The sequence below is a fragment of the Mobula hypostoma genome, chromosome X1 (assembly GCF_963921235.1).
Source record: "Mobula hypostoma chromosome X1, sMobHyp1.1, whole genome shotgun sequence".
NCBI lineage: Eukaryota > Metazoa > Chordata > Chondrichthyes > Myliobatiformes > Myliobatidae > Mobula > Mobula hypostoma.
Window position 1 is genome coordinate 60,762,276 of NC_086128.1, and position 64,603 is coordinate 60,826,878.

General features: G+C 45.5%; 1 protein-coding gene across 1 annotated transcript; it reads right to left on the reverse strand.

Moving 5' to 3' along the window:
- Positions 1-16,588: 16,588 nt before the first annotated feature.
- On the reverse strand, positions 16,589-58,921 carry LOC134340465 (insulin-like growth factor 2 mRNA-binding protein 3-B). Its single transcript, XM_063037762.1, has 3 exons — positions 58,257-58,921; positions 57,100-57,160; positions 16,589-16,993 (listed from the first exon to the last, which is right to left on the reverse strand). Exons 1-3 carry the CDS (start codon positions 58,429-58,431, stop codon positions 16,984-16,986), a joined length of 246 nt encoding a protein of 81 aa, XP_062893832.1. The 5' UTR covers positions 58,432-58,921; the 3' UTR covers positions 16,589-16,983.
- Positions 58,922-64,603: the final 5,682 nt, after the last annotated feature.

Sequence of the window (64,603 nt, forward strand, 5' to 3'; positions counted from 1 at the left end):
GGGGTGGGTTAGTGGGTGATTGGGGGTGTGGAGGGTTTGGTCAGTGGGTGATTGGGGGTGTGGAGGGGTAGGTTAGTGGGTGGTCGGGGGTGTGGAGGGGTGTGTCAGTGGGTGATTGGGGGTGTGGAAGGGTGGGTCAGTGGGTGATTGAGGGTGTGGAGGTGTGGGTCGGTGGGTGATTGGGGGTGTGGAGGGGTGTGTCAGTGGGTGATTGGGGGTGTGGAGGGGTGGGTTAGTGCGTGATTGGGGGTGTGGAGGGTTTGGTCAGTGGGTGATTGGGGGTGTGGAGGGGTGGGTCAGTGGGTGATTGGGGGTATGGAGGGGTGGGTCAGTGGGTGATCGGAGGTGTGGAGGGGTGGGTCGGTGGGTGATTGGGGGTGTGGAGGGGTGGGTTAGTGGGTGATTGGGGGTGTGGAGGGTTTGGTCAGTGGGTGATTGGGGGTGTGGAGGGGTGGGTCATTGGGTGATTGGGGGTGTGGAGGGGTGGGTTAGTGGGTGGTCGGGGTTGTGGAGGGGTGGGTCAGTGGGTGATTCGGGGTGTGGAGGGGTGGGTCAGTGGGTGATTGGGGGTGTAGAGGGGTGGGTCAGTGTGTGATTGGGGGTGTGGAAGGGTGGGTCATTGGGTGATTGGGGGTGTGGAGGGGTGGGTCATTGGGTGATTGGGTGTGTGGAGTGGTGGGTCAGTGAGTGATTGGGGGTGTGGAGGGGTGGGTCGTTGGGTGATTGGGGGTGTGGAGGGGTGTGTCAGTGGGTGATTGGGGGTGTGGAGGGGTGGGTTAGTGGGTGATTGGGCGTGTGGAGGGTTTGGTCAGTGGGTGATTGGTAGTGTGGAGGGGTGGGTCAGTGGGTGATTGGGGGTATGGAGGGGTGGGTCAGTGGGTGATCGGAGGTGTGGAGGGGTGGGTCGGTGGGTGATTGGGGGTGTGGAGGGGTGGGTCAGTGGGTGATTGAGGGTGTGGAGGGGTGGGTCGGTGGGTGATTGGGGGTGTGGAGGGTTGTGTCAGTGAGTGATTGGGGATGTGGAGGGGTGGGTCAGTGGGTGATTGGGGGTGTGGAGGGGTGGGTCAGTGGGTGATTGAGGGTGTGGAGGGGTGGGTCGGTGGGTGATTGGGGGTGTGGAGGGGTGTGTCAGTGGGTGATTGGGGGTGTGGAGGGGTGTGTCAGTGGGTGATTGGGGTTGTGGAGGGGTGGGTTAGTGCGTGATTGGGGGTGTGGAGGGTTTGGTCAGTGGGTGATTGGGGGTATGGAGGGGTGGGTCAGTGGGTGATTGGGGGTGTGGAGGGGTGGGTCAGTGGGTGATTGGGGGTGTGGAGGGGTGGGTCGGTGGGTGATTGGGGGTGTGGAGGGGTGTGTCAGTGGGTGATTGGGGGTGTGGAGGGGTGGGTTAGTGGGTGATTGGGGGTATGGAGGGGTGGGTCAGTGGGTGATTGAGGGTGTGGAGGGGTGGGTCGGTGGGTGATTGGGGGTGTGGAGGGTTGTGTCAGTGAGTGATTGGGGATGTGGAGGGGTGGGTCAGTGGGTGATTGGGGGTGTGGAGGGGTGGGTCAGTGGGTGATTGAGGGTGTGGAGGGGTGGGTCGGTGGGTGATTGGGGGTGTGGAGGGGTGTGTCAGTGGGTGATTGGGGGTGTGGAGGGGTGGGTTAGTGCGTGATTGGGGGTGTGGAGAGTTTGGTCAGTGGGTGATTGGGGGTGTGGAGGGGTGGGTCAGTGGGTGATTGGGGGTATGGAGGGGTGGGTCAGTGGGTGATCGGAGGTGTGGAGGGGTGGGTCGGTGGGTGATTGGGGGTGTGGAGGGGTGGGTCAGTGGGTGATTGGGGGTGTGGAGGGGTGGGTTGGTGGGTGATTGGGGGTGTGGAGGGGTGGGTCGCTGGGTGATTGGGGGTGTGGAGGGGTGGGTTACTGGGTGATTGGGGTGTGGAGGGTTTGGTCAGTGGGTGATTGGGGGTGTGGAGGGGTGGGTTAGTGGGTGATTGGGGGTGTGGAGGGGTGGGTCAGTGGGTGATTGAGGGTGTGGAGGGGTGGGTCGGTGGGTGATTGGGGGTGTGGAGGGGTGTGTTAGTGGGTGATTGGGGGTGTGGAGGGGTGTGTCAGTGGGTGATTGGGGGTGTGGAGGGGTGGGTCAGTGGGTGATTGGGGGTGTGGAGGGGTGGGTCGGAGGGTGATTGGGTGTGTGGAGGGGTGGTTCAGTGGGTGATTGGGGGTGTTGAGGGGTGGGTCGGTGGGTGATTGGGGGTGTGGAGGGGTGTGTCAGTGGGTGATTGGGGTTGTGGAGGGGTGGGTTAGTGCGTGATTGGGGGTGTGGAGGGTTTGGTCAGTGGGTGATTGGGGGTATGGAGGGGTGGGTCAGTGGGTGATTGGGGGTGTTGAGGGGTGGGTCAGTGGGTGATTGGGGGTGTGGAGGGGTGGGTCGGTGGGTGATTGGGGGTGTGGAGGGGTGTGTCAGTGGGTGATTGGGGGTGTGGAGGGGTGGGTTAGTGGGTGATTGGGGGTGTGGAGGGTTTGTTCAGTGGGTGATTGGGGGTGTGGAGGGGTGGGTCAGTGGGTGATTGGGGGTATGGAGGGGTGGGTCAGTGGGTGATCGGAGGTGTGGAGGGGTGGGTCATTGGGTGATTGGGGGTGTGGAGGGGTGGGTTAGTGGGTGGTCGGGGTTGTGGAGGGGTGGGTCAGTGGGTGATTCGGGGTGTGGAGGGGTGGGTCAGTGGGTGATTGGGGGTGTAGAGGGGTGGGTCAGTGTGTGATTGGGGGTGTGGAAGGGTGGGTCATTGGGTGATTGGGGGTGTGGAGGGGTGGGTCATTGGGTGATTGGGTGTGTGGAGTGGTGGGTCAGTGAGTGATTGGGGCTGTGGAGGGGTGGGTCGTTGGGTGATTGGGGGTGTGGAGGGGTGTGTCAGTGGGTGATTGGGGGTGTGGAGGGGTGGGTTAGTGGGTGATTGGGCGTGTGGAGGGTTTGGTCAGTGGGTGATTGGTAGTGTGGAGGGGTGGGTCAGTGGGTGATTGGGGGTATGGAGGGGTGGGTCAGTGGGTGATCGGAGGTGTGGAGGGGTGGGTCGGTGGGTGATTGGGGGTGTGGAGGGGTGGGTCAGTGGGTGATTGAGGGTGTGGAGGGGTGGGTCGGTGGGTGATTGGGGGTGTGGAGGGTTGTGTCAGTGAGTGATTGGGGATGTGGAGGGGTGGGTCAGTGGGTGATTGGGGGTGTGGAGGGGTGGGTCAGTGGGTGATTGAGGGTGTGGAGGGGTGGGTCGGTGGGTGATTGGGGGTGTGGAGGGGTGTGTCAGTGGGTGATTGGGGGTGTGGAGGGGTGTGTCAGTGGGTGATTGGGGTTGTGGAGGGGTGGGTTAGTGCGTGATTGGGGGTGTGGAGGGTTTGGTCAGTGGGTGATTGGGGGTATGGAGGGGTGGGTCAGTGGGTGATTGGGGGTGTGGAGGGGTGGGTCAGTGGGTGATTGGGGGTGTGGAGGGGTGGGTCGGTGGGTGATTGGGGGTGTGGAGGGGTGTGTCAGTGGGTGATTGGGGGTGTGGAGGGGTGGGTTAGTGGGTGATTGGGGGTATGGAGGGGTGGGTCAGTGGGTGATTGAGGGTGTGGAGGGGTGGGTCGGTGGGTGATTGGGGGTGTGGAGGGTTGTGTCAGTGAGTGATTGGGGATGTGGAGGGGTGGGTCAGTGGGTGATTGGGGGTGTGGAGGTGTGGGTCAGTGGGTGATTGAGGGTGTGGAGGGGTGGGTCGGTGGGTGATTGGGGGTGTGGAGGGGTGTGTCAGTGGGTGATTGGGGGTGTGGAGGGGTGGGTTAGTGCGTGATTGGGGGTGTGGAGAGTTTGGTCAGTGGGTGATTGGGGGTGTGGAGGGGTGGGTCAGTGGGTGATTGGGGGTATGGAGGGGTGGGTCAGTGGGTGATCGGAGGTGTGGAGGGGTGGGTCGGTGGGTGATTGGGGGTGTGGAGGGGTGGGTCAGTGGGTGATTGGGGGTGTGGAGGGGTGGGTTGGTGGGTGATTGGGGGTGTGGAGGGGTGGGTCGCTGGGTGATTGGGGGTGTGGAGGGGTGGGTTACTGGGTGATTGGGGTGTGGAGGGTTTGGTCAGTGGGTGATTGGGGGTGTGGAGGGGTGGGTTAGTGGGTGATTGGGGGTGTGGAGGGGTGGGTCAGTGGGTGATTGAGGGTGTGGAGGGGTGGGTCGGTGGGTGATTGGGGGTGTGGAGGGGTGTGTCAGTGGGTGATTGGGGGTGTGGAGGGGTGGGTCAGTGGGTGATTGGGGGTGTGGAGGGGTGGGTCAGTGGGTGATTGGGGGTGTGGAGGGGTGGGTCGGAGGGTGATTGGGTGTGTGGAGGGGTGGTTCAGTGGGTGATTGGGGGTGTTGAGGGGTGGGTCGGTGGGTGATTGGGGGTGTGGAGGGGTGTGTCAGTGGGTGATTGGGGTTGTGGAGGGGTGGGTTAGTGCGTGATTGGGGGTGTGGAGGGTTTGGTCAGTGGGTGATTGGGGGTATGGAGGGGTGGGTCAGTGGGTGATTGGGGGTGTTGAGGGGTGGGTCAGTGGGTGATTGGGGGTGTGGAGGGGTGGGTCGGTGGGTGATTGGGGGTGTGGAGGGGTGTGTCAGTGGGTGATTGGGGGTGTGGAGGGGTGGGTTAGTGGGTGATTGGGGGTGTGGAGGGTTTGTTCAGTGGGTGATTGGGGGTGTGGAGGGGTGGGTCAGTGGGTGATTGGGGGTATGGAGGGGTGGGTCAGTGGGTGATCGGAGGTGTGGAGGGGTGGGTCGGTGGGTGATTGGGGGTGTGGAGGGGTGTGTCAGTGGGTGATTGGGGGTGTGGAGGGGTGGGTCGGTGGGTGATTGGGGGTGTGGAGGGGTGTGTCGGTGGGTGATTGGGCGTGTGGAGGGGTGGGTCAGTGAGTGATTGAGGGTGTGGAGGGGTGGGTTAGTGGGTGATTGGGGGTGTGGAGGGTTTGGTCAGTGGGTGATTGGGGGTGTGGAGGGGTGGGTTAGTGGGTGGTCGGGGGTGTGGAGGGGTGTGTCAGTGGGTGATTGGGGGTGTGGAGGGGTGGGTCGGTGGGTGATTGAGGGTGTGGAGGGGTGGGTCAGTGGGTGGAGGTGTTCCACAGTGCTCTCCCACAAGCACGACCATCTTCCATTGCACTCGGGTGTGATAGGAGGATTTCCTCCCCGAAGCCCACTAACCAGCAGCATCAGTGCGGCCGCCCCAAATCAGGGAGTCCCGAGACTATTGGGCACCACTCAGAGGGGCAGCTCTGACCGTGTTTGCGGGAGGCGGCAGAGTTCCGAGGATGCAGGAGTTCCGCGTCCAGAACTATTTATTTGGTTCCAAGATGCAGGAGTTTGAAGAGCAGGGGAGCTGCACAGGAGTCGGGGAGTGGGGTTTGCAGAGAATCAGAATCATTGGCATATGTCATGAAATTTGTTGGTTTCCAGCAGCAATACATAAAAAATTTACAATAAGAAATATAAAACAAATAGTGTATAAAGAGAAAAAAGTGATGTAGTATTCATGTGTTCATGAACTGTTCAGAAATCTGCTGGCAGGGTGGAAGAAGCTGTTGAGGCTCCTGTATTTCCTCCCTGATGGTAGCGCTGAGAAGAGGCACATCCTGTATGGTCGGCTGCCTGCTTGAGACATCGCCTTTTGACAATGTCCTTGATGGGGGTGAGGCTAGCGCCCGTGGTAGAGCTGGCTGTGTTTACGACCCTCTGCAGCCTTTTCTGTTCCTGTGCGCTGCCCCTGCACATATCAAATGGTGATGTAGCCAGTCAGAACGCTCTCCACGGTACAGATACAGAAGTTTGCTCCAGTCTTTGGTGACATACTAAATCTCCACAAACTCCGAATGAAATACACTCAGTGGCCACTTCATTAGGTACCCCTGTACAGATGCTCGTCAATGCAAATATCTCGTCAGCCAATCGTGTGGCAGCAACTCAATGCAGAAAAGCATGCAGAGATGGTCACGAGGCTCAGTTGTTGTTCAGATCAAACATCAGAATGAGGAAGAAATGAGATCTAAGTGACTTTGACTGTGGAATGATTGTTGGTGCCAGATGGGGTGGTTTGAGTATCTCAGAAACTGCTGATCACCTGGGATTTTCACACACAACAGACTCCAGAGTTTACAGAGAATGGTGCGAGAAACAAATAAACATCCAGTGAGTGTCAGTTCTATGGACGAGAATGCCTTGTTAATGAGAGAGGTCAGAGGAGAATGGCCAGACTGGTTCAAGCTGACAGGAAGCTGACAGTAACTCAAATAACCACACATTACATCAGTGGTGTGCAGAAGAGCATCTCTGAACACACAACACGTTGAACTTTGAAGTGGACGGGCTACAGCAGCAGACCCCGGACACACATTCAGTGGCCACTTTATTATCTGGGAGGTCCCCACTACAGTGGCCATTGAAAGTGTATATGACACACAGAGTACTAACTGGTACACAATCTATGAGTTCTTTTCCGCCTTTCCTTATTCCGGCTTTTTATTTGGGATATTCCACGTGGTGGTGGTGTTATCTGCAAACTTGCAGATGAAGTTAGAGAAGAATTTGGCCATGCAGTTGTGAGTGTCCAGGGAGTAGAGTGGGGCGGGGGGGTTGAAGATACAGCCTTGTGAGGCCAGCAAGCTCAGGGATAAACCTCGCTTCCATCGGCTGGGGGAGGGCTTGTAGTTGTCAGGGGAAGGCAGCACTGTGCCGATCAGAGAGAGAGATCGCTGGGCTTGTAGTAGCAATCAGACGCTAGACATAGTCATGTGGTAGGCCTTCTCCAACCACTGATTGTGCCGGTAACCAGGGTAACGCAAGACTACAAAACACAGTGCATTCAAATGGCTGAGTTCCCTACACCCAACACTAATCTTCGTCAGTCAGATGCTGCAGTGAAAGAATTGTCACGAAGGAAAGATGCCTCATCATGGTCACTTGGCGGCCTTGACTCATGTTTGATCAAGAAGGTTTAAATTAAACCTTCACTCAACAAACAGTAGAATGAAAAAGGGTGGCAGATTACTAAACATGGCAGCAAAATCAATTTGGGATGGCTGTTCTGGGGGCAGGGGAACATGGGTCCAGAGAGAGGATGAGGGCAGGTAGGTGAATCTGTGGAATTCCTTGCCACAGACATCAGTAGAGGCCAAGTCATTGGGTGTACTTAAGTCAAAGATTGATAGGTTATTGATTGGGGAGGGTGGTTGAAGGTTACAGGGAGAATAGGTTGGGAAAAAAAGTCATGATGGAATGGTGAAGCAGACTGGATGAGCCAAATGGCCTGTTTCTGCTCCTATGCCTTATGGCTTTATGGTAGATGTTTTGTGGTGTCATAGACTCCAGAATAAACTCAGTAGAAATCATAAGACCATATGATTAGGCAGATCTAGGCCATTTGGCCCATTGAGTTTGCTCCACCATTCCACCGTGGCTGATTTACTATCCCTCTCAAGCCCATCACCTGCCTTCTCCCTGTCACCTTTCAAGCCCTGACTAATCAAGAACTTGTCACCCTCCACTTTAAATTTACCCAATAACTTGGCCTCCACAGCCATCTATGGCAATGAATTCCACAGATTCACCTCCCTCTGGCTAAAGAAACTCCCCTCATCTCTGTTCTTAAGATACGTCCCTCTATTCTGAGGCTGTGCCCTGTGGAATCGTGAGGACACCCCACTATTGGAAATACCCTCTTCACATCCACTCTCTCGCTCTCTGTACTCCCCCTCATTCTTCTAAACTCCAGTGAATATCGGTCCAGACACATCAAACACTCCTCATATGTTAACCCTTTCGTTCCTGGATCATTCTTCTGAACCTCCTCTGGATGAAATTTAGACTGGCATTTTTTTAAGCTTAATTTCATCAGATAGTTACATTTCTTTGGCATACCTCAATACTCGAGACCAAGAATCTCAGAAAACATCTGTCTTCACATACATTACAGAAGCATTCCAGTTACTCCAAATGGTCCATGTCGAGGTTCATGGACTCCTCCCCCTCCTTCATTTAAGCTCATAAAGTGAAGCCTTCCATCCTCTCTTGTTCATGTACTTAACCAAGCTCCCCTTAAACAGATCACCAATACCAGTCAGTAATCCATCACCAATCACCAACCATGTTGATGACACAGCCAAGGTAGCTCACCAACGCCTCGACTCCCTCAGGAACCGAAAGGAAGCTCGGCGTGTTCCCCATTGACACATACTAATATTTATTGATGCACTATAGAAAGCATTCAGTCTGGATGTGTAATGGTCTGATATGAAAACTGCTCTGCATATGATCGCAAGAAACTGCAAAGAGTTGTGGACGTCGGGACATACAGTGAAATGCAGTGTCTGCATCAATGACCAAAACCAGTGCAATAATGTGCTGGGGGCAGCCTGCAATGGTCACCACACCTCCAGCACTAGCGTAGCACGCTCACAAAACCCTATCCCTAACCCACCTTCCTGGAATGTGGCAGGAAGCCAGACCACCTGCAGGAAAGCCATGCAGTCACAGGGAGAATGTACAGACTCCACAGCAGTGGGAATTCAAAGTTCAAAGTAACTTTATTATCAACGTACATATATGTCACCATATACAACCCTCTGATTCATTTTCTTGCAGGCATACTCAATAAATCTATAATAGAATAATAATCATAACAGAATCGATCAAAGAACGTCCAACATGAGTGCAGAAGACAACAAACTGAGCAAACATTAAAAGAATAAATAACAATAATAAATAAATAATGAGAACATGAGATGAAGAGTCCTTAAAAGTGAGTCCATTGGTTGTGGGAACAGTTCAGTGATGGGGCAAGAGAAGTTGAGTGAAGTTATCCCCTTTGGTTCAAGAGCCTGGTGATGTGAGTCCTGAGGCTCCTGTACCTCCTTCCTGACGGTTGAGGGGTAATAACTGTTCCTGAACCTGGTGGTGTGGGTCCTGAGGCTCCAGTACCTCCTTCCTGATGGTTGAGGGGTAATAACTGTTCCTGAACCTGGTGGTGTGGGTCCTGAGGTTCCTGTATCTCCTTCCTGATGGTTGAGGGGTAATAACTGTTCCTGAACCTGGTGGTGTGGGTCCTGAGGCTCCTGTACCTCCTTCCTGATGGTTGAGGGGTAATAACTGTTCCTGATCCTGGTGGTGTGGGTCCTGAGGCTCCTGTACCTCCTTCCTGATGGTTAAGGGATAATAACTGTTCCTGAACCTGGTGGTGTGGGTCCTGAGGCTCCTGTGTCTTCACCCTGATGGTTGAGGGGTAATAACTGTCCCTGAACCTGATGGTGTGGGTCCTGAGGCTCCTGTACTTCCTTCCTGATGGTTGAGGGGTAATAACTGTTCCTGAATCTGGTGGTGTGGGTCCTGAGGCTCCTGTACCTCCTTCCTGATGGTTAAGGGATAATAACTGTTCCTGAACCTGGTGGTGTGGGTCCTGAGGCTCCTGTACTTCCTTCCTGATGGTTGAGGGGTAATAACTGTTCCTGAATCTGGTGGTGTGGGTCCTGAGGCTCCTGTACCTCCTTCCTGATGGGTGAGGGGTAATAACTGTTCCTGAACCTGGTGGTGTGGGACCTGAGGCTCCTGTTCCTCCTTCCTGATGGTTGAGGGGTAATAACTGTTCCTGAACCTGGTGGTGTGGGTCCTGAGGCTCCTGTACCTCCTTCCCGATGATTGAGGGGTAATAACTGTTCCTGAACCTGGTGGTGTGGGACCTGGGGCTCCTGTACCTCCTTCCCGATGATTGAGGGGTAATAACTGTTCCTGAACCTGGTGGTGTGGGACCTGGGGCTCCTGTACCTCCTTCCCGATGATTGAGGGGTAATAACTGTTCCTGAACCTGGTGGTGTGGGACCTGGGGCTCCTGTACCTCCTTCCCGATGGTTGAGGGGTAATAACTGTTCCTGAACCTGGTGGTGTGGGACCTGAGGCTCCTGTGCCTCCTTCCCGATGATTGAGGGGTAATAACTGTTCCTGAACCTGGTGGTGTGGGACCTGGGACTCCTGTGCCTCCTTCCCGATGATTGAGGGGTAATAACTGTTCCTGAACCTGGTGGTGTGGGACCTGGGGCTCCTGTACCTCCTTCCCGACGGTTGAGGGGTAATAACTGTTCCTGAACCTGGTGGTGTGGGTCCTGAGGTTCCTGTATCTCCTTCCCGACGGTTGAGGGGTAATAACTGTTCCTGAACCTGGTGGTGTGGGTCCTGAGGTTCCTGTATCTCCTTCCCGACGGTTGAGGGGTAATAACTGTTCCTGAACCTGGTGGTGTGGGTCCTGAGGTTCATGTATCTCCTTCCTGACGGTTGAGGGGTAATAACTGTTCCTGAACCTGGTGGTGTGGGTCCTGAGGCTCCTGTACCTCCTTCCTGATGGTTGAGGGGTAATAACTGTTCCTGAACCTGGTGGTGTGGGACCTGAGGCTCCTGTACCTCCTTCCTGATGGTTGAGGGGTAATAACTGTTCCTGAACCTGGTGGTGTGGGTCCTGAGGCTCCTGTACCTCCTTCCTGATGGTTGAGGGGTAATAACTGTTCCTGAACCTGGTGGTGTGGGTCCTGAGGCTCCTGTGTCTCCTTCCCGATGATTGAGGGGTAATAACTGTTCCTGAACCTGGTAGTGTGGGTCCTGAGGCTCCTGTTCCTCCTTCCTGATAGCAGCAGCAAGAAGCGATCATGACCTGGGTGATGGGGGTCTCTGATGATGGATACTGCTTTCCTGTGACAGTGTTTCATGTGGGTGTGCTCAATGGCAGGGAGGGCTTTACCCATGATGGGCTGGGCGGTATCCACTACTTTTTGTAGTATTTTACGTTCAAGGGCATTGGTGTTTCCCTACCAGGCCATGATGCAGTCAGGTGAATTGGTCATTGTAAATTGTCCTGTGATTAGGCTGGGGTTAAATCGGCAGATTGCTGTGTGATGTGGCTCGAAAGGCCGGAAGGGCCTATTCTGTGCTATATGTCAATAAAACATAGCACATTGAACAGTACAGCACAGTACAGGCCCTTCGGCCCACATTATTGTGCTGACCTTTTAACCTGCTCCAAGATTAATGCAACACTTCCCTTCTGCATAGCCCTGCATATTTATCCATCTGTGTGCGTGTCTAAGTATCTTAAATGCCCCTGAAGTATCTGCCTTTACCACCAACCCTGGCAACGTGCTTCACACACCCATGACTCTCGGTGGGAAAAACCTTCCTCTGACACCACCCCCACCCAAACTTTCTTCCAATCACCTTCAGATAACGACCCCTTGGATCAGCCATTTCCACCCTAGGAAACAAATTTCTGGCTGTCCACTCTATCTATTCCTCTTATTATCCTGTACACCTCTGTCATGTCTCCTCTCATCCTCCTTCTCTCCAAAGAGTAAAGCCCTAGCTCCCTTAATCTCAGATGATAGTGCATACTCTCTAAACCAGGCAGCATCCTGGTAAATCTCTTCTGTACCCTTTCCAATGCTTCCACATCCTTCCTATAGTGAGGCGACCAGAACTGGACACAGTACTCCAAGTGTGGTCTAACCAGAGTTTTATAGAGCTGCATCATTACATCACGACTCTTAATCTCTATCTCTTGACTTATGAAAGCTAACACCCCATAAGCTTTCTTAACTACCCTGTCTACCTGTGAGGCAACTTTCAGGGATCTGTGGACACGTACCCCCAGATTCCTCTGCTCCTCCACACTACCAAGTATCCGGCCATTTACTTTGTACTCTGCCTTGGAGTTTGTCCTTCCAAAGTGTACCACCTCACACTTCTCCGGGTTGAACTCCATCTGCCACTTCTCAGCCCACTTCTGCATCCTATCAATGTCTCTCTGCAATCTTCGACAATCTTCTACACTATCTACAACACCACCAACTTTTGTGTCATCTGCAAACTTGCCAACCCACCCTTCTACCCCCACATCCAGGTCGTTAATAAAAATCACAAAAAGTAGAGGTCCCAGAACCGATCCTTGTGGGACACCACTAGTCACAATCCTCCAATCTGAATGTACTCCCTCCACCACCACCCTCTGCCTTCTGCAGGCAAGCCAATTCTGAATCCACTTGGCCAAACTTCCCTGGATCCCATGCCTTCTAACTTTCTGAATAAGCCTAAAATTTCCCAGATTTTATATTCATTTCCCTTCACAACAAGTGATACCATTTTGTTCACTATACTAACTATTTCATGTATGGGTCTGCTGGCCCTCATCGAATCACACACGCTCAGGCAACAGATCCCTCTTCATCAGAGCTCAGAGCTCTACCATGCTTCACTGTGTGGATGACGTGCGTCTCATTTCCCACGTTATATTCCCTTTGCCAGATCACTGCCCAGTTGTTAAAGCTACCTCTTCCCTTTCTCCTGAAGTTCCCATCACAAGTCATACTTCTACCTGCCCTAAGCCCACCCACCATCCTCCCCCCTCCCAAAAAAAAAATCTTTAGCAGGACTCCTTATATGGAAAAATAACTCGGGGCAATATGACACAGTTCTGCAAGACTCTGGATTTCTGTGTAACCAAGGGAATGGGAAGTGATTCGATACTCTGGAATTCTACATTGTCGAAAAGATGTGAATGCATCCCCAGTCACCATGCACTGGCAATAACCCAGCGCAAGCAACATCAGTATTTCTCAACATTGCCACACGCACACAGCTGAATTCTTCGGCATTTTTATAATACTTTTTCTCATTTTTTTCTTTGAGAACATGGAACATAGAACACTAGAGTACAGTACAGGCCCTTCAGCCAATGATGCTGTGCAGACCTTTTAACGTACTCGAAAATCAATCCAACTCTTCCCTCCTACATAGGCCTCCATTTTTCTGTTATCCGTGTGCTAAGGGTTTCTTAAATCTCCCTAATGCATTTGCCTCCTGCACCACCCTTGGCAGTGCACTTGCACACACTCACCACTCTGCGTGAAAACCTCCACCCTATGGTTTCCTCCAATCACCTTAAAACTATGCCCTCTCATATCAGCCCCCACTTGCGCACTGGGAAACAGGCGCTGGCTGTACATAAGGTCATGGGACTCTTTGGCCATCAAGTTTGCCCCGCCATTCCATCATCACTGATTTATTTTCCCTCTCAACCCCGTTCTCCTGTCCTCTCCTTGTAACCTTTGACACCCTTACTAATGAAGAACCTATCAGCCTCTGCTTTAAATATACCCAATGACTTGGCCTCCACGGCCGTCTGAGTCCGTAAATGAAACGTGCACTTCAGCAACAATAATTTTCGGCACAGTAGTGTAGCAGTTAGCATAACACTTCTCAGCTTAAGCAATTCAAGCTCGAATTCCCGCCGCTGCCTGTAAGTAGATTGTACATTCTATTTGTGTCTGCATGGGTTTCCTCCGGGTGTTCTGCTTTCCTCCCAATTTCCAAACATGCAAGTTATGGGCATGCTGTGTTGGTGAACGAGTGGCAGAGGGGTCGTGGGGTGCAGACACACCCAGCCCTGAGACTCCAGGCAAGGTCATTTGATCCCAAACAATTGGTTTATTGATCATTACAGAATGTCTCTCTGGAGTTTCCCACTCCCTCCCCTCTTCCTTCCCCTTTACCCCAACCATGATTCCCCTCTCCCTGTCCCCCTTCCCACTCTCAGTCCACAATACAGACCCGTATCAGAATCAGGTTCAGCATCACTCACACATGTCATGAAATGTGTTTTTTTTTTGGGGCAACAGTACAGTGTAATACGTAAAATTACTACAGTACTGTGCAAAAGTCTTAGGCACTGTACCATATATGTACTTAAGACTTTTACACAGCAGTGTGTTGGTTGTCCATCATGTCCGATGATGACAGGAAGCCTGTGGGGGAGAGTTTTTAAAGTGGAAAAGCCACTGCACTGGGGTAGTTCCACTCTCTCTCGACCTCAGAAGTTCAGGTCTGAGTAGTCGTCACAACTGGGCTCTTCCTTGTTTGCAGTGGATGACCATGATGCTTTCTGTGCCTCGTCACGCCCTTCGCTCTCCACGGAGCGTTGCAGAACCACCTTCCTGGCCGTTGGCTCTCACTGTGGATTCCAAATGTCTGGAAAATCCATTAATCCATCACCAAAGTCTCTGAATGCTTCTTATTATGGAAACTAAAACTAGCACTCCACTCCCAGTTTAATGTCACTAACAGCATGGTGGTGATACCAAGACCACTGTAGACTTCTACTCCAGTTAATTGGCAACAAAGATTGTCTCTTCATTTTCCACCCTAATTACATATGCCGTTTTTGGGTATTCACCCACAAGGAGAATGGGTTTTCTCCATTCACTTGATTGCAAGTGCACCTTACTTACTGACAGCGTGTTACACCACTGCTGTTTTGGGCAGGAATGAAGCTCCTCCATCTCTGGCGGTTTTCAGGCCTTCCTTTATCATGTCAGTAGCCTGCTCTTGTTTTCACTAATGTCATGCAAGTCCATAAGACCATAAGACACAGGAGCAGAATTAGTCCATTTGACCCATCGAGTCTGCTCCGCCATTTCATCACAGCCGATCCATTCCCCTCTCAGCCCTGATCTCCTGCCGTCTACCACAGTATTCTCTGGCCTTTCTGCATCGAAACAACACTCTGATTTTCTATCACACTTCCAAGGTAAACAAGCTCATATTTCTGTACATTCTACTCTCTCTGACAAATTTACCCAACGTCAAAGTCGAGTTTATTGTCATACCCACAAGTACACGTGTGCACGGGCGCAATGAAAAACTTTCCTGCAGTGGCATCACAGACACAGAGCTTCAGAGAAACAGCAATCACAAGGAAAACATCAACATAAAATCTACACAATTTCTATCAGAAAGAACACAATTGGAACCAAATCAGTTTCAAAGCCGTATTATCAAAGTGCTACTAAAGTGTAACCATTAGGATCTTGCCAGTTGGTTGAATGGAAGTAGCTGTTATTTAACGTGGTGGTGTGGGACGTCCGGCTTCTGTACCTCCTCCCTGATGACAGCTGTGAGGAGTGGGCAGGGCCCGGACCCACCTACTGTACATCCACTGACAGACCCTTCCTTCACTACTTGGTATCGCCAGCAAGTTTGGTTGCAATACACACTTGCCCTTCCAATAAAATACATTCAGGGGCCACTTTATTCCGCACCTCCTGTACCTAATAAAGTGGCCAGTGAGTGAATTTTTGTGATCTTCTGCTGCTGTAGCTCATCCACTTCAAGGTTCAACGTGTTGTGCATTCAGAGATGCTCTTCTGCACACTGCTGTTGTAACACGTGGTTATTTGAGTTACCGTCACCTTCCTGTCAGCTTGAACCAGTCTGTCCATTCTCCTCCGACCTCTCTCATTAACAAGGTGTTTTCACCCACAGAACTGACACTCACTGGATATTTTTATTGTTTTGCACACCATTCTCTATAAACTCTAGAGACTGTTGTGCATGGAAACTCCAGCAGATCTACAGTTTCTGAGATACTCAAACCACCCCGTCTGGCACCAACAATCATTCCACGGTCAAAGTCACTTTGATCACATTTCTTCCCCATTCTGATGTTTGGTCTAAACAACAAGTGAACCTCTTGACCGTGTTGGCATGCTTTTATGCACTGAGTTGCTGCCACGTGATTGGCTGATTAGATATTTGCATTAACAAGCAGGTGTATAGGTGTACCTAATAAAGTGGCCACTTATTGTAGACTACAAATAGTTCAACCCTCCAGTTACACACTTCTGAATTGGAAATGACCTCTTTATCCCAGTAGTTAAATTTCTACCCATGCTAATACGTCATGAACTCTAAACACAAGGGATTCTGCAGGTGCTGCAAATACAGAGCAGTACACACAAGATGCTGGAGGAACTCAGCAGGTCAGGCAGCATCTATGGAAACAAGCAAACAGTTGGTGTTTGGGAAAGTACACGAATCCTGGGAGAAGCACAAAACAATTATATTGAACTGGACACAATTTACAAAGCTATGTGTCTGCAGGATCGCACCCAAGGGTGGGGGGGGGGTGAGCCACAGACACCCGAGGAACCAATGCTTACAACGGCCGATAACCAGGGTAATCAGGGATACGGGCCCGTGGCGATCACTCAGCTATCCAGTTGGATGGAACCCAGTGGAGACTGGGGCCAGCGCGACAGCCAGCCAATCAGAACAATGAGTCGGACCAATATAAACGCAAGCACTTGGCAGAAACAACATTCAATTGCACTCTGATGATGTCATCTCGACTAGTGACAAAACGTTTGCGGCCTAGCCTCCAGGCCTGGTGAACAACCTTACAAGCAAGCTACCGATCTTCTCATTCATTTCAAAACAGTCGACATTTCGGACTGAGACCCTTCTTCAAGACGGGAAAGGAAGCGGGAAGACACCAGAATAAAAAAAGTGGGGGGAGGGGAAGGAGGAGAGCTGGAAGGTGATGGGTGAAGCCAGGTGGGTGGGAAAGGTCAAGGGCTGGAGAAGAAGGAGTCTGGCAGGAGAGGAGAGTGGACCGTGGAGAAAGGGAAGGAGGAGGGGACCCCGGGGGAGGGGATACGCAGGTGAGGAGAAGAATGAGGAATGGAAAAAGAGGGAAGAGGAAGGGAAGAAAAAAAAACAGATGGAGAAATTGATATTCATTCTATCATCTGTATGTCAGAATGTGAGGTCCATTGACCTAAACTGTTAATTCTGTTTCTCGCTGCTCGGATGCTGCCAGAGCTGCTGACTATTTCTAACACTTTCTAGTATTAGCAAAGATTTCCAGCCTCTGCTTTTGTGTTGCCATAACACCAAAAAAAACAACCTTGTAATTTTATTGGCATACTCCTTAGACACTTAGCATCGAGTTAGTTTTGCTTTCTATTCTTAGATCTTAGAAGACTCAACACAGTACTAGTGATGCTCGCTGTTATTAAACGTGGGATGTCAGAACCTCAGCATCTCACTTTCTCTCAGTAAGAGACGAATCCTTAGGGGTGAGAATAATCTGAGACAGTGGCTGGCTTGTGGGTGGATTTTGGCCAGTACATCGAGAGTAGCTTCCCCCTTCTGGAATCTTCTATATCCACCTGAACAGGCAAACAACGTCATGATTAGAATCAGAGTCAGGTTTATGATCTCTGTCTTTTATGCTGTGAAATTTGATGTTATGCAAAGATATAAAATTACTATAAATTACTAAATAAATAAATATTGCAAAATGTAATAGAGAGGCAGGGTTCAATGTCCATTCAGAAATCTGATGGCAGAGGGGAAGAAGCTGTTCCTGAATCGTTGAGTGTGTGTCTTCAGGCTCCTGTACCTCCTCCCTGATGGCAGAGGGGAAGAAGCTGTTCCTGAACGTTGAGTGTGTGTCTTCAGGCTCCTGTACCTCCTCCCTGATGGTAGCAGTGAGAAGAAGGCAGGTCCTGGGTGATGGGGGCCCTCTGTGATGGATGCTGCCTCTTAAAGACATGCCTGATGAACACAACGCCCTGCAGCCTCTTGTGATCCTGTGCACTGGAACGTCCAGACTAGGTGGTGATGCAACCAGTCCGAATGCTGTTCACCTGCAGAAATTTGCAAGGTGGAGGCCCCAATGCAAGAGACTACAGAGGATTGTAGACGCAGCCACAACCCACCCTGCCAACAAGGACATTGCCTCAAGAAAGCAGCTTTTTCTCTAAGATTAGATTTGGCACGTCAACTAAAGGCACAATGGAGAGAATCCTAATTGGCGGTATCACAGCCTGGTATGGAATCACTGAAGCAACACACACAAAATGCTGGAGGAACTCAACAAGTCAGGCAGCATCTATGGAAATGAATGAACAGTTGACGTTTCATGCTGAGACCCTTCATCAGCACCAATGCCCAGGAATGGAGAAGACTACAGAAAGTGGCAGACACAGCCCAGACCCCCACAGTCACAGTCCAACCCATCATTCAGCACATTTACAAGAACTGCTGCCAGCAGAAAGCAGAATCCACTATCAAGGGCTCCCACTATCCAGGACCTACTCTCTTCTTGCTACTACCATCAGGAAGGAGGTACAGGAGCCTCAGGACCCACACCACCAGGTTCAGGAAACGTTATCACCCCTCAACCATCAGGAAGGAGGTACAGGAGCCTCAGGACTCACACCACCAGGTTCAGGAACAGTTATTACCCCTCAACCATCAGGATCCTGAACCAGCATGGATAACTTCATTCACCTCAACACTGAACTGATTCCCACAGACTCACTTTCAAGGACTCTACAACTTGTGTTCTCAGTATTGCTTTTTTTTTCTCTTTGTCTTCTTTTGGTTGTTTGTCAGTGTTGGTTTAGGTATTTTCTCCATAAATTCTATTGTATTGAAAAGGAAGTGAGAACAAGCTCAGATGCTTGGGGCACCTCTATTTATATTTTATGTTTATTTAGAGATTCAGCAGAGTAACAGGCCCAATGAGGTTGCACTGCCCAATTACACCCATGTGACCCACGAACCTACTAACCCGTACATCTCTGGAATATGGGAGGACAGCAGAGAACACGGTCGCAAAGGAAACGTAGAAACTCCTTACAGAAAGTGATGGAATGGAACATGAGTAGCTAACTGCTACTGGGACGCCCAAGCCTGGAATTGGAATTGGATTAATATTGTCACACGTACCAAAGTAAAGAGCAAAACTGGTTCTTCTTACAGATTAAGTCATTACACTGTTAATTAGCAAGTTCTTTTGTCTATGTCTCCCCTCTCGCTGAGTGACACCTCTCTGTCCCTTTATTAGGGAGAGAAGGGAGAGAGAGACTGTGCAATGTCGAATTGTTGGGTGAATGATAATTTTTGATGTACTGCAGATCATGGTTTTTCTTCGGGGCTTTGCTATTGCTTGCTCGGCAGGTGGAGTGTGCTGACGCTTTTTGCGGAGGTGAGTGGGGTTGGGGAGGGTCGTTGCTTTGCTGGAGGGGTAGTAAGGGGGCTTTGTGGTTCTAACATTTTTTCTGTCACTCATTCTTTGAGGGCACTCTTCTGTTTTTGTGGATGTCTGTGAAGAACAAGAATTTCAGGATGTATATTGTATACATTCTCTGGAACTATTGAACTATGCATTAAGGTGGTTGGGTGGTGGGGTGGAGAAACGTCTTTACCAAAGGAGATACAGTGTAAGATTCTCCACTAGCCTGCAGGTCACCCTTGGGCAAGGTGTAGCACCTGCTTAGCCCCACGATCAGGGTCACGTGAAACCATGGGAGCAGGTGGTGGACGGTCGTACGAGCAGCCGGTGCAGATCACAAGTCCTGGTGATGTGACCACTGACGCCAGGCAGACAATCTCTGAAGAGTATTGATAATGGCCGGGGTCACCTACCTACTGCCCAGAGGAAGGTAATGGCAAACAACTTCTGCAGAAAAATTTACTAAGAACAATCATGGTCACCATGATAGCCTGCATTATATGACACAGCGCATAATGATGATGTCATATAGCATGGCACATAATGATGATGATGATTGAGGTAGGACAAGAGAAAACAATAACAGAATGCAGCATAAAATGCAACAGCAGCAGAATACGTGCAGTGCAGGTAGACAAGATCATACCGGAGTGGAATGTGTTGTAGGGGCAAGAATAGTGAAGGTTAATAACGAGCAAATAGGAATGTGGATTGTGCTAATATGGTAACAGGAAACCACAGGCTAAAGTAGAGACACGGAACGCAGCAGCAACAACACCCAAGTTTCAGGAACTTCACGAATTCTGTTAAGATGTGCACCCATTGGTGTAGTAAAAAATTGGATCACTTCTTTTTAGATTATGAAAACACTCAGTCCTCTTTTATTGTCATTTAGAAATGCGTACATGCATTAAGAAATGATACAATGTTCCTCCAGAGTGATATCACAGAAAACAGGACAAACCAAAGACTAACACTGACAGAACCACATAATTATAACATATAGTTACAGCAGTGCAAAGCAATACCATAATTTGATAAAGAACAGACCATGGGCACGGTAAAAAAAAAAGTCTCAAGTCCCGATCGACTCCCGAGTCCCCGATAGCAGGCGGCAAAAAAGAGAAACTCCCCGCCATAAACCTCCAGGCACCGTCAACTTGCCGATGCCTTGGAAGCAGCCGACACTGAGTTCATCCGTCTGAAAACTTCGAGCCTCCGACCAGCCCCTCTGATACAGCCGCCCGAGCGCCATCCTCTGCCGAGCGCCTTCGACCTCTCCCCGGCCGCCGAAACACGCAAAGCCGAGGATTTTGGGGCCTTCCCCTCCGGAGATTCCGGTTACCACACAGTAGCAGCGGCAGTGAAACAGGCATTTCAGAAGTTTCTCCAGATGTTCCTCCGTACTCTCACGTCCGTCTCCATCAAATCAGGATTGTGCGCAGCACCCTACTTGACAGATTACAGATATCATTCACCGGAGTGGCCGCGCGCGCTGTCGTCTTCTCCCCCCTCCCGGAATTTTGCAATCAGCTCCCTAATTAAATCGTCCTGCAGCCACCATGTAGTTTTACTGATAATCTCATGAACGGAGAATGTAAAAGCTCTCTCAAATTCATGCTCAGGTAAATCAGCTTTGGCTGTCTCCTGGTGTGCACCAGTTTTTAATAAATTGCCCGCTATTTCAAACACCCCTCCAAGAGGACCACAACCTTGCCATAGGGTTTGGAGGCTTGCGGGCCTCAATGACGCGGAGAGCTATGGCTGGCTGGAGTCAGGGCTCTCGGTCGGGTCACCCATGCCAAACAGGTCAAAGGGCAGAGGCCAGACTAAGAGTGGCCCACCGGACCTCAAGGCTCGGGGGTTCAGCTCAGGGCTAACAACCCTGACTGGTCAAACAAAACTGTTAGGGAAACAGCAATGGAGGACCCTTCTAACGGAGGTCCCTTCTGCATCTGAGTGTGACGGTATTCCCTCAGTATCCACCCGGAAATTCATTGAGACCTATCGAATATTGAAAGTCCTTGACAGACTGGATGTAGAGAGGAGGAGGCATTTCTCTGGCCAGAAAGTGGTGAATCTGTGGAATTTGTTGCCACAGGCAGCTGTGGAGGCCAAGTCATTCGGGTGTATTTAAGGCAGAGTTTGATAGATTTTTGATTAGTCAGGGCATGAAGGAATACAGGAGATTGGGGCTGAGAGGAAAATTGGATCAGCCATGATGAAATGGTGGAGCAGACTCGATGGGCCAAATGGCCTAATTCTGCTCCTATATCTTATGGTCTATGGTCTTATATGACTGACAGTAGTGAAAACTGCGAAGATCACCTCTCTATTTTGTTCTATTTTTCCACTGTTTATTTAGATTCTGGACTAGTTCCTGAGGATTGGAGGGTGGCTAATGTAACCCCACTTTTTAAAAAAGGAGGGAGAGAGAAACCGGGGAATTATAGACCGGTTAGCCTAACGTCGGTGGTGGGGAAACTGCTGGAGTCAGTTATCAAAGATGTGATAACAGCACATTTGGAAAGCGGTGAAATGATCGGACAAAGTCAGCATGGATTTGTGAAAGGAAAATCATGTCTGACGAATCTCATAGAATTTTTTGAGGATGTAACTAGTAGAGTGGATAGGGGAGAACCAGTGGATGTAGTATATTTGGATTTTCAAAAGGCTTTTGACAAGGTCCCACACAGGAGATTAGTGTGCAAACTTAAAGCACACGGTATTGGGGGTAAGGTATTGATGTGGATGGAGAATTGGTTAGCAGACACGAAGCAAAGACTGGGAATAAAAGGGACCTTTTCAGAATGGCAGGCGGTGACTAGTGGGGTACCGCAAGGCTCAGTGCTGGGACCCCAGTTGTTTACAATATACATTAGTGACTTGGATGAGGGAATTAAATGCAGCATCTCCAAGTTTGCAGATGACACGAAGCTGGGTGGCAGTGTTAGCTGTGAGGAGGATGCTAAGAGGATGCAGAGTGACTTGGATAGGTTGGGTGAGTGGGCAAATTCATGGCAGATGCAATTTAATGTGGATAAATGTGAAGTTATCCACTTTGGTGGCAAAAATAGGAAAACAGATTATTATCTGAATGGTGGCCGATTAGGAAAAGGGGAGGTGCAACGAGACCTGGGTGTCATTATACACCAGTCATTGAAAGTGGGCATGCAGGTACAGCAGGCGGTGAAAAAGGCGAATGGTATGCTGGCATTTATAGCGAGAGGATTCGAGTACAGGAGCAGGGAGGTACTACTGCAGTTGTACAAGGCCTTGGTGAGACCACACCTGGAGTATTGTGTGAAGTTTTGGTCCCCTAATCTGAGGAAAGACATCCTTGTCATAGAGGGAGTACAAAGAAGGTTCACCAGATTGATTCCTGGGATGGCAGGACTTTCATATGAAGAAAGACTGGATGAACTGGGCTTGTACTCGTTGGAATTTAGAAGATTGAGGGGGGATCTGATTGAAACGTATAAAATCGTGAAGGGATTGGACAGGCTAGATGCAGGAAGATTGTTCCCGATGTTGGGGAAGTCCAGAACGAGGGGTCACAGTTTGAGGATAAAGGGGAAGCCTTTTAGGACCGAGATGAGGAAAAACTTCTTCACACAGAGAGTGGTGAATCTGTGGAATTCTCTGCCACAGGAAACAGTTGAGGCCAGTTCATTGGCTGTGTTTAAGAGGGAGTTAGATATGGCCCTTGTGGCCACGGGGGTCAGGGGGTATGAAGGGAAGGCTGGGGCGGGGTTCTGAGTTGGATGATCAGCCATGATCATAATAAATGGCGGTGCAGGCTCGAAGGGCCGAATGGCCTACTCCTGCACCTATTTTCTATGTTTCTATGTCTCTTACTGCAACTTCTAGTGTTATTATGCATTGCACTGTGCTGCTGCAAAATGACAAATTTCATGACATACTGTGGGTGCATAAAGTCTTGGGTACATATATATAGCTAGGGTATCTAAGAATTTAGCACAGTACTGTAGTAATTTTATGTATTGCGCTGTACCGCTGCCACAAACAAAAACAAATTTCACGACATATGTGAGTGATGATAAACCTGATTCTGATACGGGTCTGTATTGTGGACTGAGAGTGGGAAGGGGGGCAGGGAGAGGGGAATCATGGTTGGGAAAAGGGGGAGGGAGAGGGGAATCATGGTTGGGAAAAGGGGGAGGGAGAGGGGAATCATGGTTGGGAAAAGGGGGAGGGAGAGGGGAATCATGGTTGGGAAAAGGGGGAGGGAGAGGGGAATCATAGTTGGGAAAAGGGGAGGGAGAGGGGAATCATGGTTGGGAAAAGGGGGAGGGAGAGGGGAATCATGGTTGGGAAAAGGGGGAGGGAGAGGGGAATCATGGTTGGGAAAAGGGGGAGGGAGAGGGGAATCATAGTTGGGAAAAGGGGGAGGGAGAGGGGAATCCTGGTTGAGAAAAGGGGGAGGGAGAGGGGAATCATGGTTGGGGAAAAGGGGAAGGGAGAGGGGAGGGAGTGGGAAACACCAGAGAGACATCCTGTAATGATCAATAAACTGACAGTTTGGGATTAAATGACCTTGCCTGGTGTCTCAGGGCTGGGTGTGTCTGCACCCCCCCCTGACACTCCTCCTCTGCCACCTGTCCCACACTCCTCCCACGGCGTTCCACCCTCGCCATTCCCAACATCCTCTGGGCCTGCCAGATTTACAAACTCGCTCTCCGCTCGGCATTGATACGTACAGTACTGTGTGCAAAAGTCTTAGACACCCTGTCTACGTATATGTGTGCACAGTACTGTATAAACCTGACTCTGATTGTACTGGAAACAGGTCCCTTCCCAAGTAAAGCATGCATAGAATAGAGCAAAGCCATCCATCATTAAGGACCCTCCCCACCCTCTTCTTACAAGTGCAGGTCGGTGGGACGAGGTGAGAGTAAGAGTTCGGAACGGACTAGAAGGGCTGAGATGGCCTGTTTCCGTGCTGTAATTGTTATATGGTTATATGGTTATGGAGCCTGAAGACACACACTCAATGTTTTAGGAAGAGCTTCTTCCCCTCTGTCATCAGATTTCTGAATGGATATTGAACCCACGAACACTACCTCACTGATTTACTCTCTTTTTGCACAATTTTTAAAAATATATTTCTCATTGTAACTTACAGTGATTTCATGTATTGCATTGTACTGTTGCCATAAAAGAACACATTTCACAACATATATCAGTAATAATAACCCTGATTCTGATATATAAGTTAAGCATTACACGTGATGCAGGAACTTTGATAGAATGCAGAACCACTTATATTTCGCTTGACTTCCACAAATCAGAACTTATCAGCAGTTTGTACAGGCAAGACGGGAACTCTAAGTCAAACACAAGCACACTTTTGTACATTTAAGGCTTGATTTTTTCAGATATAACTGATAAAATAAATCCGGAAATGCTCACTTGGAAACAAGATCCTTTTCCACATTGGAAATGAATGCAACCCCAGACAATTTGCACTTGCACTTTCTTATACTTTTAGAATTCTGCATGTCACTTGCAAACCACACGCATAGACCACATACTGCCCAATCACGTATGCATTTCAAATCCCTTGACTGAAGATGGAACATTGAACGTAGAAGAGTACAGCACAGGAAGAGGACCTTCAGCCCTCAATGTCGTGTTGAAACAATTAAATTAGTCGTCAAATGGCCAACTAAACTAATCTCTTCTGCCTAGACAATTTCCATATCCTTCCATTTTCCTCTCATTCACGTGCCAATCTAAAAGTCTCTCTAAATTCCCTGAAAAGACTCCACTATCACCCCAAGCAGTGCATTCCAGACAGCCACCTGTAAAAAACCAGACATCTCTGTAAAAAACTTGCCCTTCACTCTGACCATTGTGTCAAGAAAAAGTAAAAGTACAATGTTCAAAGTAAATTTTATTGTCGCCATATACAACCCTGAGATTCACTTCCAGCAGAAATTCACAGTAGAAGTACAATAGAGTCAATGAAAAACTATACAGACTAACAGATTGCACAAAGTATCAATAAGTAAATAAATAGGTAGATAGATAAACAAATACACAAGTTGTAAAGTGCTTGAAAGTGAGTCCAAAGTTTGTGTTCAGCACTGTGGCGAAAGAAGTGTGGGGAGCTGCTGTAAGGCAACAGATAACATAATGTCCAGACAAGGATAGAGTGAAGATAGAGTGAGCAAATCATAAACACAATAGATTCTGCAGATGCTGAAAATCCAGACGCCCCCCGCACACACGCACGCACACACACACACACACACACACACACACACACACACACACACACACAGAGTGGTGGAACGCAGTAGGTCAGGCAGTATCTCTGGAGGGGAATAACTATTCGATGTTTGGGCCGAGACCCTTCTTCAGGACTGGAAAGGAAGGGGTAAAGACGCCAGAATAAGAAGGTGGAGGGAGGGGAAGGACAAGCTGGGAGATGACAGGTGAAGCCAGCTGGGTGGGAAGGGTAAAGGGCTGGAGAGGAAGGAGTCTGATCAGAGAGGAGAGTGGGCCGCAGGAGAGAGAGGAGGAGGAGGGGGCTCGGGGGGAGGTGATAGGCACATGAGAAGAAATGGGAGGCCAGAGTAGGGAATAGAAGAAAAGAGAAGGGAGCGGGAAATTTTTTAAACCAAAAGGAGAAATCAATGTGCAGACAGCCCAGGCAAGAAAGGGTTTCTGAAGGGCATAGTTTAGATTAGATTAGATTAGATTCAACTTTATTTTCATTGTGCCGAGTACAGATACAAAGCCAATGAAATGCATTTAGCATCTGACCAGAAATGCAAAGAGTAGTGTTATTTACAAAATAACTGCAAATAAAAAAAGTGCTACAGCACACAAATATAAAAGTACTGAGACAGTACAACATGGGTGCAATACTGCTTAGCGCTGTGATGAGAGGTTCAGCAGGGTCAGCTTCTCAATACGAACACCGATGTTTGTTGACTGTAGCTCAGCATTTAACACCATCATTCCCACAATCCTGATCAATAAGCTACAGAACCTGGGGCTCTGCCCTCTCTCTGTAATTGGATCCTCGACTTCCTAACCGGAAGACCACAATCTGTGCGGATTGGTAAAAATATCTCCTCCTCGCTGACAATCAACACAAGGATGTGTGTGCTTAGCCCACTGCTCTACTCTCTCTATACCGATGACTGTGTGGCTAGGCAGAGCTCAAACACCATCTATAAATTTGCTGATGAGACAACCATTGTTGGCAGAACCTCAGATGGAGACAAGAGGGCGTACAGGACTGAGATACCAACTAGAGGAGTAGTGTCACAGCAACAACCTGGTACTCAATGTCCGTAAGACAAAAGAGCTCATTGTGGATTTCAGGAAGGGTAAGATGAAGGAACACATACCTCTGCCATCAGGGAGGAGATACAGGAGCCTGAAGACACACACTCAACGATTCAGGAACAGCTTCTTCCCCTCTGCCATCAGGGAGGAGGTACAGGAGCCTGAAGACACACACTCAACGATTCAGGAACAGCTTCTTCCCCTCTGCCATCAGATTTCTGAATGGACACTGAGCCCCTTTTCTCTTTTTGCACTACTTAGACACACACACAGAGTTACTGTAATTTAGTTTTTATTATGTATTGCAATGTACTGCTTCTGCAAATTTGACGACACAGGCCAGAGATATTAAAGCTGACTCTGATTATGACTCTTTGCACACCTCATGGGGTCTGGAGACGAGATAAGCGATCCAACCCACACACACCAACTAAGAGACAATCGCTTTACTGACTTCAAAGTATCCTCGGTTGTCAGCTTGTAGTTTCTGTTGACTTATCACACCTCTGTTGTGAATGTCGATTGTTTTTGCAAATGAGGAATTCAGACACACACAATTTACCAAATGTTCAATATCCATAACTTTAGGGTTATATTTGATTTCTGTTTTTGCTTCCTTTTGGCAGTTAAACTGGTCACACACTACACATCATTTCCTAGCTACTATGAGTAGAATAGCTTTTCTTTTAGAGTCTGCTAATTTAACATCTCCCTATCAACTTAGCTGAGATTTGTCAATGCTGCTAGTCACCTTATATGTTTTGATTTGTTAGTTTGCATTCAAACCTGATTCCAATATTAGGGACATGATTGGACCTAGTTCCTCTCCATATTAACACACAAAATGCTGGAGGAGCTCAGCAGGTCAGGCAGCATCAGTGGAAACGATGACTTGACATTTAGCCTCATCATGGCAGTAGAGGAGGCCATGTATGGACATATCTGAATGGGAGTGGGAAGCAGAGTTGAAGTGGGTGTCAATCGGGAGATCCTGTCTGTTGTGGCGGATGGAGCGGAGGTGCTCGGTGAAGCGGTCCCCCAATCTGCGACGGGTTTCACCGATGTAGAGGAGGCCACACCGGGAGCACTGGATGCAATAGATGACCCCAACAGACTCACAAGTGAAGTGTTGCCTCACCTGGAAGGACTGTTTGGGGCCCTGAATGGTTGCAAGAGAGGAGGTGTAGGGACAGGTATAGCACTTACGCTTACAGGGATAAGTTCCGGGTGAGAGATCCATGGGGAGGAACGTGTGGATCAGGGAGTCACAGAGGGACCGATCCCTGCGGAAGGCGGAGTGGGGCGGAGAGGGAAAGATGTGCTTAGTGGTGGGGTCGTGTTGAAGGTGGCGGAAGTTGCGGAGGATAATGTGCTAGGTTGATGAGGCTGCCATGATGAGGCTAAACTCAGGTTGGAGGAGCAACACCTCATATACCGTCTAGGTAGTCTCCAGCCCCTTGGTATGAACGTAGAATTCTCCAACTTCCAGTAATTCCCTCCCCCTCCCTTCCCCTATCTCTATTTCAGTCTGCCCCCTCCCTCAACTGCCTATCACCTCCCTCATGGTTCCGCCTCCTTCTTCTACTACCCATTGTTTTCCTGCCTATGACGTCCCTGCTTCCCCTTCCCCACCCCTTTGTCTTTCAAATTACTGGTCTTTCAACTGAACCTAGAAGCAATCTTCAAATCCTTCCCCCTCCTTCTTTCTTCAGTCCTGACAAAGGGTTCCGGCCCGAAACGTCGACTCATCGTTTCCACTGATGCTGCCCAACCTGCTGAGTTCCTCCAGCGTGCTGTGAGTGTTGCTTTGATCCCAGCATCTGCAGATTATTTTGTGTTTACGATCTGTAGGAATAAACAGTCAACGTTTTGGGCCGAGACCCTTCATCAGGACTGGAAAGAAAGTGGGAAGATGCCAGAACAAAAAGGTGGGGGGAGAGGAAGGAGGATATCTGGAAGGTGATAGGTGAAGCCAGGTGGATGAAGAGAAAGGAATCTGATAGGAGAGGAGAGTGGACCATAGGAGAAAGGGAAGGAGGAAAGGACCCGGGGGAAGAGTTAGGTAGATGAGAAGAGGTATGAGGCCAGAGAGAGGAATAGAGGAGGCCATGGAATGACATGTCAGAACAGGAATGGGAAAGGGAACTAAAATGTTTGGCCACTGGAAAGTCCCGTTTTTGGCAGACGGAGCAAAGGTTCCCTTTTCCTTTCTGGTCCTGAAGAAGGGCGTCGGCCGGAAATGTCAGTGTTTACTCATTTCCATAGATGCTGCCTGACCTGCTGAGTTCCTCCAGCATTTTGTGTGTGTTGCTCTGGATTTCCAGCAACTGAAGGGTTTCTTGTGTTTATGATTTCCATACTCTTTTCCTCGACCGTGCAACAGCAAAGGTCAAAGTTCAAAGTGCATTTATTGTCAAAGTAGGTATCCACTACACAACCTTGAGATTCGTCTTCTTGCAGGCAGCCAGGAAACAAAGAAACACCATGGATCCTGCTTAAAGAAAACAAGACCATCAAACGTACAAGAGAAAAAAAGAACTAATCGCACAAACAACAAAAGGGGAACAAATAACACACAGAACCTTAAACATCAGACCACAGAATCCTCAGAAGTGATTCCGCCGAGGCAAGCCGATGTCCGTGGCCACAGCCGCCAAGTCAGCACTGTGTCGATGGCTGCAGCCCTACCGGTTGGTTAAGATTGGCAAACGTTGAACATATCTGCCTCTACAGAGACTAACTTTCATAAGGAAGACCCTCCACGTCAGGGGTAGGGAGGGAAAAAAACAATCATTTGGCCAAGGGGAGAGCCCCTGTTACAGTGTTAAAGGTTGCAGGTTAAAACACCTCAATCTTTACCCCTGTCAGGGCTCTGCTGCTAATAAGGGGAAGAGATTAATAAGGAGGTTGAGGTCCCATTATCAATGAGTCTTGGGGTTGAGATCGAAAATTGAAGCCCGAAGGTTGATCAGAAATCCAGAAGTCAAAGCCCGATGGCCGAAATCCTGGGTCGCCAAGTCTTTGAACCCATGGGGGACGTCAGAGGTGTCTCTAAACCCGTGAGTCCAACGGAGTCTGGAGGGCCAGAGATGGCTTGTCCATAAGACCTTAAGACAGAGGAGCAGAATTAGGCCATTCAGCCCATCGAGTCTACCCCACTATTTTATCATGGCAGATCCATTATCCCTTTCAACTCCATTCTCTTGCCTTCTCCCTGGAACCTTTCACGTCTTACTAATCAAGAACCTACTAACTCTCCCCATTAAATACACCCAATGACTTGCCCTCCACCATTTTCATTCTTTTAGGAATTTATCTGCTGCCATCACCCCAGTTTTATGCACTTAGCAGCTGGTAACATGTTATTCAAAGAGGGGCCTCCAGCAAAAACACGGAAAACCAAAATCCCTATTATGGTGCACAAAGCTGCAGTAGAAAACTCGATCATGAACTCCGATGGACAAAGCCCTGTCCATAAGAAACCTCACCCTTACGGAAGTGCAGAGGATTCCGAGAAAAACTAGAGACCGGAGATGCTTTCTGAATGAGCACTCAATGTGTCCCAATTGTTCCGCTTCAACAGTACACCAAGCAAACAAAGGACCATAAAGTTATCAAGCGTGACCAGCAGTTTGCTCAGGGACAGCACCTTGGGCTACAACTGGTTCCAGTACACCTGCAGCAGGGCACGGCGGGGCATCATCGGATGCAGCTACACCCTCATGCAGAGGTATGTGGGACAGGCTTCCAAGGCAAATCATGCTCAACATGTCTAGTCAACATCTACCCGAAAGGACATCCTGAGCCAAAAAAAATGGCAGGTATGATATTGGATGATCAGAGCAATGTGTCATTGGTAAAATCAACTTTCTTTGACATTCAGTATTCAAAGTTCTGTTTCCCCACACACTCTAATGGCGTTCTGAAATGTCAGAAGTTGCCTGAAGAAGAGCCAGTGGATTTGTCATGGAGTCAATCGGAGGGGAGGTCTTCTTACCCTTGCTAACCCTCATTGAGAGTGACCATATGTCCAGCAACGTGGATGAAGTCCCAACTCCTGAAGCTACACGTGGTCATTCACTTCTTTAAGGACATCGCTGATAGTTCCCACCACCACCCCACTTGACCCTTCTGCTGAGGTTGTCCTGTTGCTTGGCAAAGACACCATCTGTGCACATGAGGTACGAGAACAGCTCAAAGCACTTTATACCCAACAACTGGACATGGGTTGGGTCATGCTGTGTGAATTCTGCCTCGATGGTGCTCATCAGCCCACTGTCAGCACATTCGAGACTAGTGTCCTGGAGAATGGCTGCTCAAGTCGTTTCAGACCCTGTGAGAGGAGAAACTGTATGAAAGAGAAGCTTGTAGGTAAGCAGACCAAGTACTCTGATGTACCGTACTTAACTCTGCTCAATCAAATTTAGGCAAGCCGGTCTTCTGTCACTGAAGATGATAATAAGCTGACAACTTCTATTGAAGATGAGATCTTCCTTTGAATCATGACCAAAGCGTTTAGCAACGGCAAGTCAAACCGTTGGGTAGCTTCTTCTCCTTTCCACTCTCCACGACAACTGCTGCCAAATAACAGAGAGCGGGCCATTAGTCGCCTCGTCCCCTCAGTCGCACATTGAGAGGGAAACCAGAAATGAGAGCTCATTATGTGGAGTTCTTCAGGAGCAATCATGCACCTCTGTCAGATCCCAACAACGAAAACCGGGATTGGCCCAGCTCCAGTGCATACCTCCCCCAGAAACCTGCATGAATTCGATTGTGGACTTCAGGAAGGGTAAGATGAAGGAACACATACCAATCCTCATAGAGGGATCAGAAGTGGAGAGAGTGAACAGCTTCAAGTTCCTGGGTGTCAAGATCTCTGAGGATCTAACCTGGTCCCAACATATCGATGTAGTCATAAAGAAGGAAAGATAGTGGCTATACTTCATTAGGAGTTTGAAGAGATTTGGCATGTCAACAAATACACTCAAAACCTTCTATAGTTGTATCGTGGAGAGCATTCTGACAGGCTGCATCACTGTCAAGACCAAAAGAAGCTGCAGAAGTTTGTAAATCTAGTCAGCTTCATCTTGGGTACTAGCCTACAAACTACCCGGGACATCTTCAGGGAGTGGTGTCTCAGAAAGGCAGTGTCCATTATTAAGGACCTCCAGCACCCAGGGCATGCCCTTTTCTCACTGTTACCATCAGCGAGGAGGTACAGGAGCCTGAAAGCACACACTCAACGATTCAGGAACAGCTTCTTCCCCTCTGCCATCTGATTCCTAAATGGACATTGAATCTTTGTACACTACCTCACTTATTTTTTCAATATACAGTATTTCTGTTTTTGCACGTTTTTTAAAATCTATTCAATATATGTAATTGATTTACTTGTTTATTTTTTTATTTTATTTGTTATTATTACTTTTTTTCTCTGCTATGTATTGCATTGAACTGCTGCTGCTAAGTTAACAAATTTCACGTCACATGCCGGTGAAAATAAACCTGATTCTGATTGTTCAGGATCTTATAGACTTGAAAATTCCAAGAACCTGCACAACAATTCCACTACGTACAGCTTCACAGAAAGAGGTCTGCATCTTCTGGGATGCATCAGTAAAGCTATTGCTGCTGTTGCATACCCGAAGGTCACAGTCGCTGCTCGATATAGTGAAGTTGGATTCATCCTGGACAAGACAAAACTTGTTCCCAAACCAGATCAAGCTTATTGTCATTCAACCGTACTCACGTAAATCCACCAAACGAGACAACATTCCTCCACACCAAGGTGCATAACACAGTACATATAACCCACACACAACACAACAAAAGTGATATTACCACTTTTTATTTCTAAAATTAGAATCAGAATCAGGTTTAATATCACTAGCATATGCCATGAAATTTGTTGTTTCTGTGGCAGCAGTAAAATGCAACAAATAATAATAAAATTGAAAATTACAGTAGGTATATATATATTTTTAAGTTAATTAAATAAAAAGTGCAAAAATAGAAACAAAAAAGTAGTGAGGTAGTGTTCATGGGTTCAATGTCCATTCAGAAATCTGATGGCAGAGGGGAAGAAGCTGTTCCTGAATCACTGAGTGTGTGTCTTCAGGCTCCTGTACCTCCTCCCTGATGGCAGAGGGGAAGAAGCTGTTCCTGAATCGTTGAATGTGTGTCTTCAGGCTCCTGTACCTCCTCCCTGATGGCGGAGGGGAAGAAGCTGTTCCTGAATCGCTGAGTGTGTGTCTTCAGGCTCCTGTACCTCCTCCCTGATGGCAGAGGGGAAGAAGCTGTTCCTGAATCGTTGAGTGTGTGTCTTCAGGCTCCTGTACCTCCTCCCTGATGGTAGCAGTGAGAAGAGGGCATGTCCTGGGTGATGGGTGTCCTCAACACCTTGAGGTGTTGCCTTTTGACAATGTCCTCGATGTCGGGGAGGCCGGTGCCCACGATGAAGCTGTCTGGGTGTACAACTCCCTGCAGCTTTTACGAGTCCTGTGCAGTGGTCCCTCTACACCAGGCAGTGATCGAGCAGCTGGAATGCTCTCCACAGTACACCTGTAGAAATGTGCTCGAGTCTTTGATGATGTAACAAGTCTCCACATCCTAATGAAACGTAGCTGCTCGCGTGCTTTCTTTGTAACTGCATCGATATGTTGGACGCAGGATAGATGCTCAGACATGTTGATACCCAGGAACTTGAAATTGCTCACTCTCTCCACAGCTGACTCCCAATAAAAGCTGGTGTGTGTTGCCTTGACTTCTCCTTCCTGAAGTCCACAATTAGTTGCTTGGTCTTACTGACGTTGAGTACAATATTGCTCTGGTGCATCTAACAGATTTCCAATGTTAATTGTAACAACAATGTTATGCTTTCTCTGACCAGGTTCATATATTGTGTGCATGATCTCATTTTATGGTTTAATGGTCCTATGTTAGTGTGGCGGGGTGGAGATACGTCTCTACTAAGGGAGGTGTGAGGTGCTCCTTCCCTCCGCTAGCCTGCAGGTCAGCAGTTTCTGAGATACTCAAACCACCCCATCTGGCATTAACATGGTCAAAGTCACTTCGATCACAATTCTTCCTCATTCTGATGTTTACAACTGAACCTCCTGTACCTAATAAAGTGGTCTCTGAGTGTATGCTCATGGTCCTGTAGCCCATCTGCTTCAAGGTTCGACACGTTGTGGGTTCAGAGATGCTCTTCTGCACACCACTGTTGTAAAGTAAAGGCATCTGTTAGTCTTGTGAGACCATGGATCTGCGCCTGGAAAGTCTTCACTCTCCAGGGCGCAGGCCTGGGCAAGGTTGTATGGAAGACCAGCAGTTGCCCATGCTGCAAGTCTCCCCTCTCCACGACACCGATGTTGTCCAAGGGAAGGGCATTAGGACCCATACAGCTTGGCACTGGTGTCGTCGCAGAGCAATGTGTGATTAAGTGCCTTGCTCAAGGACACAACACGTTGCCTCGGCTGGGGCTCGAAATCAGGACCTTCAGGTCGCTAGTCCGATGCCTTGACCACTTGGCCATGTGCCCAACCACTGTTGTAACGCCTGGTTATTTGAGTTACTGTCACCTGCCTGTCAGCTTAAACCAGTCCAGCCATTCTCCTCTGACCTCTCTCATTAGTTCCCACAGATCTGCTGCTCACTGGATGTTTTGTTTGTCTTTTTTTGCACCTTTCTCTATAAACTCTACAGCAGGGGTTCACAACCTGGGGCCCATGGCATAAAAAAGTTTGGAAACCCCTGGTCTAGAGACTGTTGTGCATGAAAATCCCAGGAGATCAGCAACAATCATTGCACGGTCAAAGTTACTTGGATCATATTTCTTCCCCACTCTGCAGAACCGCTGAACCAATTGACCAGGTCTGCCTAAGTTTCTGCATTGAGTGGCTGCCACGCGATTGGCTGATTAGAGAGTCGCACGAACAAGCAGGTGAACAGGCCGACCTAGTAAAGTGGCCGAGTGTATATATCAGGTTTTAGAGTAATCAAGAGGATAACGGTTGTAATGGCTGTGTTAACAAGCAGCAACATAGTGTGTTTATGTGATTATATAATCACATATAAACACACATTTAAAAGGGTTTACAGATTGAAATCTCTAAAACTGGGAGCAATCACAGAGTGATAGTGCATACAACAGGCAGCCTTTATTTGAAATGAATGAATATGAGTGCATGCACTGAAAAATAAACGGGGGGGGGGCAATTTTAAACAGCAAGTAAATTGAGATAAATATATATTGAGAATGTATAAACAGGTTTATCACCGGCATCTGTTGCCACATTTGTTAGCTTTGCAGCAACAGTAAAATACAATACATAATAAAAGAGAAAAAACTAAATTACAGTAGATATATATATTAAAAATAGTTAAATTAAGTAAGTCATGCGAAAAAAAAGTAGTAGGTAGCATTCATGAGTTCAATTCAGAAATCGGATGGCAGAGGGGAAGAAGCTGTTCCTGAATCGTTGAGTGTGTGTCTTCAGGCTCCTGTACCTCCTCCCTGACGGTAGCAGTGAGAAGAGGGCACGTCCTGGGTGACTAATTTTACAACTCTCTGCAGCTTATTTACATCCTGTGCATAGCCGCTCCCCCCCATACCAGACAGTGTTGCAGCCTGTCAGAGTGCTCTCCACTGTACATCTCCGGAAGGTTTCGAGTGTTTTAGGTGACAAACCAAATCTCCTCAAACTCCTGATGAAATATAGCCGCTGTATTGCCTTCTTTTAAGCTGCATCAATATAACCATATAACCATATAACAATTACAGCACGGAAACAGGCCATCTCGGCCCTTCTAGTCCGTGCCGAACTCTGCTCTCACCTAGTCCCACCGACCTGCACTCAGCTCATAACCCTCCATTCCTTTCCTGTCCATATATCCATCCAATTTAACTTTAAACGACAACATCGAACCTGCCTCAACCACTTCTGCTGGAAGCTCGTTCCACACAGCTACCACTCTCTGAGTAAAGAAGTTCCCCCTCATGTTACCCCTAAACTTTTGCCCTTTAACTCTCAACTTATGTCCTCTTGTTTGAATCTCCCCCACTCTCAATGGAAAAAGCCTATCCACGTCAACTCTATCTATCCCCCTCATAATTTTAAATACCTCTATCAAGTCCCCCCTTAATCTTCTACGTTCCAAAGAATAAAGACCCAACTTGTTCAATCTTTCTCTGTAACTTAGGAGATGAAACCCAGGTAACATTCTAGTAAATCTTCTCTGTACTCTCTCTATTCTGTTGACATCTTTCCTATAATTCGGTGACCAGAACTATACACAATACTCCAAATTTGGCCTCACCAATGCCTTGCACAATTTCAATATTACATTCCAATTCCTATATGTTAGTTAGGTCCACGTTAGGTCCTCAGAGATACTGACACCCAGGAACTTGAATTTGCTCACTCTTTCCACTTCTGATCCTTCAATGAGGACTGGTGTGTATTTCCTCATCTCATCCTTTCTGAAGTCCACAATCTGTTACTTGGTCTTACTGACGATGAACGCAAAGTTATTGCTGCGACACTACTCAATTAACAGATATAGCTCGCTCCTGTACACGTCCTCATCACCATCTGAAATTCTACCAGCAATAGCTGTGTCGTCAGTAAATTTACAGATGGCATTTGAACTGTACCTAGCCAGACAGTCAGAGGTGTATAGAGTGTAGAGCAGAGAGCTAAGCACACATCCTTAAGGTACACCAGTGTTGATTGTCAGTGAGGTGGAGATGTTATTTCTGATCTGTACAGATGGTGGTCTTCCGGTTAGGAAGTCGAGGATTCAGTTGCAGAGGGGGGTACAGAGGTCCAGGTGTATAAAATAAATAAGGAAATGCCGAGCTGAGTAATGGGATATAAGAGCAAGGGAACTTCTCAGTAAGAAGGATCCCAAAGCACAATATGAGATAAAGTTCAAAGGTCAAAGTAAAGTTTTTATCAAAGTATATATATGTCACCATATACAATACACAGATTTGGTTTCTTGCAGGTAATCACAGTAAATCCATAATAAAATAATAACCATTACAGAATCAATGAAAGACTGCCCATCTTGTGCATTCAACCAGTGTGAAAAGACACAAACTGTGCAGATACAAAAAGAAAGAAAGAACAATCATAAATAACTAAGCAGTAAATACCGAGAACATGAGATGAAGAGTCTTTGAAAGTGAGTCCACAAGTTGTGGGGACATTTCAATGATGGAGCAAGTGAAGTCGAGTGAAGTTAACCTCTCTGGTTCAAGAGCCTGTACCTCCTTCCTGATGGTTGAGGGGTAATAACTGTTCCTGAACCTGGTGGTGTGGGACCTGAGGCTCCTGTATCTCCTTCCTGATGGTTGAGGGGCAATAACTGTTCCTGAACCTGGTGGTGTGGGTCCTGAGGCTCCTGTACCTCCTTCCTGATGGTTGAGGGGTAATAACTGTTCCTGAACCTGGTGGTGTGGGTCCTGAGGCTCCTGTATCTCCTTCCTGATGGTTGAGGGGGTAATAACTGTTCCTGAACCTGGTGGTGTGGGTCCTGAGGCTCCTGTATCTCCTTCCTGATGGTTGAGAAGTAATAACTGTTCCTGAACCTGGTGGTGTGGGACCTGGGGCTCCTGTACCTCCTTCCTGATGGTTGAGGGGTGATAACTGTTCCTGAACCTGGTGGTGTGGGACCTGAGGCTCCTGTACCTTCTTCCTCATGGTTGAGGGGTAATAACTGTTCCTGAACCTGGTGGTGTGGGTCCTGAGGCTCCTGTATCTCCTTCCTGATGGTTGAGGGGTGGTAACTGTTCCTGAACCTGGTGGTGTGGGTCCTGAGGCTCCTGTACCTCCTTCCTGATGGTTGAGGGGTAATAACTGTTTCTGAACCTGGTGGTGTGAGTCCTGAGACTCCTGTACCTCCTTCCTGTTGGTTGAGGGGTAATAACTGTTCCTGAACCTGAAGGTGCGGGTCCTGAGGCTCCTGTACCTCCTCCCTGATGGTTGAGGGGTAATAACTCTTCCTGAACCTGGTGGTGTGGGTCCTGAGGCTCCTGTACCTCCTTCCTGATGGCAGAGAGAAGAGAGAATGTCCTGGGTGGTGGGGGTCCCTGATGATGGATGCTGCTTTCCTGCAACAGCATTTCATGTAGGTGATGTTCTCCCCGTGAAATGGGTGGGTTTTCCCTGAGTTCCCCCCCTCCCCACAGTCTAAAATTGTACAGGGTAGATTAATTGTTCTTTGTAAATTGACCCCGCGATTCGGGTTTGTCGGGGGATTGCTGGGTGGGGGGGGGGGTGCGTGTCTCGAAGGGCCAGAAGGGCCTGCCAGGCACTACGTCGCTAAATAAAATACCAATCACCGAAATAAACGCCATGCTTGATGTATGTAACTGGCTACGGGCAAGAGGAAGGAGGAGGATCTTGGAAGGGATTGCAAGTCAGTAAAATAAAGCGAGTTGGGGGGGTTCAGACTGGCAAAAGATGGATAGAGAAGTCGCACAAAAAATCTATGAAATATTGAATGGCCTATATTGAGTGAATGTGGGGAGGAAATTTCCTATAGCGGAGGATCAGAGGGCACAGCCTCAGAATACAAGGACCTCCCTCTAGAACAGAGATGAGCAAGATTTTCTTCAGCCAGAGGGTGGTGAAACTGTGAAGTTCATTGCCCCAGACGGCCGTGGACACCGTGACATTGGGTATATTTAAAGCAGAGGTTGATAGGTTTTTGATTAGTCAGGGCAACAAAGGTTATGGAAGAAGTCAGGAGACTGGGGTTCAGAGGGATAATAAATCAGCCATGATGGAATGGAGGAGCAGACTCGATGGGCCGAATGGCCTAATTCTGCTCCCCTGTATTATGGTCTTATATCTAAGATTCCAGCAACAGTCCAAGGAATACTACAATATACAGCAACATGACAGCAATGTATTTAGGTAATTAATTTTATTTCTTTCCAGCCCGATGAGTTGCTGGGCGGTGTAGCTCATCGAATTAACGGTAACCTGATCACGACGACAATTAACCGGTACACCTTTGGCCTGTGGGAGGAAACTGGAGCAGTCAGTCACGGGCAGGATGCACGACTCCTTGCAGACAGCGTCAGAAGTGAACTCTGAACTCCGAGCTGTAATAGCGTCGCGCTAACTGCTGCGGTTAAGTGCAATATTAAATATTGTGAGAGGCCAGGTAGCAGCACGATAACATAATTCTGCTAATCTAGGTGAAATAGAATACTATTAAAAGAATAATTGTGCTCTTTAAGTTAACAAACGTAACATCCTGAACTTTATACCAGTGCTGTGATATGTGCTTAGAGACATCCCAATCCCTAATACCAAATCCCTCATCCCTTCATTTACCAAATTTGCCATGAGATATCAATCTTAGTTGGTACAAAACAGTAAAGTTAGAGCATTCAACATAGCAACCGAAATGCAATACAACAACATGCTGTATGCAAAGTTGCACCACTACAGATAACACAATACCGCGGGATTCAATATGGAAACACACAAGGTATTGTCCAAAACAACATACAATACTTTACTTAATATGGAAATGAATCTGCCTGGACTCTTTCGATAACTTTGAAATTTGATGCTAGGGATTTAGTGCTTTCCCAGCATATATGACGAATTAACTCTTCTCGGGCTTCCACCGGATACAGGTATTGATTATAACCAGCGTTTCGATGACAAACTCAGCCATCTTCATCAGGGATGATTTGTGATTTGATGTTCTGTGTTCTGTGCTTCTCACTCAATTGTTTATCGCTGTTTGGGGGATTTGGGTTTTTTTTGTGCGTGGAGGGTGATGGTTGATGTTTTCTTTGAACAGCATGGTGTTTCTTTGATTCATGGCTATCTGTAGGAAGGCGAATCTCAGAGTTGTATACAGCATACATACTTTGGTATAAATGTACTTTGAATCTTTACGAACAAAAACCACAGCTCAATACTGTTGAATACAATAGAGAAAAAAATGCTATATTATTGCAAATGTCAAGGCAATATACTACAATAGCAAAATGTCAATATAGTGACTACTAAAAATATGGTGTTAATAAAGAGATGGGACAGTAGTGTAACGGTTAGCACGATGCTTTACAGTACAGGCGAAACAAGTTCAATCCCTGCTGCTGCCCATAAGGAGTTTGTACGTTCTCCCCGTGATCGCGTGGGTTTCCTCCGGGTGCTCCGGTTTCCTCCCACAGTCCAAAGATGTACCAGTTGATAGGTCATTGTAATTTGTCCCGTGACTAGGCTCAGGTTAAATAGGGGAGAACGCTGGGTGGCTTATTCCATGCTGTATCTCAATAAATTAAAAATAAAATATATATTACATACACTCAGTGGCCACTTTATTAGGTACAGCTGCTCACTAATGCAAATGTCTACTCAGCCAATCATGTAGCAGCAACTCAATGGTCAAGAGGTTCAGTTGTTGTTCAGACCAAACATCAGAGCAGCGGGAAGGAATGTGATCTAAGTGACTTCCTCTTCCTATAGATGCTGCGTTCACCAGCAATTTTTATGTGTGTTGTCTGTGGAATGGTTGTTGGTGCAAGATGGGGTGGTTTGAGTATCTCAGAATCTGCTGATCTCCTGGGATTTTCACACACAACAGTCTCTAGAGTATACAGAGAATGGTGTGAAAATAAAAAAAAAACACCCAGTGAGCGGCAGTCCTGTGGGTGAAAGTGCTTTATTGATGAGAGAGGTCAGAGGAGAATGGCCAGACCGGTTCAAGCTGACAGGAAGCTGACAGTAACTCAAATAACCACACGTTACAACAGTGGGTGTGCAGAAGAGCATCTCTGAATGCACGACGTGTTGAACCTTGAAGTGAATGGGCTACAGCAGCAGAAGACCACAACATAAACTCAGTGGCCACTTTCGCAGGAGGTATCAAATAAAGATGCCACTGGGAGTACAGCATGTCAGTAATAATGAACCTAATTCTGATTCCTCCCTCTGCTATAAAGACCTGGGACTTCCTGTCCATTATATGACATTGAAAAAAGATTCTTGCTCCTGCTGTGTCTGAACACTACAGCTGCTTGGACTGAAGTGAGGTTCGCAAAGGTACCTGAAAGAGTCTTTCTGAATTAAGTAGTCCCACCAGGGACTTCATGCAACAAGCATGCAACTTGCTTTATTCCTGACATGCATTTAACTGGACACTGCATTGGTGCAACTACATTCAATTAAAATGCATCTGAAGTAGTTACACATTTATTTCAACCTGAGCACCACATTAGTAACTTGTTAAATGTAAATTATACTAGTTAACCTCCCTAGTGCTGAAAACTACCTGTACTTCACTGTTTTCAGAGCTTTGAAACAATCTGAAAGTTGTGATCAGTAACACACACAAAATGCTGAAGGAACTCAGCAAGTCGTCAGCATCCATGGCGGGGAGATAGACTATTGATGTTTGGGGCCAAGACCTTCATCAGGACTGGAAAGCAAGGGGACAGAAGCCAGAATAAGAAAGTGGGGCGGGGCGGGGGGATGGTAAGGAACACAGTTGGCAGTTGAGGGGGAAGTGGGAATGAAGTGAGAACCTAGGAGGTGATAGGTAGAAGAGGTAAAGGGCTGAAGGAGAGGACAGTGGACCATGGGAGAGAGGGAAGGAGTGTTTAATTATGTTTTATTTTCCCTTTGTTTATCTCCCTCATTTCATCAAATCTTTCTCACTATCTCTGCACCTATCAGGGTGCTAAATCCTTCCACACTAATTACCACTTTCTTAACTGTTCCCCCATGGTTAATTTCATAATTCTTTAAAGTGACTGATGATGGAAGGGACAATGGCCTGGATGGTGAGGGTTTTGATGATGGAAGGGACAATGGCCTGGCTGGTGAGGGTTTTGATGATGGAAGGGACAATGGCCTGGATGGTGAGGGTTTTGATGATGGAAGGGACAATGGCCTGGCTGGTGAGGGTTTTGATGATGGAAGGGACAATGGCCTGGCTGGTGAGGGTTTTGATGATGGAAGGGACAATGGCCTGGATGGTGAGGGTTTTGATGATGGAAGGGACAATGGCCTGGCTGGTGAGGGTTTTGATGATGGAAGGGACAATGGCCTGGATGGTGAGGGTTTTGATGATGGAAGGGACAATGGCCTGGCTGGTGAGGGTTTTGATGATGGAAGGGACAATGGCCTGGCTGGTGAGGGTTTTGATGATGGAAGGGACAATGGCCTGGCTGGTGAGGGTTTTGATGATGGAAGGGACAATGGCCTGGATGGTGAGGGTTTTGATGATGGAAGGGACAATGGCCTGGCTGGTGAGGGTTTTGATGATGGAAGGGACAATGGCCTGGATGGTGAGGGTTTTGATGATGGAAGGGACAATGGCCTGGCTGGTGAGGGTTTTGATGATGGAAGGGACAATGGCCTGGATGGTGAGGGTTTTGATGATGGAAGGGACAATGGCCTGGCTGGTGAGGGTTTTGATGATGGAAGGGACAATGGCCTGGATGGTGAGGGTTTTGATGATGGAAGGGACAATGGCCTGGATGGTGAGGGTTTTGATGATGGAAGGGACAATGGCCTGGCTGGTGAGGGTTTTGATGATGGAAGGGACAATGGCCTGGCTGGTGAGGGTTTTGATGATGGAAGGGACAATGGCCTGGCTGGTGAGGGTTTTGATGATGGAAGGGACAATGGCCTGGCTGGTGAGGGTTTTGATGATGGAAGGGACAATGGCCTGGATGGTGAGGGTTTTGATGATGGAAGGGACAATGGCCTGGCTGGTGAGGGTTTTGATGATGGAAGGGACAATGGCCTGGATGGTGAGGGTTTTGATGATGGAAGGGACAATGGCCTGGCTGGTGAGGGTTTTGATGATGGAAGGGACAATGGCCTGGATGGTGAGGGTTTTGATGATGGAAGGGACAATGGCCTGGCTGGTGAGGGTTTTGATGATGGAAGGGACAATGGCCTGGATGGTGAGGGTTTTGATGATGGAAGGGACAATGGCCTGGCTGTTGAGGGTTTTGATGATGATGAACTACAAGGGGCTGAATTATCCCCTCCACTTCACATGTGCGTGTTACCTGGTCACACTTTCTTTGCCCATCTGTCATTTTCCAACCGTTGAGCTAGTCACAAGAAACTGATCATTGGTTCCCATTTCTTATCATTCGGATTCTTTCCTTTCTCCTTGCTTTATCAGCCAGGGATGATCTCATCCGGGCTGTAAAAAAGCTGATATCCTTGGGCAACAGCTTTACCATTATCCCAGTGGAGCAGTCTGCATTCTGCTCATTCAGTATTGAACGTGGATCACACAGTGCCGTTGCAGATTGCAGAGGTAGCTGCCGCGGTCCCTCTCATCTTCTACCTCTCACACCTCTCTCGTCCACCACTGTAAATCTGAACGTGAATCTGAATGCTTTCTATGGTGTAACAATATGCAAACTCGACAGCACCGGATGTCAGGATCGACCCTGGATCACTGGAGCTGTGTGGAAAATACTCTACCAGCTGCACCATCGTGCCAACCTCCACTTCACTATCAATGGAAAAACCTTGCTTCAATCGATGTCTTAGGAAACATGTTCTTGCACTTGGCGCAGAAGTGAATTACAGGAATGGTACACTGGATCAGAGGTTGATGGGTTCTTGATTAATCAGGGTGTCAAAGGTTACAAGGAGAAGGCGGGAGAATGGGGCTGAGAGGGATAATAAATCAGTCATGGTTGAATGGCAGAGCAGACTCGATGGGCTAAATGGCCTAATTCTGCTCCTTTGACGTTTGGTCTCTCATCTCCCAACTCCTCATTTTCTTCCCTCTTGCCCCACCTACCCACCTTACCCCTTACCTGTCACCTTGTACTCCTCTGCCTCCCCCCACCTTCTTATTCTGGTTTCTGCCCCCTTCCTTTCCAGTCCTGATCAAGTGTCTCGGCCCGAAACGTCGACTGCTTATTGATTTCCGCAGATACTCCCTGACCTGCTGAGTTCCTCCAGCATTGTGTGTGTGTGTGGCTTTGGATTTCCAGCATCTGCAGAATCTCTTGTGTTTGACATTCTTTGGTTATGTTCGTATAGTTTTTCATAAATTCGATTGTATTTTTCTATTTTCCTGTAAATACCTGCAAGAAACTGAATCTCAAACTAGTGCATGGTACTTTCATAATAAATGTTACTTTGACTTTGATTTGTTAAAAATACCCCAGGTCACTCATGCTATTTTTCCCACACATTCAGCTCCCACAGCCTACAACACCAAAGTTCAAAGTTCAAAATAAATTTATGATTAAAGTATACATACAGTACTGTGCAAAAGTCTCAGGCACATATATATATATCTAGAGTGCCTAAGAATTTTACACAGTACTGTAGTAATTTTACGTATTACACTGTACTGTTGCCCCAAAAAAAAAACAAATTTCATGACATGTGTGAGTGATGATAAACCTGATTCTGATACGGGTCTGTATTGTGGACTGAGAATGGGAAGGGGGACAGGGAGAGGGGAATCATGGTTGGGGAAAAGGGGAAGGGAGAGCGGAGGGTGTGGGAAACACCAGAGAGACATTCTGTAATGATCAATAAACCAATTGTTTGGGATCAAATCACCTTGCCTAGTGTCTCAGGGCTGGGTGTGTATGCCCCCCCCCCCGACACTGCTTCCCACACCCCTTCTGCAGCACCCCACTCCTAGCCATTCCCAACATTCTTCACTTCCGCTAGATATACAAACTCATTCTCTGCTCCACATTGACAAATATATTACTGTGTACAAAAGTCTTAGGCACCCTAGTTATATACGTATATGTGCCCAAGATTTTTGTGCAGTTTTGTTTGTCACCATATACAGCCCTGAGATTCATCTTCTTGCAGGCATTCACAGTAAGTACAAAGAAGCAATAAATAAAGCAAAATAATAATAATAAATAAATAAACAATAAATATTGAGAACATGAGATTCATGTGCTGAACTGAACTAAACTGAATACTCCTAACTCCTAACTCCTGGTTTGATGTTTGATACTCTTTGTTCACTCGCTTTTTGCCATTTGTGCAATTTGTTCTTTTTCCCCACAATGGGTGTTTGATGTTTTCCCTGAACGGCTCCATGGTGTCTCTTAGTTTTGTGGCTGCCTGTGGAAGATGGAATCTCAGAGTTGCATTGTGTGTACATTCTTTGATAGTAGAGGTACTTTGAAACTTTGAAGAGTCCTTGAACAACAGTCCATAAGTCAACAACTCAGGATTTCAGCAAGTTGTTCTACAAGAAATGGATCTAGTATTGCAAGGGGAAGGTAAACAGTTATACCAGATATCCTGCATTTGTACTAATTATCTACATTGATTTCTCTAACTTCTGGCAATGTTCCCCCTTCCCTTTCCCTCATCTTGCATTCCCCCTCTGGCTCCCCTCCTACCCCTTCCCTTCTCCTCACCTTCTTATCACCTCCTTCTGCTTGCTCCCCATCTGCAGAATCTCTAGTGTTTGCAACGGCAAGGAATGTTAGATACAGAACACTAAGAGATAAAAGCAAAGAGCAAAACTTGGATGAAATATTGCAACATTTCTGGACAGAAAACTGTTTTGAAAATTAAACCCTGTTGTATATTGGGAATGAGGAAAATTTACAAGGACATTGACGGGACTGGCAGACCTGAGTTATAAGGAAAGGTTGAATAGGTTAGGACTTTATTTCTTGGAACATAGAAGACTGAGAGGAGATTTGATCGAGGTATACTAATTTATGAAGGGTATAGATCAGATAAGTGCAAGCAGGCTTTTTCCACTGAGGTTGGGAGGGACTACAATCAGAGGTCCTGGGTTAAGAATGAAAGGTGAAATGTTTAAGGGGAACATGACATTCTTTCTAGAACGTGGTAACTCTTCTTTCTACTCCACACATGCATAATGATGTCACTGCTTTCTCTTAAAAGTACAGGCAGCTGTTTTAGCATTACCAGGGTGAATACATGAGTGAACTGTAACAATAAACAATAATACTCAACTGGCAGCTGTTTCAGAGGCATAGATCCAGACTATTTCTCAAGACCCTCTGCAACCCCAGTCGCTCTCTCTTCTCCCCTCTTCCATCAGACAGAAGATACAAAAGTCAGGGAGTAGATTCAAAAGTTCAAAGTTCCAAGTAAAAGTTCCAAGTAGATATGTACATGTCACCATATACTAGCCTGAGATTCATTTTCTTGCAGGCATTCACAGTAGAACAGGGAAATACAACAGAATCAATGAAAACCTACACACAAAACAAACAACCAATGTGCAAGAGACAAATTGTGCAAATATAATAATCATGTTTATAATCATTAATAACAAATAAAAAACTAATACTGAATTGTAGAGTCCTTGAAAGTGAGTCTGTGGGTTGTGGAATCAGTTCAGTGTTGAGGTGAGTGAAATTATCCACACTGGTTCAATAGCCTGATAGTGGATTAAGTCGAACATAGACACACCGGTGGGTACAATCTGGCAAAATTTTTAGCTACAAAGAGAAAATGCAGGAAACACTCAGCACGCAAGGCAGGATGTGTGGAAAGAGGAGGTCTAATTATCATCTGTCTGAAATAACATAGACTTCAAATTTCAAGCATCTGTGATATTTTCCTAGGTAATAAATAATTTCAATGTTTAAACAATGTTACTCTATAGCAAGTCTGTCCAAAACAATGTAACAAGACCATTAAGTAAATATAACAACAGTGTAGGAGAAGAATAACAATTTTTACTTTATTGATTTAGAGATACAGCGAGCGCAGAACAGACCCACTAAGTCACATTGCCCAACAACACACCTTTTTAACCCTAGCCTAATCACAGGACGATTTTCAAAGATCAACTAAAGTACTAACCCAGGGGTTCCCAGCAAGGGGTCAGCAGACCCCTTGCTTAATGGCACAAGACTAACCAGAATGTCTTTGGACTGGAGGGAAGAGGTTCACCTGGAGGAAACCCACCTGCTCGTGGAAAGGACCTGCAACTGCCTTACCGATGGCACTCGAAATTATCTCCAAACTCCAGAACAGTCCAGGCTGTAATCGAGTCACCCCAACTGCTATGCTACCATTGTGGCCAACAATATTGATTGGATATCACATCACTGTTTTACTGTACTCTATTCATTTCATCAAGTTGAGGATAAAATATAATAGATTCTTGTTCAAGTGTTGCAACACTATTACAATTTGGTAAAATTCAGCCTCAATTTTGAGAAATTGCTAGATACAATAAATGTCATCAAATCAATCAAGATGTAACCTTAGCTACAAGCTAGCAACCCTTTTTCGATATAGTGTATCAACACCGATACAACATGACAACTGTATTAGACAATGTTACTATGTTGTTAGATAAAATAAACACCTCCACCAGCTGCAACATTGTTACATAAAATATAGCAATGTTGTTCAAAATAAAATATTGACATGGTTAGAATATAGCAATATTGTTTGAGATAATAATGTAACATTTATGTATAAGATTAGCAACATTATTGGTTACAAAATGGAACATTTAGGTACATTTTAGATACAGCATAACAACGGTAATTTATGCAAAATAGTGTCCTGATAACATAAAGCAAGATTGCATCATTTGCAAATACTGAAGTACAAAAACTGTTGCACAATTACAGTATTTAACACTGATAAAATTACAAAATGTGATACTCTGCAGTGCAACTGAGATACAATATAGCAACATCATCAGATTTGAATATATCAACTCGCACCTAATAGGATGCAAAAATACATTTTAACAATTTTGAAGAATTATACTCAGCCCTGTAAATACACTAATGCAACAATGAATGCAAAATTATAATACTTTGATAAAAATAGACTAGCCTTATTAGTTAAGATGTAATAATCTGGTTAAAAACAATCTGATAACACTTTACGTAACACAGTTTTAACCCTCTTAGTTACAATGACAATATTGTTAGCTCCAATTTTTCAAGACTAATAAATATTAAACAACAAATCAATGAAGAAAAAAAATGTTAAAATTTTAACACAACTAAATAAAAATTAAAACTATTGGATATAAATTACAGTATTCAATAATATATTAGAAACTTATTATCAGAAACAGCAGTTGCAGATTTAGAAATAATACTGTAAATTTGTAAGGCAGAATAAAGAACATTTTAAAATATAGTATAGAAATACTTAGTTACAGTTTACCACACTACCTTCTAGAAGATTGTAACATTATCAGAAACAAAATTGTTAGCTACAATGATTTAGCACTGTTAAATGCAAAATAGCTGTGTTGTTAGGCACATATATAGCTAGGGTGCCTAAGACTTTTGCACAGTACTGTAGTAATTTTACATATCGCACTGTACCGCTGCCACAAAAAAAACAAATTTCATGACATATGTGAGTGATGATAAACCTGATTCTGATACGGGTCTCTATTGTGGACAGAGAGTGGGAAGGGGGACAGGGAGAAGGGAATCATGGTTGGGAAAAGGGGAAGGGATAGGGGAGGGAGTGGGAAACACCAGAGAGACATTCTGTAATGATCAACAAACCAATTGTTTGGAATAAAATACCTTGCCTGGTGACTCAGGACTGGGTGTGTCTGCACTCTCCTCACCACTCCCCACCCTGACACTCCTTCCCGTGGCATTCCACCCTCGCCATTCCCAACATCATTTGCTCCCGCCAGATTTACAAACTCCCTCTCCGCTCCATATTGACAAACACAGTACTTGCAAGACTATTATAACCAAATCTACAACACGGTTTGGAGCGAGATTAAACATCAGCTAGTTACAAAATCAAAGTTCAAAGTAAATTTATTATCAAAATACATAATTGTGAATCATATACAACCCTGAGATTCATTTTTGTACAGGCATTCACAGTAGAACAGAGAAATACAATAGAATCAATGAAAAACTACACATAACAAAGATTGACAAACAATCAGTGTACAAAAGAAGACAAATTGTGCAAATACAAAAAAAATGCAAATAGTAATAAATATACAAATCAATAATACTGACTACTTTATTAAATGACTAAAATAATTACATTATTTTAAAATAATACAACATTTTTAGACCCAATATAATAAAGCCACACTGACCCAGGAACTACAAATCAGCGTACTTACTGGGTGAGGGCACCATGAGGAACTCCATAACAGAAACAGCAACCTGACATGTTAAACACTTCAATACTGAATCAATCAGATTGGAAACCACAGCGGTATTGCTGTGGTATGCAGTGTCATACTGGCAGACCAGAGCAAAATTATAATCTTACTGAATTTAATTTTACCCTTTGGTTCTATAACAATTTTAGTCCATAAATGGATTATTTTCTTAAACTCACTCCAAAGTTGTCAATGTGCTATGTATAAGACTGTAATTATAAGATAGAGGAGCAGAATTAAGCCACTTGTCCCATCGAGGCTGCTATGCCATTCCATGATGGCTATCAGGATGAGGCTGTCATGCTTGGGAGTAGAACCATCCTTCATAGCGTTGCATAATTGAGAAAATAATCCTCAACTGGACTATTTCCTTAAACTCACTCCAAAGATGTTGCTGATTCATCACGATGATGTTGTGGTCTTGGGAGTTAAACCACCCTCCCTACCACTGAGGACATCTTCAAAAGACGATGCCTCAGAAAGGCAGTGTTCATCATTAAAGACACAGATCTCCCATTGCGACCATACAGGCTCAAAGTTCAAAGTATACAACCCTGAGATTCATTGCTGATATACAGGCTTGAGCCTGAAGACACACACTCAACATTTTATGAACAGTTTCTTCCCCTCCACCATCAGAACAGTCCATCAACACTACCTTGCTATTTTGCACTCTTTTTGCACTACTTGTTTATTTTTAAATATATTTCTTATTGTAACTTAATAGTAACTTTTTATGAATTGCACTGTAGCACTGATGCAAAGCAACAAATCTCATGATATATGTCACATAATAAATCCGACTCTGATTTCAAAGTTCAAAGTAAATGCATTAACAAAGTACATATATGTCACCATATAGAACCCTGAGATTCATTTTCCTGTGAGCACACTCAGTAAATCTATAGAATAATAACCATAACAGAATCACTGAAAGACCACTCAACTTGGGTTTTCAACCAGAGTGCAGAAGACAACAAACTGTGTAAATACAAAAATAAAGAAATAATAATAATAAGAAGAAGAAGAAAGCAATAAACATGCAGAACATGAAAATGAGCTCATTGGTTGTGGGAACATTTCAATGACGGGGGAAGTGAAGACGTGTGAAGTTAACTGATTGAGATTTTGATTTGATTCTGATTCTGGGCATTTGCCTCTGATTTCAATTAGGGCAGGTCTTAGTTGTTCAGATGAAGATGACAGCATGAGTTTTAATTACAAGGATACAGCTTGCCCATCGTTCAGAAGGGCAACACTCCTTCCTTCTCACCAAAATTCAGCTTCAGAAACCAACCACCTGCAAGCAACCCTCCACAGTTAACAGGTAGATAATGATCTTTCTAATTACACATTATCCTCACTGGAAAAACTATGTTGAGACAATACTGAGTACCATCCTGTGTAACCTAAAGTGTTTCAGATGCTAGATTCAATTCCAGATCCAGCAGATGACTAGAAAATCTATACGTACTGTGCATTGTAACACTCAGCAGCTCCTATGAATATTCATGGACCCTGGGTATAATTAAGGCAGTACAGTGAATGTAACAGCAGAAATTGGAGCAATGTATAGTCAAAATCATCACGCCGTCAAGGACCCCCACCAGGGGTTCCCAGCTTTTTTTATACCATGAACCAATACCGTTCAGCCAGGTTGGGAAGCCTGACTCACCATCCAGGCAACAAACTCTTCTTGTTGCTGCCATCAGGAAGGAGGTACAGGAGCCTCAGGACTCTCACCACCAGGTTCAGGAACAGTTATTAGCCCTCAACCATCAGGCTCCTGAACCAGTGTGGATAACTTCACTCACCTCAACAACTCTGAACTGATTCTACAACCCTACAAACTTACTTTCAAAGACACTACAACATGTTCTCAGTATTATTTATTTACTTTTTTACCTATTTGCGTGATTTGTCTTCTTTTGCACATTGGTTGTCAGTCTTTGTTTACGTGGTTTTTCATAAATTCTATAACACTTTTTCCTGTAAGTGCCTGAATCCCAATGTAGTGTGTGGTGACAGATACATACTTTTATAATAAATTCACTTAGCACTTTGATTTTTTCCACACCTATTCCAGGAATATTTAACTCATTCTACACAATAAAAATAAATTCTTTGTGAGCTTGACTTTCTGAGATATCGAAAATGAAGTCTACAGTAACCTTAAAATGAACAATGTAAATTATCCTTCTCTCCATAATATTTCTCTTTTCTACTGATTAATGCACCAATATTCTTTGTGTATTTTGAACAGACAATCCTTACATTTTTAACAAGTTTTCAACCCAGAAAATGATTCAACAAGGATGCAGATTTAAATATAATTATATTTTCTTAAAGGGGATATTATTGTTTAAGCTATTAGGAACTTATTTAGGGTTTTAGAATAATTCAGTAATGTCACCAGAACATCAATGTAACGTGATGTTTGACAATGTAATGTCTATATCTAATTAAACTGTGACAAATACCCAGCAGGAACATTATATTTTTTAAAAATATGGGTTGCAACTTTAGAGTTTATGTAATGGGGTACAATATTGATAGATGCAGAACATTACGAGGACAAGTTAGACGAGCTTAGCCTAATTAATTATACAAGGAAGAATGCTATGTGCTATGTCAGAAACAATAAATTGCTTGAAAAAGAATTATGGCTCTAAATACATTATGTAATTTCAATTAAATTAAAAGACAACCTTGATGGGGAAATGGATGGAATTTTGGAATATGATTCCTAAAAATGATAGAATCCCATATATTTAGTTGAACTAAATTTGGCTTACTAAGTCATTGAACCCCAGTGCTCTTTTAGCTGATCCCTACCTATCACGTTAACTTCAGTGTTGCAGGTTGGGACTGTCCAAGTGTCATTACTGTGGATTCCTTATCAGTGTTGCTTTAAAAACAAAGAGTCAGAGCAATACGTGCTCCTCAAGTCTTAAGTCTTAAAGGGATTGCTGGCTAACTGAAACCAATCCCTTTAACTGGAACTAATTCAGATGAGAAATAACTCAGGCATGTATTTGAGGAGTCTGTGAGTCCAAGGAATCTCTCTCTCAATGGCTAAGTATCAAAAGTTCAAAGTAAATTTATTAGCAAAGTAGGTATATGTCACCATGAGATTCATTGTCTTGCGGGCATTTACAATAGATACAAAAAACACAATGAAGTCAATAAATTTTAAAACTACACAAAAGCAAAGATGGACAAAGATATACAAAAGACAACAAAGTGCAAATACAAAAAGAAAAACTAATAATAATAATAAATAATACTGAGAATGAGTTGTAGAGTCTTTGAAAGTGAATCCATAAGTTGTGGATTCAGTTCAGGACAGTGGTACGTAATAATGAAACATACATTGCAGGCTCCTTGAAAGGGAGTCCACAGGATGTGGAGAGTGAAATTACCCACGGTAGTTCAGGAGCCTGATGGTTGAGGGGTAACAACTGATCAACTTCCACAAAGATCACAGCTCACCACAACTCTGCACTGGTTATCGTTTTCTTCCCAAATTTTTCACAAACAGCCTCCAGCAGTTGCTGTGAGAAACCCAGTTACCTCACCATTCACTAAACCCTGCCATTAATGTGACAAAACTACACTGGGAATGCCTTGAACGCTAAGAAACTGTGTGAAGGTTTTCATGCAAACCCTGTGGTCTCTCAGCCAGCAACGGGCCAGGCCCTCCAAATTATCGATGCACACGTTCAAAGTTGCTATTTAAACCTCCCCCTTTCTTCTCTCCTTCCTCTGCCTAACCCAACCCCCCAACACAGTAACAGAACACTCAAATGACTTGACAAAATGTCTTCCTGTGCCCAACCCCCTCCCCAACTCCCTCTACAACAGTTCAAAGGGTATTCTTTATGAACAGTGAGCATATTGACCACTTGATAGTGTTTTCTGGCTCTCTGAAGACCAAAATAAAGGTATCTTTATTACAATGACTGTGTAGCTGAGGGATTTTAAAAACCAAATTGCACGTCTTTCTCCCACGAGCTTCCCCTTCCCCAGAGCTACTACCTGACTGATTCACTTCAATTAGACTTTATGACAGTCCTGACACCATCTCTTAACCCCTCCAGCAGCGAAGGAGCACATAGATCAGGAATGTTCTACTTATTGTACTCAAAGGCCGCAGGGTTAGGAGGTGACACTCTGGAGGCAAACTCCAAGTTACAATGAGAAGTGGGGGCAGGGTGGCAAAAAACACACACACACACACACACACACACAAAAAGGGAAGCCTTCAAAGACCCTTTCAGAATCAAAATGCTTTCTCTTTCCACTAGGTTTCACTCTTTAAGAGATGCGTAACATTAATAATTTTCTGCAGGTTTTGAGTGAAAAGAGAGATTTCAGCAGCACAGCTCTGGAATCCATTTAGCAGAGTGTAGGGTCTGGGTCAAAGGTCATGATTGCCTGAATAATAGGGAAGAGGCTCTGCCACCATTTTGTGCTGCAAGTTGGCTGATTTTTTTTAGATCATAGATCTTATTTCATTTCCTTCTCGTTTGAATGGCAACGTATCTACAGAAAAATCAGCAAAAAAAATCATTCCCACCTTCTCGACAAACAGAAATAGAACTAGTTTGAAGCACGTCAATGGGGAAGACTTCATTCATAAAGTCATAAACTACTAAATCTTGGCTAAAGTCGCCTCTTGGTGATAAACAGCCCCTCCCACTGTGTGTTTTATATGCAAGGAATTTACGACATGTTTCACATCCAGGAAAGGACTTGAGAAATGGAGGTTTCTGCAAAGGTACAACAGATTGCAGCCCCCACCCTTACAAAATACTGTATCTGCACAGTTTCTTGACACTTACAAACACCATTGATGCAAAAGGTTTAAACACGTTTGGTAAAGACACCTTGTCATTTCTGAGATTGGAGTGTTTTGGTCAATGCTCCCCCTCCCAAAGTTCCCATATAAGGCTCCGATTTCTGGCTCAGATATCTAGCAGAGTTAGATCTCTTACTCTCTCAAGGAATCGCTTAACCCACACAATTTTAGGCAGTAAGATCACCTTTGGAGAACACCCATCAAAATCTTTCCTATTTCCAAACCTCCATGCCTTCATTGCAAGAGATCCTGGTTGTAATTTGGAAGTGAGAATACTAATCAATATTCTTTTTCATTACTGCAGAAACTGGGGCCACTTGTGCAGCCTGCCCCTCCCCCAGCACACTCTACCCCTGCCCCTCCCCCCATCGACAATAAAACCCTGGCTGAGATTAGCTAACTCAGCATAGACCACGAGAAGAATCTGGAACCTTCTGATCTGTTCATCTCAACTAACTGCTCTGGGTGAAGACGTTTAAAAGAGAACTACGTCTTTACAAATTGAGCAAGGTTTGCAAATCTTTGCAACATTCATTTCCAAGGCCTTTCTACAGCTTGCTAATTGTCTAATTGTTAAAATAACTAATTTTATGACATTTTCTTCAAAATAGCTCAGAAATGACAATAGCCTGCACTATTAGATATACAGACAATTCCATATATTTTTCTTAAGCAAATCCATAGGTTAATTTAATCTTCTTATGCCATTTTTAGATTATGTTCCTCAATCCTTCCTCTGCTGAATTTCAAAACCAAAACAAAAATTCCTTCATAACAATTCGCTTTAAACATTCCAACAATGACAAGCATTTCAGGACTTACTATCTGTATCAACCAAGCATTGGCTTAATAGGTATTTTTGCCATTTCTCATTTTACATAAAAGACATCAGCATATTTTTGCACATCCGCCATTAGACCAAAATTAACTAGATTTCTACCAGTTGTATTGTCAACAAAAATATTTTATCAGATTTTATGAAATAGTTAAAAATGTAATTTTTCTCATCTAAATATGTGGCAAGTTCATTTTAAACATTGTTTAAGGATGTTTTTCTTCTCATGTCTCATTTCCAAACTTTACTAATTTCTATAATTACTTTTCATGTAAACGGACATTTAATATTAAATAGAGACACAGACCAGGGGGTGTGCAGGATGGGGAGAGAAAACAGCATCATGTTTCAGGAATCTCAGTCAGCATTAATTCATCGCCCCATACCAGACATTGCTGCAACTCCTGTGTGCTTCTGACATTTTGTGGAGAGGGTAAAGTTAGGTTGGGAGAAGGGCTTTATCAAGAATGCTCATGGTTTTTTTCCTCCCCAGAAGCCAAATAGCTCAATCATTATTTCTGATATTCCAGTCTTTATTTTAAGTTTCCAGCTCTTAAATTTTTATAAACTTGACACTTTTTTTTTAAATGAACACATTTCCAAGCATTTTGTGACAATTATTTTGCATTAGGTTTTTATAGTAAAATAACATTTTATTTATATGATTATAAGAATTAAGTATAGTTCTGTGTTTCTGAGACTAGTTTGATCAAGATTTCCCAAACATGCAAAACCCATTATCAAAATTATTTGCTCTTTTTAAAAATATATGTAATTTGAAATGAATGCATTGTTACATAGCTTATTTACTAAACAAAAGTGGCCTAAATTAAACAATGTTAAAGTTTTAAAAGTCAAATTGTGTGCAAATAATTGACATAGGGCAAATTAAGTCATTCGGTCTAATATCCAAGCTAAAATGTTATTGGTAAGTATTTAAAGAAATTAACTTTACCTTGATTAATGCCAAGATATAATTTCCAAAATTATATAAAGCAATTTTAACTTTATTTTGCTACATAGGACCAGATATACCAGGAGAAATAAACTTGAAATAGGCTTTCTTTTAGAATTTTTTCATGAAATACAAATTGACATCAGCTTTTTAAATAACTTATTTACAGAACTTCATTTACTAAACTTTCTTAAAAGTTTGCAATGGAAATGCAACCAATTTTTCATTTCAGTAAATGGATGATTTTTCATGTTTCATTTCACTAGCTACCTGGATGATATTATTGATTTTAATTAATCTTTTAGATGGATTTCAACATTTTATACCTCCACAATATTTTCCACATATTTCCCAATTAAAACACTATTTAAACTCCCATCAATTCAACTTTACCACCTTGGTAGGATTTTTGGAACTTTTGGGATTTCATGGCACCATTTCCACTAAAAGTATCTAAACTCTTTTTTATATATATAAAATAAAAGTTACCCAAGTAACCCAAAAAATGTACTTTGAGCTTTCAAAGCCACAACATTTTCAGTTGATATGTGGATATTCTAAAACCTTGTAAATAAACAAGGGAGGCAAAGAATTGGAATCTAAGAAATGTTGCCTCTTTTTTCTTTTACCTACACATCAAAAATAAAAAATATTCTGCTCACAGTCTACACAGTTGTCAATTATCATTTTGAGACTAGTCAGTAAACACAGTTATCCAGAATAAGGTGGCCATTTTTTAAAATTTATGATCAAAGATTGTTACTATGGAAATTGATTATTGTTTTGGTCTGTGGAGAATTTAAACTAGTTCTCTGAAGTTACAAATTCTATTTAAACTTTCTTTGAAAATAAAGCCAGACGCGGTCTGGGCACTTTCATGCTTTATAATTAGTAATTAACATTAGTTATAAAGTACAAATCAACCTGCTTTAAATACTAAGATAAACATCGAGAACAATAACGTAATTTTAACTTAACTAGTAACCTGTTTTCCCACTGGAACATTTGCATTGGATAATCGCATCAAGTGAAATCATTTTTTTAATTTATTATTTTGAAACTAGTACTTGTTTTTACTTAACTTGTTTTCTGGCATTTGTAGGCCAACTTTTTCCAGTATTTTATCACACGGGCATAACCCAGTTTACCAGATTAACCACAAAATGTAATTTCATTTTTAAAATCACACACTCATATCAAACAAGAAATTACACTGGAAGAAATTACACACACACACACACAAATGCTTTGAAGCTTCAGCAATCACTAATTCTAACAGCTCTATCACTAGCTCAGCCCAGACTCGAGTGCACATTACATCACCCATCACTTTAGGAAAAACATTTAGGTTGTTCATTGTTTCTGACTGAGAGTTTAATGAAAGTTCGTTTTAATAGAGACATCCCGTTCTGAAAAGGGGACGCATGCAAAAAAATTCTGACTGATTAGAATTTGTTAAACGATCGCACACACAAGCCAAGGTATGGACAGGAAATGGCAACATATTCGTGAAGTGCTAAATCAAAGAGGAATACTTGTAATATAGCGTGTCCCTTGTCGCTTTGTGGACAGAGCTTGTGAACGCTCACAGTGTTTTTAAGAGTTCTTCCAACTAATTTCCACAACCGTTCAGCGCGACCGCAGCTCCCCGATCGGATTGGAGTCAATGGGGCTTGAACCTAAGGCTGAACCAACGTTTTGATGAGATGCCTTCGAGCACTTTACGAGGAGGGGGGGGGGGTAACCGTCTGCCCTTGCCCCATTCTCAACTCGGGAGCTTTGAAAGAAGCATTGAGAACTTTAAACCTGCACAACACTAGGGTCGCTTCCTCCGCACCGATCCAGTTCCCCCGCCACCTCTTCAGACTGCTCCAGACAACACGCACTCGCTGCTTTCACCTTTCTCCCAAATTAACATTGCTACAACGTCACATTTCCAGGAAACAATTAATTTAAAATATAAACCACTCTGCAGTAACATAATTTCGAAATAACCTCCATAACATTTAACGCCTTTTGTTTTAAATAAAACACACACATTCAATCAAGATTCACAAACAAGTCACCTAATCATTTTACACAACTCTCCAAACAATTCCAGTTAAAAGAGAAATGCATAGAAGCTACCTTTGTCTTTTGGGCACTGAGTGTTCCACTTCAATGTGTTTTCCATGAAGTTCTACTTTACCTGTAAGTAAATTGTATATTTTATTATTTTTAATCCGCTCAAATTGTGTTCAACGGTGCCATCTCGCAGAGTGAGGGAAATTAAACACGAGGGTGAAAATTGGGTGTGGGGTGTCTGTTTTCGTCCCATTGTGTTTATTAAAATTGTGTGAGCGTAAATAATGTTTTCATATTGTGTTTTTGTTCTTTAGACACGTAATTGTGAGAAATTTCGCTCCTAACAAGTTACCGAGGTGTTTCATAGGAGAGATGACTGCAATCCGTTTCCTGTAGAAACGTAACCATGGTAAAGTTACATATTCTTAAATGGTTAGAATTGTTCTTATGTGAAATTTACAACGATCAGCATGGCCGATCTCAGCTCGGTCCGTGCCCCATCGTACACTCCGTGTTAAATTTCAAGATTAATTCTGAGAGGTGAGGGGGAGGGAGGGGTTCTAGGCGTCGATTTAGACCGGCCGCTTGTTGGGGCAAATGGAGAAGGCGAGCAATAGTTAGCACCACTGCCGGCTGGAACCGGGCTTCAACGAGGTGCAAGAGATGGAAACTGCAAACGTGGTATTATTGCGGAGCCTTGCATATGATGGCCTACTATCATAGAGAGGGGGAAGTCCAAACGCCGAGGCATTCTGCCCAAGAGATACCCAGACCTACATGGGGAGCGAGTCCCTCACCACAACCTGGGATGTGATCCCCAGACCCCAACCGTGTCGCTGAACCGCCATCTAAAAGTGCGGATTGGAAAATTGATCTGATGCTGAAACGCCGCGTGTGTTGGATGTAATTAACTGAGAACCTGTAAACCTCCAAAAATATAAACCAGCACCCTTCCCTCACGAAAGAGAGGGAGAGAATTGGCCTTGCACACTCCCCATCCCTCACCCCCGTCGCATCTGTATATTAATTACAGAACTATATAAAATCAGTAAGGACGATTGCACCGTTAACGTGTTTGTGAAGAATCAAAAGCCATTGCGATCGTGCCGTGCCTGAACGCCTCGGCCATTTATAGGAACACGGTCTATCGAAGGCTCGGCGTACACAAGTCGGGCTCAAAACTCTTCCGTCTATGTTCGATATTGGTTGAAATCGCTTACCGGATAAGGTATCGATGGCTTTAATTGCCCAGTTCTCGTCCGGGCAGTCTACAAATGCATAGCCCGTTTTGAGCAGGAATTGTCCAGTATACGGAATCTTCCAGTCCTTGAAGACACTCTCTAACTCTGGCACGGTCACACTTTCACTCAAATTCCCGATGTATAGCTTATTCATTTTGGCTTGTGTTGTTTTTTTTTTGTAGGCTTTTAAAGAAAAGCGGAGAAAAAAGATAACAAGCGGCACCTTCAATAATGATCACTCCGCCTAAAGAAAGCACCGATAATAATAATAAAGATGGTCAAGGGAATCTCGAAGGGGAGGGGAAGGGGAATAAAAAAAAGACCGGAAAAAAAGTGTTAGCCGGAACTCGGGACTTGTGGAACGGTATGGCGGGCTGTGGTGAGCTGCCTTCTTCCCCCCTAACCAAACCCCGTGGAGTCCGCCTGAAAATGTCACAGGACGCCCGTGCTGGCGCCGCCTCCAAATAAAATCGACCTTAAAAAATGACTGAAATATTTGCCTGGGAGAAAAATCCACGTGGTTTCCCCATGGCCAGCCCCTCACGTGTAAGGATAGCGTCAGTTTCACACACACACACACAAACCCTTCCCCTCTTCCCCATCCACACACATACATACACACAGACACACACACACAGACACACACAGACACACGCACACACACACATATACGCGCGCGCGCGCGCACACACACACTGTGAAATCCCCGGAGTCCTTTGTTTTAGACCGGGAGCCCCCAGCTCCCGGGCCGGCGGTAGTGCATTCAGAGCGGGCTGTGATATTGATGAGATCCCCCCCCCCCACCCCCCGCGCTGGTTTCCTTTATTACTTTTCTGAATGACAATCTCCTGGGTGGTGACGGTTACGCTATTTTTTTTCTCTTTTTTTCAATGAGTGAAAGCTATCTGGCGCCAAAGCCCCTTTTTCTGTGGTGCTGTTTCCTGCAGATGATAACCTGGGTCCCAAAGGGAGGGGAGGGGAGAGGGTACTCGCGTTTTGATGGCGCTCGGGGCTTTGTCAGTGAAACGAAAGCGCACGGCTCTTCGTGCCCTGCCCGCTCGCCAAGAGCGAGAGTTTGTCCACCGCCCCTCCCCTTCCACGCCCACCCCCACCGCCCCTCTCAAACCCTCCTAAAACAGGCAAACTCCTCCGGTGGGCAGCGGTAGGGAAAGAGTTCAGAGTTTGACACTAGCGCTAACTTTCCAGGAAATCGCTCGCTGCCAGCGCATTCCCCCGGTGGCCCGGGACACAGAAGGGCAGCGCACACAGCCCCGTTGACGAAGCCTGCGGCGGGAAGACTTTGATGATTTTTGGTGGGGGGGGGGACACAAGGCGAATGTGAACTTCTCTTGCCCGTTGGCGGGGACACGTTCAGGATCTTTTTCTTCGGAGGGGAACTGACTGGAATTGACGAAAGATTGTCCATAAAACACAATTAGCTTTGGTCTGAACGCGAGTTCGGTGAATCAGAAAGAACCTCCCGGTGAAGGGTCTCGGCCTGAAACGTCAGCTCTTTATTTCCCTCCACAGATGCTGCCTGACCTGCTGAGTTCCTGCAGCATTTTATGTGTGTTGCTCTGGATTTCCAGCATCTGCAAAATTTATGGTGTTTATAATTTCCGATGTTACCGTAATTCCCCTCCACTTCCCTGTTGACAGTACACCTGAGCTGCGAAACTCAAATAGATGCGAACTACTTCTTTTTACCCCCGATGTGGTTATAATATGTAAACAACTGAGTCGTTAGAATTAATTTCCTATCTAAAGTGGTCTGTTTGCGGGTTTAAATGGAAGATTTTACACATTCAGCAAATTCCGTAGATCGAAAACACCTCAGTTCTTGCACCAACAGGAAAAACTCTCACCATTACAGTTTAGGAACATTGAGCAATTTGCACTGAAAGTTACCTCTGATTTTTTTTTACTAATCATAAAAAGTGTAAAATTTATTTTAAAATTGTGTATTAGCTAGTGAACACTGCTTCTACGGTGCCCGTGGGGCAGCTGCAGGTAAGTTCTTCAATGCACCCATTTCATGGGGCAGCAAACTCCATCTTGTTTTTGTTCTTGCACTGGGCTGATTTCACAACTGACAGAAATGTACCCATTTTCAACGACTGTACAACTCAGCATAATTATTTTAGTATTTACACATTTTGTCTTCTTTTGCACATTGGTTGTTTGTCAGTCTGTGTTTGTGTGTAGTTTTTCATCGATTTTGTTGTTTTTCTTCGTTCTACCCTGAATGCCTGCAAGAAATTGAATCTCGGGGTGACATATACTGTATATACTTTGATAATAAATTGACTTCGAATTTTGACTTTCACCTTGTACTGGGTGTTTGGAAAAATCTCTGATCCGGGTGCAGGTCGATGGGAAGAGGCAGTTTAGATGGTTCGGCACGGACTAAAAGGACCGAATAGCCCGTTTCTGTTCAATACTTTTCTATGACTCTATTATAGTGTAAATGAAAGGTTAGGTTAAAAAACACAGAAAATGGTGATGGATGCGGGTTCGTTTTCAACATTTAAGAGAAATTTGGGTAAGTACATGGATGGGATGGGGTGTGGAGGGATCTGGTCCGAGTGCAGGTTCGATTGGGGCTATGCAGAGTAACAGTTCGCCACGGACTAGACGGACCGAAGGGCCGGTTTCCGCGCTGAAGCGTTTCATGACTGACAGGCTGCAGCTGTGAAGTAAGACTTGAAGTTCAAACTTCCCGTTCGATTACTTTTTTATCAACGAGGTCAGGTCAGTTTCGACCTCGTGCGCACACACCTTTCTCCTGAAAGATGACCAACTTGAAATAGATTGATTCTCCGCAGATGCTGTTCGATCTGTTGTTTCTTTCCAACATTTTCTGCTCCGATTTCAGATCTACCGCAGCCGCGACTTGTCTTTTTTTTGCTTTCAAATTTAAGAAAGTTCGTTTACCGAAACGATTCAGAAACGTTTTTTTTTCTTGAACATTTTTTTTCTTTTAACAAACGTGTCAGCGGTTTCGTGGGACGGGAATATCGGCGTGAGTTAGAGGGAGCGCGGTCCGGCGCGGGTGGAAATGAGCGCGTTCGGCAGCGTCTGCACCAGCCCCCTCGCACCCCACCATCCCGGACATACACCAAGAGCACTGCGTTCGCAGAGCCCTCGGCATTGTCAATGACCACTCCCACCCGTCCCACAATCTCTCTGACCTCCTGCCGTTAGGCAGGAGGTACCGCAGCATAAGATCAAGGATTGTTAGACTGGCCAGCAGAGTCTTCCCCCCGGCTGTGAGACTTTGAATGCCCTGCTACCCGCCCCAGTACACTTTATTTCTAGGAGTCCCAGTAACAGTAATACAGTTGTATATTTAACTATATGTCATATATGTACTTTATGTCAACTTGAGCATTTACAGAATACTTTTCTTATCTGTTATATGCCGTGTGTGACTGGATGTACTGTGTTTTGCATCTTGGCCCCAGGGGAACAATGTTTCGTTTAACTGTATACATGTGTATGGTTGAAAGACAATAAACTTGAACTTGGACTTATTCTACGGGCAAGCAGCTTTGCATGAAACTAAATTACTCATATATTCGTATGTTTTACATTTTAGATGCTACCATTTAAAATAAATACATTCACCGGGACAGGGAATGAAAATGGAAAACTCAGCCTAACTTTGTGCCCTTTGGTGGGTTAAAGACATGGAGGGACACGAAGAATGAAGCTGAAGTGCGAGTGAGCAATGGTCCAATCGAATGATAGAAGGAAGTGGGGGGAGTCCAGGACCAGAGGGCTCAGCCTCGGAATAAAAGGCTGCCCCTTAGAACAGAGATGAGGAGGAATTTCTTTAGCCAGAGGGTGGTGAATCTGTGGATTTCTTTGCCACAGGAGGCTGTGGGGGTTGATAGGCAGTTGATTAGTAAGGGCTGCTGAGCCAGCGTGGGTAACTTCACTCTGCCCAACTCCGAACTGATTCCACAGCCTACAGTCGCTGTCAAGCATTCTACAACGCATGTTCTCAGTATCATCGCTTATTATTTTATTATTATCATCATTCTATTTATTATTAAATAATAGTCTTTATTTATTGTTATATTGTTTTTATTATTCTATTTGCACAATTTGTTGTCTTTTGCACATTAGTCGTTTCCCCATCTTTGTGGTGTGTAATTTTTCATTGCTTCTATTGTGTTTCTTTGTATTTACTGCGAATGCCAGCATGCAAATTAATCTCATGTTTGTGTATGGTGCAGTTACGTACCTTGATAATAAATTTACTTTGAATTTTGAACTTTAGAACTGAGATGCGAAGGAATTTCTTTAACCAGAGGGTGGTGAATCTGTGAAATTCAGGCGGCTGTGGAGGCCAAGTCTTCGGGTACACTGAAAGCGGAGTTGAATAGATTATTGTTTAGTCAGGGTGTCAACAGTTACAAGAAAGCAGAAGAACGTGATTGAGAGGGATAATAAATCAGCCGTAATCTCAGGAGACATATATGTACTTTGATAATAAACTTACCTTGAACTATTTTAAATTTTTCTTTTCAAGGGCATCATCCCGCCAAAAGTAAAAAGACAACCAAACTGCCTACGTGCAGCGCCTTCACCTGCCCCTAAACAAACTTCCTGCAGGTAGCGGCGGGAATTGAACCCGCATCGCTGACGTGCCATCCTGTTGACGGTTTGAGTGAGGGACTGATATCACTCGCGGGACAAGTTTCTTCCCCTCAAAATAGCGCCATGAGATAATTCCCGTCCGCCATGGAGAATAGGTTTAATGGAAATATATATTTAAAAAATGCAAATGTTGGAACTCTGAAATAAAAAGAGAAAATACGGTGGAAAACTCCGCAAGGTCAGGCAGCATCTGTGGAGGGAGAAACATTTACCCTCATGACATTTAATATACACTCAGTGGCTGCTTTACCAGGTACTTCCTGTACCTAATAAAGTGGCCACTGGGTGTGTGTTCGTGGTCTTCCGCTGCTGTAGCCCATCCACTTCAAGGTTCAACATGTTGTGCATTCAGAGATGTTCCTCTGCACACCACTGTTGTAACACGTGGTTACTTGAGTTACTATTGCCTTCCTGTCAGCTTGAACCAGTCTGGTAGTCTTGACTTCGGACCTCTCTCATTCACAAGGCGTTTTCACCCACAGAACTGCCGCCCACTGGACGTGTCTTTTTTTTTGTTTGTTTTTCACGCCATTCTCCATTCTAGACACTGTTGTGCGTGAAAATCCCAGGAGATCAGCAGTTTCTGAGATACTCAAACCACCCCGTCTGGCACCAACCATCATTCTACCATCAACGTCACTTAGATCACGATTCTTCCCCCATTCTGATGTTTGGACTGAGCCTCTTGAACAGGTCTCATGCTCTGCTGCCACATGATTGGCTGATTAGATATTTGCATTAACGAGCAGGTGTACAGGTGTACCTAATAAAGTGGCCACTGCGTGCACAGGAAGATGGACATTTGAACCGCAAAAGCTTCAATGTGTGTGCTGCTGAACCCGCTGACTTCCTCCAGCAGATTGTGTCATTCCAGCATCGGCAGTCTCTCGTGTCTCCGCGGGAGGGTGGATTAGTATAGACAGGCACCGAACGGTCCGCAGAGCTTTGTCCCGTCCTGTGACAGCAGCTCACGGTTTATCAACAATTGTGGGCCCAATACATTGATGCAATTACGGGCAAGGCGCGCCAGTGGCGATATTTCATTAGGAGTTTGAGGAGATTTGCTGTGTCACCAAATACTCTAGATTAGAAAATTTCTACAGATGTACCGTGGAGAGCATTCTGGCCGGCTGCATCACCGTCTGGTATGGGTGGGCTACTGAACATGACTAGAAAAAATGCAGAGGGTTGTGAACTCAACCATCTCCATTACGGGCACGGGCCTCCTCAGCATCCAGCACATCTTCAAACGGCGATGCCTCAGGAAGGCTGAATCCGTTATTACGGACCCCCACCATCCAGGACATGGTCTCTTCTCATTACAGGCTCAAAGTTCAATGTACATTTCTTGTCGAGGTGTGTGTACTGATGTACAACGCTGAGCCTGAAGACACACACTCAACGTTTTATGAAGTTCCTCCGGAACGGTCCACGAACACTACCTCACTATTTTGTTTGCTATTTTCCCAATACTTAATTATTATTTTTAAATATATATCTAAGTTCAAAGTAAAATTCAAAGAGAAAGAATCTCAGGGTTATATGTGGTGACATGTACGTACTGATAATTTTTACTCTTTACTTTGAAATTATTGGTATATTTATGGCTTGAACTGTACTGCTGCCGCAAAAGAACACATTTCACGACATATGCCCGTGAT

Excerpts from the sequence above, each read along its gene's own strand:
- LOC134340465 (XM_063037762.1), bottom strand. The coding sequence starts at position 58,431 with ATGAATAAGCTATACATCGGGAATTTGAGTGAAAGTGTGACCGTGCCA. Across the intron at positions 57,161-58,256 it reads AGCCATCGATACCTTATCCG|GTAAAGTAGAACTTCATGGA; the intron begins GTAAGCGATTTC and ends ATTTACTTACAG.